The sequence below is a fragment of the Melitaea cinxia genome, chromosome 20 (genome assembly GCF_905220565.1).
Source record: "Melitaea cinxia chromosome 20, ilMelCinx1.1, whole genome shotgun sequence".
In the NCBI taxonomy this organism is placed as follows: Eukaryota; Metazoa; Arthropoda; class Insecta; order Lepidoptera; family Nymphalidae; genus Melitaea; species Melitaea cinxia.
This window is the reverse complement of record NC_059413.1, coordinates 11,599,127-11,671,215: the sequence shown is the minus strand read 5'-3', so window position 1 is coordinate 11,671,215 and position 72,089 is coordinate 11,599,127. Positions and strand designations below refer to the sequence as shown.

The 72,089-nt window shown below is 34.0% G+C and overlaps 1 protein-coding gene and 1 non-coding gene across 2 annotated transcripts; both read right to left on the bottom strand.

Moving 5' to 3' along the window:
• Positions 1 to 18,460: 18,460 nt before the first annotated feature.
• LOC123663488 (somatomedin-B and thrombospondin type-1 domain-containing protein) lies at positions 18,461 to 60,498 on the bottom strand. Its single transcript, XM_045598163.1, has 5 exons — positions 60,270 to 60,498; positions 25,174 to 25,368; positions 20,940 to 21,063; positions 19,896 to 19,972; positions 18,461 to 18,927 (listed from the first exon to the last, which is right to left on the bottom strand). Exons 1-5 carry the CDS (start codon positions 60,496 to 60,498, stop codon positions 18,725 to 18,727), a joined length of 828 nt encoding a protein of 275 aa, XP_045454119.1. The 3' UTR covers positions 18,461 to 18,724.
• A 651-nt stretch (positions 60,499 to 61,149) lies between these two features.
• On the bottom strand, positions 61,150 to 61,221 carry Trnat-cgu. The gene has a single exon. It is a non-coding gene; the product is annotated as a tRNA-Thr (tRNA).
• Between the last annotated feature and the right edge of the window lie 10,868 nt (positions 61,222 to 72,089).

The following is a 72,089-nucleotide window of genomic DNA, read 5'->3' as shown; positions in this document are numbered from 1 at the left end:
ACAACTAAGAGCCAAACGTCGCATCAGAAATGCTGCACCCTGCAGAAGGGCTGGCGTCATCGAAGAATACGTACGGGCCAAGGAAAAATATAAACAAGCGGCAGACAAAGCAGCCACTCAGAGCTGGAAAGAGTTCTGCACGGCACAGGACCGCGAAAGCGTGTGGGACGGTATCTACAGAGTCATCAGGAAGACCTCTCGTAGACACGAGGACGCATTGCTAAGGAACGAATCAGGCGAAACACTGTCACCAGAACAGTCGGCAAAACTCCTAGCAAAAACGTTCTACCCTGATGACTCTGTAGAGACCGAAACCGCCCATCACAAACAGATCCGAGAGGCCGTAGAAGGCAGAACTCCCGCGGAGTTAGAAGATCTGTCCGATGACGACCCGCCGTTTACGGCCGCGGAGCTGGAACAGGTTCTTTTGAGCCAAAATCCCAAAAAAGCTCCAGGCCCAGACGGGTTAACGTCGGATATATGCGCGGCGGCAATAAACTGCAACAGGGAGTTATTCCTAGCGTTGGCGAACAAATGCCTATCGCTGTCCCACTTCCCCAAGCTGTGGAAAGTCGCCCACGTACGCATCCTCCGCAAACCAGCCAAAGAGGACTACACCCACCCGAAGTCCTATAGACCTATAGGACTCCTGTCAATCCTAGGAAAGACAGTTGAGAAAATGCTTATAGGTAGACTTCAGTGGAGACTCTTCCCCACGCTGCACCGAAGCCAGTACGGATTCATGCCACAGAGGGGAACGGAAGACGCCCTCTACGATCTCGTCGAGCATATCAGGCAGGAAATTAAGTCCAAGAAGATAGTACTTCTGGTATCGCTTGACATAGAGGGCGCTTTCGACAATGCATGGTGGCCGGCTCTCAAAAAACAGCTAGTGGACAAGCATTGCCCGAGAAACCTATACGCTATGGTCGCCTCATACCTCCAGGACCGAAAGGTCATCGTAAATTACGCCAGAGCGACCAGTGAAAAGGAGACCACGAAGGGTTGTGTCCAAGGATCCATTGGCGGGCCGACCTTCTGGAACCTCATACTGGATTCGCTTCTGAGAGAGATCAGCGCGATGGGGGTATACTGCCAGGCCTTTGCGGACGACGTTGTCCTCGTTTTCTCCAGCCAAAAAACCAGCAACCTACAGACCTCAGCCGAAACCACCTTAGCGGCCGTACAAGAGTGGGGTATACGTAACAAGCTGAGCTTCGCCGCGCACAAAACCAACGCGATGGTGCTCACTAAAAAACTCAAATACGACACCCCCATAATCCATATGTCCGGCACTCGACTGAGGCTTGTAGATGAAATAAAACTGCTGGGGCTCATTTTGGACTCGAAGCTCACTTTCAACGCGCACGTATCCGCCGTGTGTAAAAAAGCGGCGGACATCTATAAACAGCTCGCGCGCGCGGCGAGAGTGAGTTGGGGTCTGAATGGGGAGATCGTACGGATCATATATGTGGCGGTGATAGAGCCCATCGTTCTGTACGCAGCGAGCGTATGGTCCCCTGCAGCAGAGAAACTGTCGATAAGAAAGCAGCTAGACTCACTGCAGAGAGGTTTTGCACAAAAAATGTGCAGGGCGTACAGAACGGTGTCTCTGACATCGGCACTAGTCCTCACTGGCTTGCTCCCGTTAGACCTTCGCGTCCGAGAGGCGGCCATACTATTCAAAACCAAAAAAGGTCACAGCACGGATCTTCTTCCACCGGGAAGAGAGCTAGAGCGCAGGGTGGGACCAATGCAAAATCCCCACCCTTCCCTACTCATGACAACAGAGTACGAGCGCTTAGAGAATCTGAACCCCGAAGTCCTTGAAGAACACAACATCGTCGGGCCTTTCATCTTTACCGACGGAAGCAAAATAGAGGGTAAAGTAGGAGCCGCCCTCACATGCTGGGACCAAGGCAGGGAAGTAAGATACTCTACTTTCCGGTTAGAGCCGCACAACACTGTCTTTCAATCGGAGATGTACGCACTCTTCAGAGCCGTGGACATGGCAAAAACCTCAAAGTCATGCTCCATTAACATCTTGAGCGACTCGAGGTCATCTTTAGATCTGCTGAGGAGCCCCTCAGTGACTCACCCTCTGGCCCTGGAAATGAAGAGTCGAATCAGACAGCTCCGGGAGGAGAATAAGACAGTGCGGTTCTTTTGGTTGAGGGCCCATGTTGGAACACCGGGCAATGAGAGAGCGGACGGGTTGGCCAAAAAGGCGGCCTTAACAAAAAAGACGGCACCTGACTACGACAGAGTACCCATCTCGTATGTCAGAAGGCAGATCAGGGAAGAGACTGTCAGGATGTGGCAGGAAAGATATAATTCTTCGGAGACGGGCTCGGTCACGAAAATATTCCTACCGGATGTAAAGACCGCTTGCAGGCTGGTAAGGAAATCGGCACCAACAGCTGTCGACACAAAAATTCTGACCGGCCACGGAGGATTTGCGGCGTATCTCCACAGATTCCACCTCACTGATAGTCCTTCATGTATCTGCGATCCGAATTGTGAGGAGACAGTTCTGCATGTTATACTGGACTGCCCGAGATTCAGTAAGGATAGGCTAGATCTAGAACTCAAACTCCAGATCAAACTTGAGCAGACATCGCTCCATACCATCCTGGAGAGTGAAAAAAACAGAACTGCCTTCCTCACATTCGCGAGAAAGGCCGTCAATATAGCCGTAAAAAGGAACAGCACGACCGCTCCACCACCTGCTGTAATACCCACGCAGAGCGCTAACACCGTCTTCCACGCAACACACACCCAAACACACAACGCACAACTACAAACACAACAAAACTGTGTCCAACAAGCCACTCAGAGAAACAGCTCAACGGCTCCGCGGATTTCTCCTGGCCGCACCCTTCTGGGTCAAATAACAAAGGTCATGGCCTCCTCGCTGCAGAAACTGTTCAGGAATAGAGCCGACCAGAACGCACCTCCGCAACCGACCCACAGCGGGATGACACAATCCTCGCTTAGCGAAGGGAACGGAAGCGAAGTAGTGGGAATTAAAACCAGATGCGTGGCTCTGTTCATGGACAGCGAAGTAGAGAGGATGGGAATAAGTTTCTGTCGTTCCGAAGGACGCGATCGGCTGGCGATTTCGCCGGGGCTCGCTTTACTGTTAAAGGGTAGCACGCAAAAGACAAGTATAAAGCGCACTAAAATCACAGCGCTATCGCAAGAACAGAAGGGCGACTCGACCTACCGTCTGGTGCGTTTGAATAACAAATCCATCGTGCTGTTCGAGTGGGGAGAGACGTCCCCCTTTACGCAGTCTAGTGTGTGGCTACGCCGGTTGAGCGAGACCCCCGGTGGAATCCCCAAAAGAATTAGCGTGGATTCGATGAGGGTCGGATATGATAGAGGTGACGTATCTGATAGGTACGGTTGCCTAATGGCCTCCAAGTACAGTGAGGTCATAGTCTACGAAGACAGGGGGGAGGATCTCGGATATCTAAGACCGAAATCCATAACACCAACACCTCCTGCATCTCCGGCCGACGACGAGTCCACGCTCTGCGGCTCGGAGCGCCTACAACAACGGATCGAGACCCAGAAGGCAGAGCGAATTAAGGCAAAGGCCACACCTGAACCTAAGCCGAGCTCGATGCCATTGGCGACCTTTATCCACGCAACCATCTCCCCAAAACCAGGCAAGCTCCCGCATCACCTCTCTCCCAAAAAGGCTGGACAGGGTGAGCGGCAATCGGCGGCGCTGAGCAGGTTCACCAGAGACAATAGTCCGAGGCACCCGGAGGCGTCACCGGCCGCTCGTACTAAGGCCGACATGGGACATGTAACACCGCCGAGACTTCGACCTGCCTCCACACCGCTACAACATGCGGAGAACGCCCTAATCGAGTTCCTGGCGATAATAAAGGCAAACCGCGAGGTAAGCCTGGCCACCTGCAAAAAGATCATGCAGGCCTACCAGTACGATCACCAAAGATTACTGGAGGTGGAACTCGAGGAAGCCGAAGCGGCCATATACAACAGTGAAACCCGACAAATACTCAAGGGCAAGATGTCGGGTAGGTATATGGCAGCATATAACAGCACAGCAGGCTTCGTGAGCGCAGTCGAGTCGGAGGGGAATGACGAGGAGCCACAAACCTTCGAAACACCTGAAGGGGACCCAGTGGTGGTAGTGGCCAGATGCACGAAAGTAATGCTGGGGGACCGGATGCTACGGATGGCGAAAACCATCTCGGGCGACCGGGACGGCTTACCGACCGTGCCCTGGGAACTACCATCACTGGAGTGGATAAACGGGGTACCGGGATGCGGCAAGACAACTCGCATAGTCGGGGACTTCGATGAGGACACGGAGGTCGTGATTACGACCACAGTCGAGGCGGCCAAAGACTTAAAAGAAAAACTGGCGCACCGCTACGGCAACAAAGCCAAGCAAAAGGTGCGCACTATGGCCTCCGTTCTAGTTAATGGGTTCAACGAGGGTTCAAAAATCAACCGCCTAACGGTGGACGAGGCCCTCATGAATCACTTCGGAGCCATAGTAATGGCCGCCCGACTATCGGGAGCTCAGAAGGTAGTCCTTATCGGAGACATAAACCAGCTGCCGTACATCGACAGGGACAACCTGTTCGAAATGCGGTACTGCAGACCAACCCGGATAACAACCATCTCGTGCGAGTTGTCATGCACGCATCGAAATCCCAAAGATGTAGCCCTTGCCATCAGCGAAGTTTATAAAGACGTATACAGCTCAAGCCCAAAGATCCGATCTTTGCGAGTGGAGAGCCTCACGGGCGCGCGTATTCCTGCAAGAAGAGACCGAACCTTATACCTGGTCTTTACGCAAGAGGAGAAGAGGTTGCTGACTGACCGGGGATACGGATCCGGGGAGGGATCGCGCGTCTTAACCATCCACGAGGCGCAGGGCCAGACCTACGAGGACGTCATTGTCCTCCAGACGAAGGCGAGGAGGCTCAGGATCCACGACAGCGTTTCGCACGCTGTAGTCGCGGTGACTAGACACACCAACACCTGTGTCTATTACACCGACGACCGTGACGACGCAATTGGTCGCTTTGTGGCGAGGGCAGCGGAGACCGCGGATAAGAAAATACTCGAGCACAGTCTCAAGATGGCGATTCATCACAGAGATGCCGCCGTCACTGAGAGTGTGCTCGACATGTTGAAAACTATTGACGTGTGAAGACACTTGTTGAATAAATAAATAGTGTGTATATAAACATAAGTACTAAGTGCTAAATTAAATACGATTAATTATATAAATATAAATAATAATTACTAAATTAAATAGGATTAATTACATATAACATAACGTGTACAAATTATTTATACTTAACATGTGTAACAAATTAATTAAGATTAATTATATAATATTAATTTAAAAAAAAATACATATATGGTGATAAATATATAAGAATATATATAAAAAAGAAACAAAAAACGAAAAAAAAAAAAAAAAACTTACTAACAGTAACCTAGGCTAAGTGTATATTGTAAGTAGGCCAGTAGGCCATAAGTGTATATATAAGGTAACTAGGAAATAAGTGTAAATATATGATAACTAGCATATAAGTGTAAATATAAACTTAGATAATAAAAATAACAGTATAAATACAAAAATTTCAAGAAATGTACACAGCTTCTACCCCTGGACAATTGTAAGATAAAAGTGACGAAAAGGAAAAAGTAATAATAAATAGTAGTAATTATATATATAAGTAAATTAAGATAGCATAACTTTAAATTTTGGTCGGTGGACTCACGTAGGATTAGTGATACTAAGCTTAGTTTAATTAGTCTCTAAGTTGCATATGTAGGTGCCAAGGTATCGAGAGTAACAAACAAATAATTGGAATAACAAGAGCACGGGCATTATAAGCCCGTGGATATATATCGTTATAAAAAAAAAAAAAAAAAAAAAAATAACACAGTCGATAGTAGTGACCTAAGTCTTAATTTAAAAAAAACGTACATGTCATTGCTATAAAGTTATTGCCGCGCTTTTCGTAGATCCTTTTTAATATTAAATGGTGTACGTATTGAATAGCTTGATGTTATTGTTAAAATATTAATCCCAACAAAAACATTTTCAGGAAAAATGTTGCGAAGACGAAATCATATGGCTCGCACTGACAAAAAGTTATCAGATCTCATGTAGAGCCAAGCTTATAACTCTACACGCCCTAACTCTACAAGCCCTAACTTCACAAACTCTACACCTTAGTCAAAATATGTGACTTGGCCGTTTCGCTACCGTCACGTGGGCGTAAGGTGAAAACTTTATTCACTGTTTATTACTTTTCTGCTATACAATAGTTCTATTAAAGAAAAAATAAAAAGAAAAAGAATAATTGATACATATAATACAAATAAAAATAAAAAGAGAATATATATATAAATGATACAAGAAAGTCGTCATCTACAACATCGGCAGCCGGTAGTAACGAAACGGCCAAGCCACATATTTTGACTAAGGTGTAGAGCTACCATAAATATCATCCAATCTTCACCATATTCCGTATACACGCTATTTTTGATTTTATGTTGAACTGATAGGCAAACGGTGACCGGACCAAAACTTAAATACCAAAATTACAAAATGTAAATTTTCGACATAAACTAATAACAGTTTTTTTATTTTTTATGTATTTTATTATTATTATTAATAACAAGGAGTCCCTATATCAATTTTCAGACCTCTAGCATCAAAATTTGCGGAAGTTTCATACAAACTTCCATCCCCTAGTTTAAGGGGTTGGGGGGTAAAAGTTCCAAGTTTTAGAATTTTTTTGTTGTTTGCGTACTAATACTAGCTTACATACCAAATTTCAGCTTTCTGGGACTTCAGGAAGTACTCTAAGAATTTTGATGATCATCAGTGAGTGACGAAATCGGGGTTTTTTAGATATCAATAAAATCTAAAGTATAAGAGCCATGCAATTAAAACTTTATATGTTTAATAAGTCCGCTATTGACATCAGATCCCCAGAATTTTGTTTATCTGTTATAATCCAAACCCAAGTTATGAGGGTTCAAAAAAACGACGAAGCGCTTCGAGAAAAGATAGGTAGTGCTTTTCGTTTTTTTTTTTTTTTTTTTTTTTCGCTCGTCTTGGCGGGGGCACTACCGTGCCCCCAGATGTAGTTGTTCACTTAGAATCTTGAGCGCTATAATTGTGTTGGCTCGCAAACAAAAAAAAAACTGACTTCAATTACATCGACAAATAATACAACGTTGGTAGATGATAAAATAGTCCAGTAAATAAACGTTATAAAAGATTACTCAAAAAGTAGTCATCAAATTTTGTTAAAATTTTAACCACAAGACCAATATGAGATAATAGATAAAATCATCAAAATCGGTACACACAGTGAAAAGTTATGCGGTAAAATACAACATGGGTCGACGAAAAAATAAATAGTCAAGTGAATACGCATTATTCGATACAACTCGAAAAGTACTTATCAGATCTCAATTAAATTTAAACGAAACCACATGATACGCACCTTCTATCGATTTAAAAAAAATCATTGAAATCAATCCATAGGTACATAATAATAAAAAGTACAATCGAATTAAGAACCTCCTCCTTTTTTGAAAGTCGTTTAAATTTCTAAACCTCTGAATAATTACTAAAAAAGATTTTCGTAACGGATTTAGACCCTTTTCTTTTATGACAGATTTATTCCTCAAGGGACAACTTCTATTTTTTTAAATATAAGGTTCATTTTAAAAATAAATAGAAAAACGTCCCGGTTTCACCCACGTTTTAGTTATTGCTCAGCTTAAATAGTCTTAGATTGACATTTTATGTAAGCTGTGTGGCTACGGCAGTAAAGAGCCACCCCTTCTCTTTCCGCGAGTGTTGTAAGAGGCGACTAAGGGATAACATAGTTCCACTACCACCTTAGAAATTAAAAAGCCGATCGATGGCGGGATAACCATCCAACTGCTGGCTTTTAAATATACAGGCCGAAGACGGGCAGCAGGCAGGCAGCAACGTTTTCGGTGCGACAAAGCCAGCCTGCGGTCGTGTGTGGACTGCGATAGGCTGAAGTGTGACATTTTGTAGCCTATATACTACATATTTTATACCGCATCAATCGCTTTATAATAGACAAAAAAAAAATCGAATCTAAGCTGGTAGGTTCTGGGTCTAACTAAAAAAGAAATAAATCGGCCCTTGTTTATACTGCTTTTAATATCTTTATATATGTATTTTAGTTACCTTTATCGTATTTATGCCTTAAATCTTAAAGTATTTTACGATGATCGCCAAAACTGAATAAGAGATAAGCTAAAAAACGCAGATGGACAAACAAGAATCCGTAATCGAATTTTTGTATGCTCAAAGATTAATTATATTCCTGAAATTTATTGGTCCATAATTTATGAGAAATCTGAAAAACTGTCTTGTAACAGTCGAAATTAGATAAAATATTGGGCATTTTAATACCATCGAAGCAGTAAAGCTTATTTGTCTGACAGAGTGGTGCATACCACCCAAAAGTATTTTTTTGCATATGTAATCTCGATCGCAATTAAAAAAATTAAAGAGTTAAAGTTCGACCATATCCGGATGAAGCTGAACGAGGAAAAAATGTACAAATAGCAGATTCTGCGGTATCTATAAAGTTTAAAGCTCTATTTTTTTACGTAATTGTTCTGAGCTCGTAACGCTAAAAGCTCAATTGAAACTTTTATTAGCTGCATAACTTTTTGATGCAATTTGGCACATATCAGAAATATTCCAAAAAAAATGGTTACAAGTTTTGAATATGATTAGAATTAGATTTCTATTGGTAGCCTATAGGCCTCTAGGCCTCTTTTTCCATGTAGGAGAAAGCTCGGAGCTTAATCTGCTCCACTACGGGTTGTTGGATATACTCACTACTATGAGTAATGTCCCTATAAGATCTCTATAGTAAGTCTCGATCTCGTTGAGGAGACCCAGAAGGACAGATAAATGGACCAAAAAGATATATTTGTACAGATACAAATATTCATCTTGAGCGGGATCGAACCTGAAATCGCCACTGTGTGTCTACATGGTACACGCACCACTACAGCAGAGCGATGTAGAATTATATGTCTTATATTTTAATAAGATAAATAAAATTTATCGTTGTTGATCAACTTTTTACTTGTGATAAAGTAATATTTTTTTTATTTAAACTCATGTTACCTAAAAGTACAATAATACACTCCAAAAGCTCGCGAGGATTTGTTTGGAGTGTTAAAATCAAAATCAAAATCAAAATCAAAAACAGCTTTATTCAAATAGGCTCCAAGAGCACTTTCGAATCGTCATTTTACAAATTAAAACTTTAAAAATCAATTATTATATTTGTAGAAGTAAAGCTACAATCGATTCGGAATGTAGATTCTGCACAGAAGAATCGGCAAAAAACTCCGCAGTTATTTAAGTTTGAATACAGTTCATTTAGGCAATTAACAATGAGGTGGGTAGTTCTACATGATAAATTATATAGTATATAGTATATATAGCCTATGTGTATATGCTTTTTCTATAAATATGTAACCGAGACTATATACAGATATAATTGCAAAAAAAAATTGAAACCAAATAGGTAAATTCTGAGAATCTTTATATGATCCCAAACATGTTTTAGATTCATTTTAATTTATATTTTTAGTGATACGTTGGCAAACGTTTCGTACGTTACCGCAGTTGTCTCAGAAACTGGCTGATGCTCTAGCTGTCGCGACTTCGATTCTTACAATTAACAAATATTTGTGCGAATGTTTATTCGAATGTTTGTCGTGGTCTGGGCATTCGCAATTGTGTTGTGTGTATTTCCAAACACCCGACATAGGCTTCATATCCTTCTGGATGCTATCAAGCGCGAAGCTTTTATATATTTTAATGTAATCTTTTGTTTATATAACTAGATCGGCAAACAAGCGTACGGCTCACCTGATGGCAAGCGATTACCGTAGCTTATAGACGCCTGCAACACCAGTAGCATCGCAAGCTCATTGCCGACCCCATCCCCAGTTCCCACTTGGAGCTCTGGTCACCTTACTCACCAACAGGAACACAACACTGCTTGAAAACAGTATTATTTAGCTGTGATCTACTATAAGGTCGAGGTGCTACCCCAGTCGGGCTGCTCCATATTTTAAGCAGGAAATTTCCTGCTGTGCCCTACCTCAGTTATATAATCACAACCTTTTGTTTATTTTTTAATCACAGTGTTATTATTTTAAGGTTTTATAATATAAAAATTAATGAGGTAACCACATACTTTTCATTTATTTTAATATATTGCCGAGGAACAAAGTAACAATTGCTAAGTAAAATTAAAAATAAATCAAGACGTAAAAGATTTAAAAATTCCACTTTACGATGTTTACTCGAGCTCTCGTTCCTAGGAATTGTTTGAGAACGACTCAGAGACGGAAACACGGACTTGTATAGTTAAGGTTTCTACGCGTTACCTGTAAAGATTTTAATTGTGTTTGTTCACAAACAAAATAAAACTGATGTCGAAATACATCGACAAGTAGTACTACGAGATCTACATCGACGTAGTCGAAGACTATTAACTTAATAGTAGTATTAAGTTAATAGTATTAAGTACGCATAATCGATATAAATAAAAATTAATGTTGCCAAGCGCATAACTCGAGAATGGCTCGACCAAATCGGCTAATTTGTTTTTTGTATGATCCTACGAAAATGCCCACGGAAGGTTTTAATACAAAAAAAATTAAAAAAAATTAAAAAATTTATTTTTACTATTAACTTTTGACAGAAATAAGTCTGGCCGGGCAGCTAGTTAGGAATAAATGAAAAACCAATAAATAATACTCGAAAAAAAATCATTAAAATTGGTATATGTAGTAAAAAAATTTGAGGTATACACGGCAAGAGAAGGTTCTCGATTCGACCTTAAAAAAATACTATCAAAATGGAAACCACCTTCTTTTTAAGTCGGTTAAAACTCCGATATTCCATAAAAAAAACGAGTGTTCTTTACATCACACGACTGAAGTAAAACTTTTGCACAATAGGACTGTGTCTTAGATATATGAAACTTAACTGGCAATGAGAGTAAGAGAGAAAAAAAATGTTTGTTATCACCTCTTTCTCTTAATCCGTTCGCCTCGTCGTATCACACTTTTCGTAACGCTCTCGTCACGCATTCACCAGCATACTCCCCAAGTCAAGCGTGCGTAAAGAAGTTTTACTTCAATAATGATAAATAAATAAACGCCTCACATTCACCGGACCTCCTCCTCAGGTACCTCAGCAGAAATTTTTCCTGTTTCTTTTCAATGTTTCTGGGGGTCCAAAATCACAGAATACACAAGTAAAAACGCTCAGACCATGGTAATTATCTTTCAGTCAGCTCAGCCTATTGCGGTCCACTGCTGGACAACAGCCAGTGAATGTCCTATGTCCGCCGCACCGACGCGTTGTCAAGTGTTCATAATACAAGTTCATAGTAAAGAGTACTCCGCGAGATCTGCACGTATTATTTCCACTCAATATCACAATAAATTGTTTGCCAATGCTCCGAATTGCTGTCAAAATACAATTTCATCGAATTTGCATCGATATTGGATCACAGACTCAACGATTACCTATAAGAATAGAACTTGATGCGTGTTATCAAAACGTCGTTATTTTTTTGTTAAATTACACTAACGAGAAGAGAGCGTTATAGAAAATTATTTTAACGTTATCTTTCAATTTAAATAAGAACGTATCTTAAGTGGGAATAAAATGAATACCTGTTTTAGCGTTTCGAACTTGATATGAAAGTGATAAGTCCTTCGACAATCTGTTGAATGCGAGATGTAATAATAATAGTATTAGTAGTAGAGTTAAGTTTTTTATATAAAACTAGCGACCCGCCCCGGCTTCGCACGGCTGCAATACTGATACTAAATATACTACACAATGTCTTTATTTATAGTGTGAAGCTAGCTTATAGCATGGTTATTAACATAATAATAACAACATTCAAATATGCGTCGTTAGATTACACGTTGTTACAGAATGCGTTGAAGAAATAAAGGTTCACTGTTCGTTCCCGATAGGTGATAGCGTGATAATATGTAGCCTATATGTTGACTCGACTTCTTAATAATATTTGTGCCAAATTTGAAGTAAATCCATGCAGTACTTTTTGAGTTTATCCCGGACATACATACAGACAAATAAACAAACAGACAAAAATTCTAAAAACTATATTTTTGGCTTCGGTGTCGATTGTAGATTACACCCCAAATATTTTTTTAAAATATTCAATGTACAGTTTTGACTTTCCTACCATTTTATTATATGTATAGATTATATCTTCTCTATATTAATACGTGAATCAAAAACTTTGTACCCCTTTTTATGAAAATTGCGCAGACGGAGAAGTATGAAATTTCGTACACTTGGAATTTACATAGAGAAGGAGTGCAGATATTTAATATTTTTTTTTAAATAGTGCATAAATATACATTGCATCAATAAAAAAACATCATACACACTACCATGTATTTGAAACAAACACACGTATATACTTTTTTATTATGATAGAAGTATACCCTTTGACAACAGAACCTTAATAATTTTCAAACTTATTGTTATGTTCGAATTTCGACCACTGGGTGATCACTAGTTTTTTTAATTATTCATATGCTACTAAACTTAGACAGCTGAGTCCGTGTTCCGACGAACGCATGGCTTAAGCACGAAATTGAAACATTTAGAGCGATTCTTTACCAGCTCCAAACCGACACTGGTTCATGCCACAAGACGTACAGTATATTGTATGCTTACAAATCCCCTTATGCTGTAATTGTATTCTCAAATCACATCTGAATATTGAATTTGAATATTGATTATCTGACCTATGTTCTTATTTCATGATGCATATTGTGGTGTGTGTGGGAGATGTAATATAAATAATTGTGTTTGTAGGCAAACGAAGAAAAACCGACTTCAATGATATCGACAACTAATACAACGTAGGTTGACGAAAAAATAGTCAAGTAAATACGCATTATCAAAGATTACTCCAAAAGTTGTAATCAGATCTCGATGAAATTTAAATGTGACAACATGATAAACATCGGATATCGATTAAATTAAAAATCATTAAAATCCGTACACCCAGTAAATAGTTATGCAGATTTTCGAGAGTTTCCCTCGATTTCTCTGTGATCCTATCATCTGATCTTGGTCCTTATCATGGTACCAAAATGGGGATATCTCCTTTCCAACAAAAAAAGAATTATCAAAATCGGTTCATAAACGACGGAGTTATCCCCGAACATACACAAAAAAATATACGGTCGAATTGAGTAACCTCCTCCTTTTTTTGAAGTCGGTTAAAAAATCCGTATCCCGTATGGACTAGTGATTTTTCTAAAATATTTTAGACGCAACGAGGTAGCAGTCGACTCTCATTAATCCTTCCCTCTCTCGGTGCTCGTCAATCATTTAAAATAAGTTACTGGATGGTGGGATGGGGATCAATATATTCCCAGGAAACATTTTTCATTTTTGGTTACATGGAATATCATTTTTCTACTAACTGGCTAGTTTCAATAGTTCAACAAGAACTTAATATGATAGTATATTGATCGGGATTATATCCGCCAACTTGTATTGGAGCAGCGTGGTGGATTAAGCTCTGATCCTTCTCCTACGTGGAGAAATAGGCCTATGCCCAGATAATTGAACAGAGATTAAGTTGTCTAATGAAATATATTGTATACATGAAACAAAAACTTTGCACCCCTTTTAACGAAAATTGCGCAGACGGAGGGTATGGAATTTCGCACACTTATAGTTTATATAGAGGAGTGCAAAATGCTAATATTTTTTTTTATTATGCATAAAATTGCACACACTACCATGAATAAAATACACACACTCATATATATATATATGTGTGTGTGTGTGTGTATACTCTTTTGTTTATTATTAAAAAAGTATAATAGTCTTTGATAACAAAACCTTAATAATGCTCAAACTTATAACTTAAATTAATTATAGTCGAATTTCGACCACTGGGTGACCACTAGTACTCATTGATTGCAATGTAATGTACTCATTTTAAGAGTAGACAATACAAAAAGGGAACAATAAGAACAGAGAGACAGAACAATAAGAACAATAATAAAATAATCGTTTCAATGCATTTATTATAATTTATTTACAACATTCGTCAAGGATATGTCTCCACAATTATTCGTAGTCTTGTTATTTATAATTAAAATGTTATCACTATAAACCTAATAAATATTTGAGCTAAATAGAAACAAGTGTCGTTACTTAAACTACAAACATACATTAATTTTAATATATTCATATTTATATATTTAACTAAGTCTAATAGGGATTCATCGTGTTCTGGTAAAATTTATCTCGTAGATATCTTACTGATAGGCTTGATCAGAAAGAAAACTCGCCCTTACAGCCTAATTCTACCCGATAAACTACAAAATTTGGATTTACAAGCTGCGAATTGAAATATCTAACTTATATCGCTTAAATGATGTTATTTTTATTTCAAACGTACCTATTCTTTAAATTGTTACCGTTTTCTGAGCGTGACAATGTCTATGAAAAAATTAAAGAACTGCGTGTCAGCTATAACACGTCACTAGAGTCTATCCACTCCTTAAAAACGGTTACCTTGATATTACTATCTCTTTCTCGCAAGAGACGTTGCACGATCAAATATCACTCTCAGCGTCATTGCTCAGCCTGTCTACAACACCAGAAGCATCTCAAGCGCGTTGCCGACCCTACTCCCAATCCCCCCCATGAGAGCCTTATATCGTTTTCTAAGGAGTAAAACACAGTACAAATAAAAATATGAAATGAAGACAAAACACAATATTTTCTTCAATTTAATAAAAACCGTGGTCCCGACATGTACGATATTAAGAACAACAGATGAAATATAATTACACAATTATTTAATGACTATTAGACTCGCTAAACATATATATATGAATAACATAAAATAAGCTTAAAATATATATTATATTTGTATTTTTATGATATTTCATGTTTTTTGTTTTTCGTAATATTTACAATTTTCAGATATAAGTATTTTTAATTGATGAAAACACGCAGCTTCTTAAATTAAGATTTTAAAAAATTAAACAATTATTTTTTAATATTTCAACTGACTACGTTATTGATAATTTAATTAATGCGTTCTCTAGTTTGTTTATTTGTAATGCTCGACTTACATCTTTATCTTAAAATTCGGAATTCTTTAAGACTATTTTGTGAATAGAAATTTTAGTTTTTTAGTTTTTTTTTTTTCTAGTTACAAGTGTACTGTATTTATGGTCTTAACGTATGCACATGTATATACACGAATACTATTTATTACCATCCTTTTACATTTACCTTCTAATCTAATTACCAGTTTTATGAACCTTCGACTTTTGTAAGTTGGCAAGTAGTATGTTTTTTTTTTAAGAAACTAATTACAAAAATTAGTTCAATTAATATTTTTTTAATCTATTGATCAATTCATTGGTACAAGTAGATTTACCAAAGCTGGCATGCACCACACACTCATATAGAGTGCTAGTTTTGCATACGGCAGATATTACTAGCGCGATAGAGTATTATCGATTTTATGTTATTTTGAAGTAATTTATAATCGTTGACACTTTATTTAAACGTATTCTTCTTTGAATATTACCTAATCAATTTTTTCTAGAGTATTCTAAATCTCACGTGACATCTATTAAATCTTCTTTACTATTTTGGCAATATTAAAACCCAAATTGTACGATCAATTGATTAATGAATTGTCGAATGTAAAATAATTTTTACTTATAAATTGTATTATAAAATTAGATTCCGTGCGTAGCGATTTAACATCTCATTAATATTGAATAACGATGATCAAAACGAGTTCATTTTTTTTTTTGTTTGAGTGAATATTTCATAATATTGTGAACATTTGCATTTTTTTAATTACTAATATTGCAGCTTAAAAAATGGTTTATAATTTGTTCCCTTTCATCATTTTTTCTTAAAGCAAATACTCAAAAAGATTGCGAATTAATTTTTTTGTTGTAATTGTTTTAATAATATTGCTTTTCCTAATTAGTAATATTTTAACATTTAATGTTTTCAAAAATCTGTCTCTTTTATTTATTCCCTGTGAAACCAAATGAACTAAAGTACTCCTAAAAGATTTGGAGCCTTGATTATTTAATTTTTATATTTTGTTTATATTTGTCTTACCTCGAGAATGCAGTTCAATAGCAAGCTATCAGATTACAGTAACAAGCTTTGTGGTTAATTGCATTAAGTCTGTTTGGTGGACTAATTAATTAATTAAATATTAATTGACGTAAATTTGAACATCACAAACGCCTCGTGCGTTATCATCGGATGGCTAACTGTAATGATAATTGTGGAAAATTCATAGACGTAAGTAACAAGCTTTTCTTGCGAGCTTCTTAATCTAATATTTTTGAAGTAAAACTACTTTACGCATGCTGCGTGATGAGAGCGTTACGAAAAGTGTGATCGGGCGAGGTAAACAAAAGTTTTTGATATGATATTAAAAAATTGTTTAGAATTTCCTAATGTGTGGGTAACACAAAAATAAATCGTACGAATTAAAAATAGCACGGTGTCGTCTCCTGTCAAAGAATTCATTGTAATGTGAAACTTTGAATAGTTACGAGTGCTGTAAAGGACTCACTATAGATTGCTTAGACCGAATATAAAATCATCATATCAAAAATTTCGATCTAACGTGTACATCGTTCCATAGCTTAATTGGCTAAAGCACCGACACGGTAAGTCGGAGATCCAGGTTCGATCCCCGCTGAGACGGTCGATTTTTGATATGATATTATTATTTTTTTATAGTAGTAAAGATAGAAAGAGAGAGAATTACGTTTCGTATATTACTGTAAAGGCAAGAGAGACACGTGCAAGCAAATGGAGCTAAAAGTTTTTCTTCAATCGTGTGGTCTAAATTACACTCGGTTTTTTTTTCTCCTGAATATATCGATTTTTTTTAATTTTCTTTTATATAAATCCATGCTGATAATAACGATCATAACAAGAAAAGAATTATCCGCGTATATGCGCGTGTATACGTTTCGCCGATCCATTATTATGTATTATAATTAAGTAGATTGTTTGATATAACGCTTTCTATATTAAGTAATATCGAATGAATGCTTTCAATACGTTAAGCGAACCCTTTTTAGAATCCCTTTGATTAATATCTACGTATTTTATCTCTGCTCAGAATACTTTTAGTTAATTGGTTGGCTCAGCTCCGATAAAATGAGTCGGTCGTACCTGTGTTTTTAATTAAGTCAGAAACAGCTATTTTTAGTGTTCTGTTTTTTAGTATTAATTTATTATTTTTTCAGTTATCAGTCGATTTTGAAAATATAGTCATAGAGTAACTTTGTGGCATATTGAGTTATAAACGATTTTTTTTAGAAGGGTAAAAAGCTCGTCCAACATTTAATGATAATTAAATTAGGAAAATTCCAACGGGAATTAGAAGGTAGTTACGTTACCAAATACGTTTTGTATTATATACCAATCGCTGTCAGAAATTGTACTATTTCGTACTCAGTTAAATTGTGGAGTAAATACACCTTTAAATTTTATGCCGAAAGCCCTAGATTGACGATAGTCAAAGACTGACAATGTTTGAAGAGCAAAAAAATGGTAGAAATGGTTAACCAATGGTGGAGCGAGCTTTGTACGAATTTGTTTGTATGATCGATCACTGACTTTGAGAGTATTTTTTTTATTACAAAAAGACTGTAGGCTATAAAATATCAAACTGCGCTCTTTGAAATGGAACAATAAAAAATACGAGTGTGGTCTAGTTTCAAGTATATTTATATCGTGAACTTATTTGTTTTTTTTTTTTTTTATATCACTAGGTTGCCAAACAAGTGTACGGCTCACCTGGTGGCAAGAGATTACCGAAGCTTATAGACGCCTGCAACACATCAAGCAAGCATCGCAAGCGCGTTTCCGACCTAATCCCCAATCCCATGTAAGATATCAATTAAGTTAGCATAATTTTGGTCATTGGACTCACGTCTGCATTAGGGATACGATAGGGAATATATAGGGAAATGATCACTAACAAAAATAAAAATCGGAATGACAAAAGCATGGGCATTATAAGCCTGTGGACATAACTTTATAAAATAAAAAAAACCAATCTCCTCTCCCCCCAGAAGTTCTGGTCACCTTACTCACCAACAGGAACACAATACTACTTGAAAACAGTATTATTTTGCTGTGGTCTTCTGTAAGGTCGAGGTACTACTCCAGTCGGGCTGCTCTATATTTTGAGCAGGAAATTCCTGCTGTGTGTGTTGGTACGTAAAAATGAAATACCTAAATAAGTGTCTCAATTCGGAATATTACTTTCGATACAATCATAAACAATTATTATATATTATTTTTTATATTTATTTTACAACTCTTAGTTGTGCGATTATTTATGTATATTGAAAGTTATGGCACATTACATTCAAGCTACTATTACATCTCTTCTGAAAACAATTTGTGCGTTTTATAAAACGAATTCTTATTTAAAAAAAAAAAAAAAAAACTTAAAATTAAATTAACTAAACTAGACAGAATAGTTTCATTTTAATGGGATATTACAATATAATTTTTTTACGTATAATCACTATTAGTTACAATTATTTACACGAAAATAAAATCAGGATTAGCGCAGCAGTCGCCCTTCCTGTCTGGGCTCTCCTTCGTGCGGATCCATTTGCCGTGACAATGTGGGGCTAATAATGCGTAGAATCTTGTATTATGACCCGCCACGCCGTGTCCGCCGCACCGCCAGTTCAAATCGCGTCGCAACGCCGCTGTCTCGCACATCACACAGACTGTACCACCTGATAAAATCAATTATATTATTAATAACAGGCATATCATTATTATAGTTACTACTAGCTATGCCCGCGACTTTGTTCGCGGGAAATTTGACAAAAAAGCTATTGTTCAGATCGCAGAGTTGTATAATAAATAAATTTCTAAAATAAAAGTAGCCTTAGTTACTCCTTATTACATCAAAATCGGGCCAGCCGTTTCAGAGAATAGGTATCCTGACAGTCGGACAAAAATTATAAAAAATGTTACTTTGGTTTATGTACCGTGTATACATACATATAAATTTAGTAATAAGCGGTTATTTTAATATTACAAACAGACACTCCAATTTTATTTATTTGTATAAATTAATGACTAGTCTAAAAGTATCTCAAAGTACTATGTGGGATTTCAAAACTTTTAAATGATTACTTAACAAAGTATGTCGGTGTTTACATCTAGTAGTGTGTATTTGATCAGTAAGTACTTAGTTACAATTGACACGGAATCTAGATTCTGTTGAGAAAGTCTACCACCAATTCATAAAGTATTGCAGATCCAGCTGAAAATAATCAGTAAGAACGATAATCTTTTAAAGATATCTAATCCAAACCAGGTCGATCTAAAACCAATCACACGTTCTGATAGAAAGTCAATGCCGCTAAGGCCACACAAATCTTACCTGTGTATCATTAAATAGTATAAAACAAAGTCGTTTCCCGCTGTCTGTATGCTCAGATCTTTAAAACAACCCAACGGATTTTGATACGGTTTTCTTTAATAAATAGAATGCTTTCAGACGGAGGTTTATACGTATAATAGATGCATAATATAGTAGAGGAACACTGATTGTTTTAGCAACCGTGCGAAGCTGAGGCGGGTCGCTAGTAATATATAAAATGACAAGCCTTACTAAACACATCATTCTTTTAGTTACAATCATTGTCATACTAGAAGTTAGTTATAAGAAAATTATAAAAGATAATTAAAGTACCTTCACGTAGTGGTTTGTAGTCAGAATCAGTGTGACAAGCCTTGGACACTTTTATCACTTCGAATTTCACGCAGTATCTGCAACAATTGTGTGATAAGTATTATTTTGAATTGTTATTTAATTTATACTATTGCAACATTTTTTAAATAAATAAAGTAGACAGTAAGTAGGTAAGATGTGATTAGAGTGAAGATGAATTTCGAATAAGTAAGAAAGGGGGTCCTATTGTTTTCTAATGTTTAGGCGAATTTAATTCATAATGAAATAACTTTGTCGGATTTTATCACGGGAATCATGGTAACGAAAGAACCAAGGTTGCTGTAAAGTATCCGAAACGTCGGGCATTTAAAAAACTTAATAAACCGCGGTAAAATCCGAAGAAGATGTTTCATTATAAAATGGGATGATTATAAAAGGGGATGGATCCTTTGCTAAAAATTATTGTTTCGAATATAATCATCTCTATATGTAACAATCTAGAAAATAAATACATAAAGTGGCGATTGACACGTGATTATTATTTGATAAGACTACAGCTGACAACTTGTTTTTAATTAGAATACTACAGTATCCACATACAACAGTCTACACACACACACACACACATATCTACAGTATCCCGATTTTGTAACATAAAAAATAAATAAAAGAAAAATACAAATTAAAAACTTCATAGCGTGCAATGGCATTATTATCGGTATTATTAGATATCTACTGATAGCTGAAACAACCTCTGTTATAAAGGTAGCATTGGTAATATAACTGCCATATGGCTTCTTGATGACAGCAACTGATTTGCTTTTTACAAAAAAAAAAAGAAGAACAATGAAAAAAAATGTACTCTTTACTAAAAACCTTAGTATAATCCACATTTAAAGAAAGACCTTCCGCTTCAAATAGTTAGAACTTTCTAAACCTTTTTCTTCTTAAAAGAAAAATAAAGTACTTACAATATGGCGGATTACGTAACTCATCCCATTCATACTCTTCCGTTCACAGTGCAGTTCTCGAGTTAATTTAAGTGCTATAAATAAAAAAACTTACTCTCTATGCGCATTAGACTCTGGATCATCAGGGTTGCGTAGACGCAGGTTCTTTCTTATGTCGATAGTTTCATTGGAGTGACGGCTGACTGACAGACTTCCGGGAAGAATCATGGCTGATTCCTCTATAAGAAAAATCAATAAATAATAACGATAATTTTATTCATTTTTAATTAAATTAAATCTGTATTTTTTTCATATTTATTTATTTACGCCATTTTGAATATTTAATTATTTGTAACAGGCGGCCATATTGCAGATGCAGCTATTTATTCCAGGCAAACATTGAGCAGAGAACGAGTACTGATAGTGTGGGAAGGGACGTAATATCTATGTAGGTACCTACATACCTATCTAGTTAACATAATAGATATTAAAATTCACGTGTAAGTAATTATTCTCTTCTTCTTCTTTAGGTTATTGGCTTTTAATAGTGCCAAATGACCACAGATGACTTCATCAATGTCATGTAGGAAATTATTTCTTCCATTAACCTTCTCACATTTATTGCCTATCTGTAACTTATATAAGGAATTGTTACCAGTACCATATATCTATAATATAAAAATGAGTCGCTGAATGTGTTGCTAAGCGCAAAACTCGAGAACGGTTGGACCGATTTCGCTAATTCTTTTTTTAAAATATTCCTTGAAGTACGAGGATGGTTCTTACGGAGAGAAAAATTCTAAAAAAAAAATTTAAATTTCCTGAAAAAGTCTAAAAACACCACTTTTCTATACTCCCATACAAAAGATTTGTGATAATACTTAAAAGTCAATTTGAACTTTAATACCATACGATAAAGTTTGTGTTAGGCGATACGCCGGGTCAGCTAGTATTTTAAAAAAAAAGCTAAATTTAACATGGTTAGATAAACATTATTATTACTAGGTGAAAATTTTGAGATTAATTGACAGATTGATTTTTAATTTTATATTTTAGTTGTACATATTTTATCCTAATCATAAAAGATAAACAACGCTCAGTTTGCATTTATATATACATATATTAGCTGACACCGAAAACATTTTTTTGTCATATATGTTACTAACCCCCCTTAATCCCCCCCCCTTATAACTTTATAGATGTTGGCCGATTCTCAGACCTATCCGACTGCATGTCGTAAAATTCCATAAAAATCGGTCCAGTCCTTTCGGGGGAGTATTTTAACTAACATCGTGACACGAGAATTTTAAATTATATAAGAAATATATAAATATATTTGTTTTTTCGTAATGACAGATACAACATTTTAAGAATCGCTCTAGTAATATTGGATATTTCAAAAGTTAAGTATTGGCTAATCCATACTCTGATGAGGCTCGGCATATATTGTGATTGGTGGGGATTGCAATTGGAAGCAGATGATTCCTACAGCCAGTTTCTTTCTTTAGTACATTTAATTTATTATACACTAATGTCTTAAATTACAGAGCATCATAGTCAGAATCAACTCACAAAGCTCTAAAAATATCGATTAAAAAAGTTGTTTTGAATATTTGAAAGACCGTCATTTGAGTACAGCTCTACCGATATGACTGACATTGTTTTGTTGTAGTTGATGGAAGTAAGCCAGTACGAAAATCCACTGGAAAAGTCAGAAATGGAAATCGTATTTTCGTATCCAAACGTTAATAAAATGTTACGTTCATTTTCCTGGTCTGACAAGTTAACAAGTTATGAATTGTTTGAAATACTACGCAAAACTAAAAACAATTTTTGTAAATGGTTTTTATTTTTATTTTATTGTCGTTGATATTTATTTTGATCTGTACTACCGGCCACGGCCTCTCACAGACACCAATATCTCACAAAAAAAAAATATATATATATATATATAATGTGAATTTGTAAATTCTAAGTCAAATTGTTATGATGATTTATGAGGAAGTAATAAACTGTTTTTAAATTAATTTTTAATTAATAGAATTCGTAAAAAATTTAACTTTTATTATTTTACTAAATAAAATGATTTTAGCTTTACTTTAGATAACGTGTATGAATAGTGTTCTAAAACATGAAACCTCATTTCAACGCATAAGATCGTAGCAGTTAAGCGTCAATCTCTCGAAACATAACAGGTACTTTAAATACTTTTTTATAGAACAAATATGTAGCAGTTAATGGTTCTAATAAATAATAATATATATCTATAACATACACACATGATCGTCTGTTCCTAAAGTTTTTTATATAGCAATGGGCGCAAACAAACGAACTAAGCCATCTGATGCTTAATGGCTACCGTCGTCCATGGACATCTGCAACATAAGAGGATTTGCGAGTCCGTTGTCGGCCTTTAGAGAAAAAATGTCTGTACACTCGAAGCTTGAAAACTCCTAAATTACAGCGCTCAGGGAAACTACATGTTTTTGAAGTAAAACTTCTGTACGCACGTTTGATTTGGAGAGTAATCTGGTGAATACGCGACGACAGCGTTAGGAAAAGTGTGATCGGGCGATGCGAACGGAAGTTGAGAGAGAAATATAAGTTCGTGAAGATAGAAAGAGAAAGTTACGTTTCGTAGCTTTTACTTCAGTCGTGTGGTCTAAAGCACACGCGTTTTTTTTTGAGTTAAATATATGTCTATAATGCGTATCTATATTTATATATTACATCCAGATTCAGGGCGGGGATTGAACCCAATACCCCCGGGGTAGAAAGCTGGATCACTACAAACTGCGCCAACGGCTAGTCGAATAATACTGTATATGTCTCAAGTACTTCATTTACGTTTACCATTGGTAACAAACAAGAAACCCGTTACAGACTCTAATTGCATTGTATTCGAGAGGACCCCTGTCAGGAACAGACGAGTAATCACTCTTAAAGAAACAATTATTGCTATTTATCAGTGTAAGCACGCATTTGTCTAATCTTCCCTAATATAATAAATGCCAGTGGCGTAGTGTGGGATGAGGGGGGCATCATACTCCGGCCGCTTCTCACAAAGGGGCGCCAAATGGTTCGCAAAACAAAAAATTGGTACACACACATATTATATGGTTTTCGAATGGGGCGCTAAAAAGTATTGTGCCCCGGGCGCGAGTTAAACTCGCTACGACACTGATAAATGCAAATCTATGTAATTTATAGTTGTAATAAATTGATTGCCAACATTTTAGTGTTGACTGCTCAAAATCTGGAGCAGGACGACTAGGAAAGTAGTTGTGATGCTTGTAGTGTTGCAGGCGTCTAAAAACTACGGTAATCGCTTACTATCAAGTGAGCCATACGCTTGTTTGCCAAACTAGTCGTATATAAAGAAAAACAATTCGGTTCAACGTTATATACCTATTTCAACGCAAGTTTAATAGTGGTAAATTTTAGAGTCATCTATTAATGTGTTATTAAGAAACATTAAAGTAGTTCTATTAATAGTATAGTAATAATAGTAAAATTACGTCAAATTTCAAGTCACATACTAGTATATCAAAGCAGTGTTCAATTTAGGACTCTAAACTATTTCTTAAATTCTATTTCAGTTAAAATTGAAGAGAAACTAGTTTAATTAAGGGAATATACGGGGAAGGTATTCCTGATACTGAATATTCTTGTCTATGTTAGTACGAGTTAGCGAGCAAGTTTGGAAATCCTTTGCGTATTCATCCTTTGTAAAAGTATACAGGCATAATAAAAGTGTTTGTTTTTATCTTGTTATTGTTTACTCCTTGTAAGTAACAGCGAAACACAACTAAGTTGTATTTTGAATATAAAAAAGGAGTCCTAATAAATAATTTTCGAGATAATGTATTTGATATATATAAAAATACAAATAAGGAAAAAAGAATTATATATTTTACTAGCTGACCCCGCAAACGTTGTCTTACCATATTATTAGCCCCCCTTGATCCCCTCATCCTTATAGCTTAGGAGTATGAAAAATAGATGTTGGCCGATTCTCAGATCTACCCAATATGTACACAAAATTTCATAAAAATCGGTCCAGCCGTTTCGGAGGAGTACTGTAACTAACATTGTGACACGAGAATTTTATATGTAAGATTTTTATTTGACCTAACAGACAAAAAGTTAATATAATCGCTCGTTTTCTGAAATGGTTCATTATTTTGCACAATTTTTTAATTTGTCATTACGTAAGAACATTCAGTAAAATATTAATAAACTTTTACAAACAAAAAAAGTTAGCGGAGCAATTTTCGACTTCTGGGCTTAGCGTATACCTATAGCGATTTTTTTTAACAAGCAGTCATAGTTATCAGTACATATCCTACCTCGTAATGGCACATCACTGTCCGGTTGACACCCATGATGCGCTTGGCACGCACGACGTTGCACAAGTGAGGGGCAGTGACGACCACCATGTGCTGGGGCCTGCATGACACGCCTGCTCCTCACCATGCTGCCAGACCCGCAGGACGTGTCACAGTCTGACCACTCGCCCCAACCTGACACCACGCAATCTAAAACTGTAACAAGGAAAATAAAGGAACATTAAAATACGTTCAGATATAATTTTTAAAAATATGCTGTGAGTCTGCCCAATATGCCTCGGAGAGCACGTTAAGATATTGGTCCCGGTTGTTATCACAGACACCTGATAATGATCATTACTCATAGTAGGTATATATCCGCCAACCCGCATTGAAGCAGCGTGGTGGATTAAGCTCTTCTACATGGGGAAAGAGGCCTATGCCCATTAGTGGGATATTACAGGCTGAAGCAGGACACACATATAGTTTATATAGAGAAGGAGTGCAGAATAATAATCTAATATATAAAGGTCTGCTAAGCCTTAGTGAAGAAGCGTATTGGATTAAGCTCCCACCTTTCTACTAAAAGTAGAAAGAGGCTTATGATCGACATTGGGATACCTAATTAGAGATTTTTGACTATCCTTTATGTAAGGTCGGCTCAATTTACTAGTAATTTAAAACACAAAGGCTAGTCATAAATATGCGTATTTCATTCATATATTTTATTCTTCTGAAACAATACGTCGATTTTGTTTAAATTTTGATGATGAAAATTGAAATTCCAAATTTTATTTAAAATTTAACTCACGCTCGACGCTAAAGAATGATATATAGAATATCCCTCGTCATTTTATAAAAATAATATCTGCATGAAACAAAAATGAATCAAAGAGTTCAGGGTGTCAATGTGTCATGTCAATAAGAGTTATGAAATAACAAAATTCTCAGACCATTTATTCTTTTCTAGTTAATTGGGATGTAGAAAAGTGTTGAACAAGACGATGGTTAAATTTATACCTGATTCGAAACTGCGATCTTTGACTAAGAAACGTGCTTTATCCACTATCATCTTATCTATTATAACTTGTATAGCACTCTTAATTTCGTTTTTTTTTTTTTTTTTTTTTAATTTGAGCAAGACAACACACAACATATGAGTTTACGTTATTTTTGGCGTAAACTTGCGGAGGCCTATGTCCAGCAGTGGACTGTATAGGCTGTAATGATGAGCAAGACAAAATTCTTTGAGAATCTTTTAGCTCTTCTATAATAAAACAAATTTAAAAAACCCTTCTGGAATTTTCTGTCGGGTAGTGAAACGCAACACAAGCATCCAGACCACAACAACCTATATAGCCTATGCAAACATTTGTTATGAGCAAGGTTCTAAACCTCTCATTCGACCGCGACCCTCTGAGAGAAAGCCAATATTATTTCAATCATTTTGTTGAATCATCTTTCGCGGTTTCATCCGTGACACAATTTTTATTCTCATCAAATTGGTAGTTATGGTTAGTGCGTTTGTTCTGTGTTTCGTACTATGATGTCTAAAGGCCTACGTCAAGTAAGTTTACGTCAGCAAAAAGGCTACCTAATTCTAAGTGTTTTTTTTTAATCTGTGTTATTCCGGAGTTCTAATAATCCTTTCCTCATGAGTGTACCCACAGCAAGACAGAATAGGGCATTTGCACTTTTACTCGAAACTAATAACAGAATATTTAGATATATAATTTGAATTTTAGATTAGTCAAAACGTCCACAAGATATTATTGTAATAATTTTAATAGTAAAGGTAAATAAAAAGGCATTTTCAACTCTCCACTACGTAGTTATTAAATTTTTACATTAATTTGCTTCTTCGCTTTATAAATTCCTTTACAAAATTCTGTATACATAACATGCCTTTGCTTGAATTACAATTCTGAGAATTCAGTTACTGTAGTTAATAAGTATAATACATATAAAAACAAATCCATAACCTTTAATATTAAAATTGTTAACCTATATAATTAAATAAGTGGAGACCAATTTGATTTAATATATTTTACTTTTGACTTTAATTTATCTGCTTATTGAGTAAAAATCGTGACAGAGTTTTGTACGATGAAACGGATTAACCGGATAATTTATCAAAAACAAAATTAGATTTTATTTTTATCCCACACTAGCTGTGCCCTGCGGTTTCACACGCATTAATTTGAAAAAAAAAATGCCTTCCTCGATAAATGGGCAATTTAGCACTGAAAGATTTTTTTAAATCGGACCAGTGGTTCTTGAGGTTAGTAGAGTAGAGTTCAAACAAACAATCACTTCAGCCTATCGCACTCCACTACTGGACATAGATCTCCATAAGTTCGTGTCAAAAATGGCGTGAACTCATGTGTTTTGCCCATAGTCACCACGCTGGGCAGGCGTGTTTGTCGCACGGGCTGGCTTTGTCGCATCAAAGACGCTGCTGCCCGTCTTCGATCTGTGTATTTCAAAGTTGGATGGTTATCCCGCCATCGGTCGGCTTTTTATCTGATCAGAGGTTTCTCATACATCTACACAAACTAACTGGTTCCAGCTGATCAATGAAACTAAGCTATTTTCAAGTACACTGTCGTAAGACTAGACCGAATTAAATAAAGCTTTAATAATTTTTAATTTAGATTTGGTAAAATGTTAGGATGGAATTATTAAATTTTTGATCCATTTTTAAACTTTATACGGTTACACATTTTTTACTTTCTGACCATACTAGGTACCACGGTATAACTTCGCTCATTCCTAATATTGCTTAAAAATATTCTGAATACGAACGAAAAAATTATACAGTATTTCATTACAAAGTCAGGTGAATATATTTTTCCCCCAAAAAACTTTATGAATAAATACGACGCTGCGAAAATACTTGAAAAGTTTACCTCGAAACGCATTTAATATTTCATTTGAGTTATTTGTATATTAATATAAATTCAATTGTTTATTACATACCTACACAAATTTTATGGCAAAACTTATACACGATTAAAAAAATATTGAATCGAGTGCGGACTGCGTGTCATTATGTGAGTAATGGCAAACTGGCAAAACAAAACTACAAGAACTTCAAAGAAAACAAAATAAAATAATTAAAATACTTTTTCGATATCCGCCTTGGACACCAACAACTACACTTTATAAAAAAAAAAAAACAAATATTAGAAACTTACAACAACTTTATGTGTATAATTCTTGTATTTTTGGAAGAAAAATTATTATAAATCCATGCATTCTAATTTGATATTTATAAAACAAAACATTAAACGTAGCACTCGTAGACCAAGCTTACTAGTTCTCCCAAAAATAAGAACCAAATTTGCAAAAAAAAATATTACTTTCGATGGAGTACAAATTACCAGCCTATATAAAAAATGTAAGCTCAGTTAATTGATTTAAATCTCAACTATCAAAATATATTTTACAGAATACCCACTTTTATAGTTATATATATTATACACTTTCGTTAAATAAGTACCTACTTATAAAGCGAATATTTGTATCATTACATTTATTATGTTGTTCTCATAGAAGTAAATTTTCTTTTTCAGAATAAATTTTTTAAACCTATATATTATTATATATATAACTAGCTGTGCCCGCGACTTCTTCCGCTTGAAATTTAACAAAAAAGTTATTGTTCAGTTCGCAGAGTTATAAAATAAATAAATCTACTAATAAATATACTCCCTAACTACATCAGCTATCAGCCGGTGAAATTCCCGTCAAAATCGGTTCAGCCGTTTTAGAGATTAGCCGGAACAAACAGACAGACACACAGAAAAAAAAATAAAAAAGCTATTTTAGTATATGTACCGTGTATACATCCATGTGCATTTAGTAAAAAGCGGTTATTTTTATATAACAAACAGACAATCCAATTTTATTTATTTGTATAGATATAAAAGAAAAAGTTAACTTCAAAAGGTAGGGCACAGCAAGAAATTTCCTACACAAAATCTAGAGCAGAGTACCTTACAGAAGCTTACAGCTAAATAATACTGCTTTTAACCAGCGTTGTGTTCTTGTGGTGAGTTAGATGATCAGAGCTCCTGGGGAGGCTTGGAGTAAAGTCGGCAACGCACTTACGATGCTTCCGATGCTGCAGGCATCATAAGTTACGGTAAGCGCTTTCCATCAGGTGGGCCGTAAGCTTGATAGCTGACCTAATAGTATAAAAAAATAGATAGATATGTAAGGTTACAGACATTGTTCTGTTTCACGAACTGTCAAACGCGTGAAATTCAAATAATCGTTCGTTTTTTGAAACCTTCCCAATTCTCAAATGTAACAGAAAAATTAAAAATTAAAAAGAATTAGCCGATTAGTCCAACCATTCTCCGGTATATGCCAGCAACACACTTGACGATTTATTTTTATTAATATTCTGAGATAGATTACTATTTCTTCGAAGAAAATAAGTAAAAATGAACAGAACAAAAGACATTCTTATATTATAGGGTCTACAACGTGTGGCAGACTTTAAGAGGCTATTAGTCAAAGGGGACCCATTACAGCGGGGTTTATGACGTTCTTACGTTGTGTTGGGTTATTTAAGGTGTTTTATGGCGAGTAAACCTGTTGAAAGACGTCCTCTTTCTTAGACTTGTTTATAATTTTATGCGGTGATAAATATTTTTAGAGACTTTTTTGTATAGGAATTGATATTTTAAGGATGTATTTTACTGCGGCAGTTTTATATACTGTTCTCTATGTACTTGGACTTATTTGATATAAAAGGAAAGTAGGAGATACGCGCTGTTTGATATGTCTTTATGTTGACTTCTCTACTATATGTGTGTATGTTACGCACAGCACACTAAAACAGAACTTCTCTACTATATGTGTGTGTGTTACGCACAGTACATTACATCAGAACCTTTGTAACTTTCAAAATATATTCAAGAAAATATTACAGTAAGTAAAATATATCATTGAAGTAAAACTTCTTTACGCCCGCTTGAGTGGCGAGTAAGCTGATGTATGCGTGACGAGAACGTTACGAAAAGTGTGATCGGGCGAGGCGAAAGGAAGTTGAGAGGGAGATATAAGTTAATGAAGATAGCAAGAGAGAGTTACGGTTCGTAAGTTTTACTTCAGTCGTGTGGTCTAAAATAATAATAATAATAATACTTTATTTCAGACTGAATTTTAAGTCCATATTAGGTTAGTACAACAAAACAACATTTGGAATAAAAAACAAAACAAAATTAAATTAAAAAATCAATTAGTAAAAAAATAAATAAAATAAAAGTAAAATCAAAAATCAAAAATCATAAAATTCAAAAATTCTAAAATTCTAAAAATTCAAAAATGGTGTGAAATAAAAATAAATAACATGAAACTTATGAACTAGGTAACTATAGCAATTTAAGCAGACTCGTTTTTTTTTTTTTTTTTAATTTGTTTAGCCTTTTTAAAGATTTAAAAATTCATAATATTACATTAGCTTGATTAATTAAGACCTTCAGTAAAATAATATGGGTTTACTGCTGACCCCGCAAACGTTGTTTTGCCATATAACATATATTATTAATCCCCTTAATCCCCACCCCCCCCCCCCCCCCCCCCTCTTTAAGACTTAAGGGTATGAAAAATAGATGTTGACCGATTCTCAGACCTACCCGATATGCACACAAAATTTCATGAAAATTGTTCTAGCCGTTTCGGAAGAGTATGGTAAATAACATTGTGACACGAGAATTTTATAAATGGGTTTCGAATATAGAAATACATATATAGAAATTGAAGTATACATTTATAAAATGAACAGAGTTGTTGTTCATTACGTTCTTCTTATTAATAGAGGAAAAAGAAGATATAAACAACCGCTAAATTACGAGATAAAATTTCTTCACACGTTTGTGTTATTTGATATTTTATTTAATATAAAATATTTTGATAAAAAGCAAAAACAATGAAAAGAAAAAACGTAGTACGAAATTCAGGTAAAGACGGCGCCAAGCTGACGCTCAGAGGTGTTATATATATTTATTATCTTTATTTCAAATATATTTGTATCATAAAACGTTTAAAATCTTTATTAAAAAGTAAAAAATTTAGAATACAAAAATCTTGTATAAATTTAAATTAAAAATAGGTTTCATTACTTACAATCAATAATATCACTACTAGTGATCGCCCAGTAGTCGAGATTCGACCATAATTAATTTAAATTATAAGTTTGAACATTATTAAGATTCTGTTGTCAAAGGCTATACTTCTATAATAAACAAATCAGTATATAAGCGTGTTTGTGTCAAATACATGGTAGTGTGTGTAATGTTTTTTTTTTTTTTTTTTCATTGATTTAATGTATTTTTTATGCATAATTTTAGAAAAATATTAGCATTCTGCACTCCTTCTCTATATAAACTATGTGTGTGTGAAATTTCATTTTCCTCCGTTCGTCCAATTTTCGTAAAAAGGGGTACAAAGTTTTTGCTTCACGTATTAATATATAGTTAACTTGAATAGTTTTTGAATTTTCTTTTGTGTATATGATTTTAAGCAAGTATCTTAAAATCAAGTAGCAGTTTCTGATTCCAGTAGTATAATTTAAAAAATCATAAGTATTTTAGCATGTATGTATGTTTACTACTTTGAACTTGATTTTCGTATGCATATTTACCTATTTACTGATATGTTTCTAGTTCGACTTCTAAAATTTGCATTTTAAACGAAGATTTTCAGCCCAAAGTTACATTCAAAATAGCAACACGACAGCTACAAAACGAAAAGGAAAAAATCTCCATTTTCTAACGTGCCATACGACAGCGGTTCAGACGCGCTTTTATTATGATGAAGCAAAATGGCGCCCACGGCCGCCGCAGAGAAAAACGAGTGCGTGCAGTGAGGGTTGTATTTATCGTTGAGCTTTGTGTACATATTTAACATACATACATATATATGTTAACTAGCTGACTCGGCAAACGTTGTCTTGCCGCTAAACGCTATTTAAAATAATTATAGGTGTTAGTGATAGAAGGTGAAAATTTAGGGTTGTATCTATTTTTCAACGCCAAATCATAATAAAATAAAAAATGAATAATTTATTTAAAAATTAAGAAAATTAGGGGTGGACTACCCTTAACATTTAGGGGGATAAAAAATAGATGTTCGATTCTCAGACCTACCCAATATGCACACAAAATTTCATGAGAATCGGTCAAGTCGTTTCGGAGGAGTTTAACTACAAAAACCGCGACACGAGAATTTTATATATTAGATTACATAAAATTCACCTAAAAAAACGTGTTACTTCCATTTAGGAAAAATACTAGCTGTTACATAGTATTTGAGACATTATAAACATATTAAATATTTTAAGTGTTATTGGTCGCCTCACAACTGCAAATTAAAATGTCAAGCAATGAAAGAAAAATGAGATATTTTTATTGTATATTTGCATTCAGCCTGTATAATCCCCACATTTCGATACACACGGAAACCTTTTTATTAAATTTTTAATTGGTTGTTTTAAGTATTTACATGGAACAGTTGATATGAAACTAATGATTATTATTGTAGCAAATAAAGTGACGAGGGGAATAAGAAATTTGTGTCAATTCGTATTTTAATTAAATAAAATATATTTTTTTCCATAACAATCCGAGCGCTTGAATTTTGATCACGCTGATCTCAAAAAATACATATTCATTTTGAAATAAAGGTTTGATTGACTGTTTATTTAGATAAAAGCTATGAAACATCACGTTCAAAGTAATGGACGTAGGTATTGTTTGGTCAAAACTATCGTTAGAATTTAGTAAACAATTTTCACACTCAACGGACCTTAGTTTTCACCACACAAACTTTTTGAAATATAACTCCTTTACATATGCTTAACTTGGGATGTAAGCTGGTGAATGCGTGACGAGAGAGTTACGAAAAGTGTGACCGGGTGAGGCGAACGGACGTTGAGAGGGAGATATAAGTTAGTGAAGATTGAAAAAGAGAGAGTTACGTTTCGTATGTTACTGTAGAGGTAATTAAAGAAGCTTTACTTCAGTCCTGTGGTCTAGAGCACACTTGCTTTTTTTTCATTCTTTAGTTTATATCATTTTATAAGGAGTAAACTCCGTAAGAAATTCATTTACCGGATCATTATTGACATTACTGGACTATTGACTGTCTCAACATAATTTTAACATAAAAATACCATAAATATTAACCAACTTTGGAATTATCTTAATTTATTGTGTAATAATCTAGGAGTTAAGTTTAGTTCACAATAAAACTAAAGAAAATAGGGAGTTATGTTTGAGTGTTCCTTGATTTTGATGGATTGCTCAACTTTAATTAAATGCTCGTCCGACGTTAGACATCCCGCTTCGAAGCGCGTCTGTACACAAGATGGTAGACCAATAATAATTAAACTTAACAAGTGCTCTAGCGTGGATTTGTTTGATGATTTTTTTATACTCCTATGGTGGCAAACAAACGTACGGACTCTCAGATGGAAAGCGGTTACCTTAGCCCAGCGTTTCCTATTCACCGGGTCGCGACCCGGTACCGGGCCCTTAAAAAAAATACCGGGTCGCAACATTCCCAACAAACAACAACAATGATTTTTACTAATAATAAATGTGTATTATGTTAATGGAACCAGCTTGGACTTAAAAGTATTAAGTGGATCACGAAGAGGCAGTGTGAAAATTACCGTGCCATGGCAAAACAATGATTAGAAAACACTATGGCCTATTGGGGCTTATGGTACCAGAAGTTCATCAAGCATATAAAAAGCATATCCCCAGGACTGTGATTACCGTATCATCTACAAGAACAGAGACTTCTTAAGAGCAGTGTTATTGTTCTGTGACTCGTTTTTTACAGTGGGGCTGCTCCACATTTTGTGCATGATATTGTTAAACACCGCAATTATACTTTGTTACTTTATAATAACAATCATTACTTAAGCTTCAATAAAGGTTTGTATTTCATGTATGGTAATGTACTAATTGACGTTCATTAAGATGTCGACAGCGCTGTTTACCAAAGCTTAGACTAGCTTAAAGGTATGACGACAGACAAGGGTCAATTAATTATATCAATTACTTGACGACACAACAATGTTTGTCTTCCCTTCTAATGTTTTGAAGGATGGTATGAGGGTGTCTTTTATATTCCTCATTTGAGTAACAAAATATATCAATAATAATTACACTTTTAATGTCTCTTTTCTAATTAACTTGTTTTTTTTTTTAATGTCGCCACTATTAAAGCGATTGTCGAAAGTCATGGAATGCTTTACTCAGTATGAAACTATTGATTCAGTTAACATTTTAAGTGACGTAATTTAATTATATGTTGAGATAAGCAGGTATCTGAAGTTATTTGTATTTTTGAAGTTTTTACGTATTTATATGTATGTAATATTGTGAAATATTGCGTATTCTTTCATTTTTCTCTATGTTAATATATCAGAGTGATCACTTATTAAATGACGTGTTTATAATTTATAATATCTATTTTTTTCCTTGTCTCAAAGTCTTCAGTTGTCGTATCTTTTCAGCAGAATTGACGTCCAAATTTATTTTTTTTGTATATCAAAAATATATAATTAAATACAATTTTAAGATATGAACAGATTACGGTAATTATTAACGGGCGTACTTACAATTAATTACCCATTTCTTACATATTACTTAAAATATCTATAAATTTTACATGACATTTAAAAAGCGCTTTATGATTGAATAAATTTAGATTATGATTTATTAATAATCATTAACTTTCTCAGTAAAGATAATTAAAAACAGAGAGAGATGTGTATAAGATTATAATCGCTTCAATATCGTAGTGCACGTAAATTAGTTTACTCAACCGAGTGTAGCTCGTCTGTAAATTGTTCCGCCATTGTTCAATGTGTAACAGACGAATATCAGCTCACATTCCTATTGCCGCTCGAATTGAGGCTTAGTATTTGATTCAATTCAGCTTATTAGATACAGAAAATGATTCGAACTAGACACGACTTGTCATTGCTAGCCCCGGATGCACATTAACTTCACTGGGATAAAATAATACTATTAAATCTATACATATAAATAAAACTCGAGTGTCTGTTTATAATATTAAAATAACCGTTTTTTACTAAATTCATATGGTATTCAATATTCATATATTCACGGTACATATACCAAAAGATTTTTTTTTACAATTTTTGTCTGTCTTACTCTCTGTCTGTTTGTTCCGACTAATCTCTGAGACGGCTAGACCGATTTTGACAGGACTTTCACTGGCAGATAGCTGGTGTACTAAGAAGTAACTTAGGCAACTTTTATTTTAGAAAAAAAAATATTTTCTTACTTTGCGAAATGAAGTATAACTTTTTTGTTGATTTCCGCGCGGACAAAGTCCACACACACACACACACACCCACACACACACAGCACAGCTAGTAATACTATAAAATAATACCAACGTGTAAAGTTTATGTCTAGCAGAAGGATGTTAAGTACAGGCTGAATCAATTAAAATCAAGTAGGATTATAAATATTTTAATCGTTCGTAAGCAGTTATGTCATATAGGTTCTTAATGCAGATTCTGTTCAGAAAAACCGGCGAAATTAATACAAAAGCCACTTTTTCGTGTAAAGTTCTAATGACATTTATATAATGAATGAAAAAAAAATACAGTCGAATTGAGAACCTCCTCTTTTTTTGGAAGTCGGTTAAAAATGAGGTAGCATTTGTGTGATGTTCTTTCTTGAGTTGTCTTGTTTTTTAAAATTCTCGGGTCACAACGTTAGTTACCATACAGAAACTGCTAGATCGATTTTTATGCAATTTTTTGTGCATATCGGGTAGGTCTGAGAACCAATTAACATCTATTTTATATACCCCTAAGTCACAAGGGGGAATTAAGAGGGGTCAATAACATATAGGGCAACACAACGTTTGCGAGGTCAACTAGTATATGTACATATTTTTCTTGATTAGCTTTAATTCTTAACTGCTCAGTATGTTAATACATGCATTTGGTGGAAACTAATCATTTACGAAATGTTATTGTTGCTTATGTTTACCTGTATTAAATACTTTTTGTTTCCCAAATAAATATATAAATAAATAAAATATATTATTGAATAAAGGTAAGCCATAATTTTGAGTTGCAGTTGTAGTGGGTATATGAAAGTAATTTCGTGGCGTTCCAATTACACTAGTGACGGACCGATGGAATTTGAGAGCAGTGTGACTTGTTTTACGAATCTGCCACTCGCAGTGTCGTCGTTTGAACCGTGTCGAGGGTTTTTTACATCTCAATAGGATGCTTGTCATTTTATGTATGATTCTTAAAAATGCTGTTAATTTTGTCGAAAGTTTGTTACCTATACAACATTAATTGTTATTAGTGAAAAAATTAAAAAAAAAATTAATAATATATATTATAAGGCATAACTTCTCTTTTTTCCAATTTTTCTTAATAGAATTAAGATTAAAAAACTGACGGTGATATTAATTGATAATGATTTGATACATTATCATCATCATCATCAGCTCACGGACGCCCACTGCTAGGCATAAGCCTCCCCTAAAGCTTTCCACGACGATCGGTTCTGCGCAGCACGCTTTATTTATTAATATGTTCATAATATCATATTTGATACATAAATAAAACAAATTCTCGAAAAATCGATGAACACCGGCTGCGTGTACGAAAAAGGAAATCTCGTTGTCACGTTACGCTCATTGTACGCTTGCGCCGCATCTATCTCTCTTCCACTCGATTGGCCTATGCGTCCGAGGAGATGTCTTGTTACGACGTTGTCATCCGTAAACCAACTTTACAGACAGACAATTTTTTTTAATATTTATTAGGAAACACGCTATAATTACATGGGTAGAACCGTGTGGATATATCTAGTGCTACTTAAAGTATACGTAGTAAATAACGATAATACAAGTTAAATAATACATTACCTTTAAAATTTTCTTAGAAATTTAAAAATATGGAGTTACGTTACATTTTATTTTAAATTAAATTTGAAAGATATATTTTACACAAAGCCATTGTACTTTATTTTAATTAAATTTGTGTCTGCAAAACCCAATTAATTGATTAATTAATAAACTCGCTGTAGGGTCTCGTGGAACTGATTAAGTTAACAAATTATTATATCTGTAAAGAACACATTAAAAACTTTTTAGTTAAAACAATGTGAAACTTTTGTAACAAACGCTTTTGTGACGTAAGTATGAGTAATGAGTTAACATTATTAAAAGCATTCAAAATGTTATACACAATTAATTTTATTATATCTAGTACTAACTCAAAATGAAACATTTTTATAGTATTATAATGAGAAAGGATATAATTTTGATATCAGCGAACTTAGTACCGTATTTCTTTTTTATTTCGTGTAAATATCGACTTTTTATACAAACTTTGCTCTGCTAAAGAATTATCAATATTTGTACATGGCAGAGGTTAATTTTTATTTATATAGATATATGTATATATTTACGACCTCTATCGGTCCATAATTTTGTACACGATAATAATAATAATAATAATATTCTTTATTGCACACCATACATATAAAAGATACAAACAAAAGTAGTACGATTAGAGGAAGGGGTACAAAGGCGGTCTTATCGCTAAAAGAACTATTTCTTCCAGACAACCTTTGGGCATAGGACGGCGCAGAGAGAAGCGGTTAGGAAGTGTATAAATAATTGTTATAGAAATTAGAATACATCACAATAGATTATAAAATTATACATACATATATACATACATACATTACACGATTAGTAATATATACATATAAGTACTAAAATATTCTTCGAAACATGCTGCATCTTATTATATAAGTATTATTCCGATCGGTTCAGTAGTTTTCGCAGTATAACCGAACAAAAAAATCGACTCTCCATTTATTAGTATAGATATAGATAGATATAAAGATTTTATAATTTTTTTTTAAATTTTCGATACTGTTTAACCTATAAAGATTTCTCTCGTGTCCCTAGTTATCGCGTTTAAAATTCTCTAAAATATTAAAGAATTTTCTTAAGTCTTCCTTGTCATACATACACAGAACAATATTATTATGTTATGATTTAAAAATATAATTCTTACTACTGAAAAAAATACTGAAAATGAAAATGTTATAACTTTAACCTTATTTTCTTAATTTTTTAACAACTAAATTTACATTATACTGAATATATTTTCTGGAAATTTATCAGAGGATTCGTAAAATAATCTACACAAATTACGCACCGCCAAACGATAATTTCATGAAAAATCAATCTCTTTCAATTTTCTTACAGTTACGGTTATTAAGTTAAACGAGTTCCAATTTCGATACTCTAACCGAAATTGGAATACTTCGCTGGAAATTGTGTATAAATAAAATTTCGATTAAAATGCGCATCTAAAACACTTCTATTTTATAAAAAAAGAGATCCAGCAGAAGTGAGTTTCTTACATATATTATATACATGTATGTGTATTAAGTGTGCGATGTGTGTACTTTTACATATACACTCTAGGTGCATAATAAATATATCACGTACAACGTTGTTAGAGGGATTGAAGCTTCACTCAAGTGACCGCAAGTAAATGTAAAAACAATTCCAACTGAGGTAGGGCATGGCAAGAAATATTCTATATATATATATATATATATATATATATATATATATATATATATATATGAACGTTTCAGCCTGTAATATCTCACTACTGGGCATAGGCCTCTTTTCCCATATAGGAGAAGGATCAGAGCTTAATCCACCACGCTGCTCCAATGCGGGTTGGCGGATATATTCCCTACTATGAGTAACGATCGGTATCAGGTGTATATGATAACAACCGGGACCGACGGCTTAACGTGCTCTCCGAGTCATGGTTGGGAGACCCACAAGGACTGTACAAACACCCAGACCACGGCAAACACCTGTATGGCCAATACAAATGTTGGTCATGTGCGGGGATCGAACCCGCAACCGCCAGCGCAACAGATACAATACTCGGCAAAAAGGTAAATTTTTAAAACATAAAGATTTATGAACACAGCAGAGGCAACACAGCTCCGACATTAAAGAAATGAGTTTATATTACTGATCTTATTTTTCACACTCTACGTGACGGTCTTACATTGAAATAAATATCAGCTACCGAGAGATCCCCCTCTAAGACGAAAGCTTAGTTTAAGATATGACGTAGAATATATTGTGTGGAAGCATCAAGCTTATACTAAGTTAAGTTAAAGACTTAATATTCATAACTCTAGCACTTGTCGCAATACAAGTATAAATTTCACTTGTTTAAAGATTCGCTAAAATATTTTGCTAAGAAATAAAAAATAGTTAAAAATTAGTTACGACGAATATAAATTTGACAATGGATATATATATACTCGCACTGCGTACGGTATCAACGCATTGAATATTTTAATGTATTTTAGAATTCCAGAATACTAGGTATGCTTGTGGACTATATAAACTAATTTTGTACTAAAACACAGTTCATGTATTACTTTCAAAAGAGTAACTGCGGAGTTCTCGTCGATTCTTCTTTGCAGAATCAACATTCTGAATCGGTGATACGAGTAGCTTCATTTATAAAATAATAATCAATTTTAAAATTTTAATTTGTAAAATGACGATTCGAAAGTCCTTTTGAGGCCTATATATACTAACTTAATATATCATCAACAATTTAACATATTCGTTATAATCACACAGTTTTTGTAGCAACCTTTTTCGAATTACGAAATTCGTTTTTCATATTGTTTAACAAGTATCTCTTAATGTGAAATGATGTACGCCAAATGCCAATTTTGTTACGATTCACGGTAACATTTCAGATTTTTCGCAAATATTATTTTTGGGCAAATAAAAATCCCTTAGCCAATGTCGTATATAGTAAGAAGTTATTGTAAACGGTAAAGTTACCTTTGATCAAAGTAGGCTTATTTCAACAAAGGGGAATATTGTTAGCTCTGTCGCATTCATTATTTCCTTGATCTTTTGCGAGATCAAAGATCAACGATAAAAGAAAATATAAATGTTATAATATTTCAGGGAACAAGTTAAATAAACAATTGCTTGATTTATACATTGATTGATGCAGAAAACAATTGAGTGAATTCGAATATATTTTGATTTATTGTCGATCAAATATTTCGTAGGTGTGTTATTTTCTCCCCACACGCAGTAAAGAATTCGTCTTTATTATTGTTCATTATTTACCTATGCTGTTTTGTTTTGTAACTTCAATAGTATCGAAATACTAATTTAGAAAGATATCAACAATTATGGTAAATATCGCATTTTAAGTCTTAATAACAGCGCTGTCCATAAAAGTTCGGAAAATTACAATTGCAGTACGATTAAAAATATAAATAAAAAACAAATGTGAAACACGTATAATCACAGAATACATATTAAGTACATAGTAGATCAACTTTTAAAGACGAACGTAGAAAACAGATGAAGTAAGGCCAGCGAATGCAATACAAGGGAATGAGATTCAAAACGTTATCATCAATGATAATGAAAGCTGATGAAATGGGAAGGATAAAAATCTACGTAAAATATAAAATCCTATCACGTCGACGCCTGTCATTAAGGTTGATCGTCAAAATAAATGTTTGTTACATTCTAGGGACCCTCGTAAGATTTGAAGTATAAAATAGGGTCGACGTACGGTATGGACGAGAAAGGTACGAGGCACTTAAGAGTGTATGCTACCTCAAATTGCTTATTTTCCATTCGGAAGGATGTCCATATCTGCCTAACTACTGAATATTTAAGTTTGAAATTTATGTACGGTAAAGTTCAGGATACAAACTATCTTTCATATGTTTCGAAAACATGATTCCGTAAAATTTTCTCGATACAAAAAAATCGCAAAGTTACCTCTATTTTGGTATTAAAACCTTATTATCTCAGTAAATATAGAAGTTATGGACTTGAGATTAAGCATGCTAATTGAAATAAGTATGAAGAACATTTTATATGTTGCGTTTTTAAAAAAATAACTATTGATAATGTTTGTGGGGAGAAAATACATAAAATTCGCGCGATGAACAATTCTCATGTGTATTTAGTACGGGTGAAATCTGAATTCGAGCTGAGGTAGGGTAGGCCCTTAACATTTTAGAGGTCATTATATTGTCATATGCTCAAGATGGTAATAAAAAACACTTACACTAACACTTTTACTCATAACTATTATTTATCAACTATTAAAAAGGTCTAAATAATTTTAAAACACGTAAAACGCAATTAAATTTAATCTAAATAAGTTCAAATGTATTGTTGGTATTAATACAAAACTTTCAAAATATATTGTTTAAATAGTATACGTTTAAAAATGTAAGTACCGCAAACTGCAAAGAACACAAATATTTTTAAAATGGAAGATTACGTGTAAAATTTATGCATACCGATTCAGTCTTTTATGTCTTCCACCTTTATCCGGGATAAAGTTGTGCGGGGTGAAATGCGCATGAAATAGTGTGTTTATGATCTTACAAGTGGTAATACGGGCAAGAAATTGAGCATAAAACTCGAAGTTAAATGGGTACATTGTAATAATGTTGCCGTAAAAAACTAAGTGTTCTTGTGTGCATTGTTACAAAAAAAAAGTATAAATATTATATGAAAGTACTAAGTTTTCGAAATTATTTCCAAAATATATGCATTATCAGCGAATTCGCAGTGTGATTCTTTATTCTCCTACTTAATGTTCTATTTAAAACCCATTCTGTAATATGAACGTTATCAGTATTCCATCGGATGATGCAGCAGGCCATGTTGAGCAGGTGCTGTGAAAAGGCGAGGTAAAGGGTTTTTTTTTCGTTTGTACAAAGTTGTTTATTGTTGATTTTAAGTTGTTTAGCCATTGTTGATTGATTTAATTTTTTTTTTAATATTAATTTGTTCTTATTATATTAACTGTTATTTTATACCAAATACCCAGCATTCATTTTACAGCAGCTATTTCGAAAAACCTGTGTGTTACTATATAAAGCAAAAAAGCAATAAAACAAAGCAAAAAAAAAGAGTGACAAATCACCATCAGTCGACTAGTTCAAACCATGTGGAAATATTTGAGTAGTTTTTTTTTCGCTGGGGTACGCTTTTATTCAACCAACCGACGAGGCCGGCGGAAGTTTGGGGCTCCCAATCCAGAGAAAACGACCCAGAATACCCACTAAAAACCAGCGATTCCCTCATCGTTTTAGCGGAGTGCCTGTGGATCGCTTTCGCATGCTACTGTGACGCGACGGTTGGACCGCCGGTGCGGGCCGCCTTCGTCTATATACTGGCACTGTGAGCGCTCTATTACCCCGGTGGCGGGTGGGAAGAATAGTGCCCTTCTCCCACTCTATCGCGAAGGGTGAAGAACCGCATATCGGCATCTCCTTCCCCCTGGTCGTCTCCTGCGGAGCGGGCTAGTACAATATTTGAGTACTTGCTAACTTGCTCCAACATCCTACTTTAAAAGACAGAAAATTGGCATAATGGTATGATATTACGATTAATACGAAAATTTCACCTCGTTGACTAATTGATTCAAACCATTTTGCCATAAATCCAGAACTATATCTGAGAACGCTTGAAGATCTGAGCCGAGGAACATCCTTTAGTATACCCGACGTACAAGACTTTTGGGAAATTTATGGAAGTTATTTAGAAATAAAACATTTTAGTTATTTTTTTTTGTTGAAAGTATTTTTCGATTAAGTTAAGGGTAAAAATAAAATATCTAAGTCTGATATAGCATGTCTAAAGTATCATATAAATAAGTTTTTGAAAAATATAAAACTTGTTTTTAATGCCTACTGTTACAATTTACCCCAGGCTTGTTTTTTTTTTTCATATAGAAGTAATACACATCCACGGCCTTTTGAACCTGTCCTTTTTTATTTCTTAAACATGCATTTTTTTTTTAAATCAAGGTACTTAGGCGTTACTCAGCAACGTCATTTTTTAAGTAAGACTAACTCAATATCTCCAATAGAGACGTGAGTCCACGGACCGGTTCTTATTCTAACGTATGATACAATTTTTTTTTTTTTGTAACTATTCTAATATTTATTTTAGATGTATAAATTTATCTATGATTTTTTTTAATCATTATTATATATTTTTTCTTTTTTCTCTTTTTATTATTTTTTTTTCTTTTTTGTTAAAAGTATTTTATATAATCATATCTTCCATTATCTAACAAACAACACATTTTCTTAGTAACAATATACTTATATCTAACTTAATCTTAAATTATTTACATGCGTAAACGTTTTCTTAAAAATATATATTTTAATATTAAGTATAATATTAAGTACCCCAAGCTTGTTACAACTAGCCGCAATCACGAGATAAGTTGTAAGATGCATCACTTTTTTTTTAAGTCATTTCTACAAGAATTGGTCATAGGCTTAGCCAAAATTTTATTTGAAATAGTCGAATAAACGCTTTTTAGATTAGTAATATTACATTTTCTAAATACCTAACGCCCAACTGATGCTGGTTAATTCTAAATATTTTTTCCCGGAGTTTGTATAAGAAATTCAGATGACCTGAGATAAGATGATTCATACATTTCTAAGTGTTGCGTGTGTTTCCTGAATCCTGACACAGCATTCTCATGCTAGAGGCATCCATTGCGAATGGGACTTTATTTTTGTTTATTAATATATTTATTTACAAAATTAAAATACATTTTATTAATTTAATTGATTGATTCAGCTTGTAATACCTCACTGCAAGGCTTAACCCTCTTTTCCATGTAGGAGAAGAGTTAATCTTTTTTTTATGGTTCACTAACATCTTTAAAGTTATTCACTTCGCAATATAAAGACACAAGTATACTATCGTTCCAAAATATAAAGCCTCTTAAGGTCTAACTGATAATAACAACATACTAACACTACCTATTCAAATTAGTGACAATTTATTATTGTTCAATTAATTCTGTGGATTTTCTCCGTAATGTGAATTTTATTTAATTGTAGGTAAACGAACTAAAAACCGTTTTTTGCAATTCATCGAAACTGTCGACTTAACTGTGACTTCCTGTTTGCTATGACTTTTTATGAATGCTTGTTAAAATTTGTATAATTAAATTATTTTAGTTTGCATATTATTTCCGCTAACATTTTTTTCCCGCGGTTTCTTAATCTATTCGATATTGTGGAGAATTTCCTTCAACATAGTAAAAAACTGCTTCACTCTAAAGGCTATAACACATAAAGTCTATGTATCGCTGTACGCCATAACACTCAACGCAATTCAAATTAAAAATAAAAGGTTGTAAAATTGAACAGTAAAAACAAAACAAACAGTTAAAAAAACAAATCAGTACAGGTTATCGCGACACGTATAATTTTCCACTTACACGTGAAAATTTCACGTAAATAGCCAAGAATCCGTCACAAGTATATGTAAATCACGTAGTCCGGATATAACTTGAAATTCATACTCAACAACGTTTCCGAACCCGTTCGACTTCGGTAAATCAATTCGAACATCTACGGAATTCCGTACCAAGTTCTATTTGAACAACTATCAGAAAGTTTTGAGTATCGATGCGATGCTTTTTCACATTTCGAACTCAACACTCAAAGTTCTGCTATTGTATTGTTTGAGTTTAAATTGAAACAAAGAGTACCTAAGCATATATATAAAGAATAAAATGAAAGTGTAGTATCGTAGTAGAGTGTATATCTTGACTAACCCATTGATGCAAAAGCCAGTGAATCAGATTTCTATTTCGGGGAAAGCTTAGAATGGCTTCAATTCTCTTTTTAAGTATGAGTGTTATATTTATGTATGAATTATGAACAATTATGTACCTATGTACATTCAGTATCCTTGATAAATTTAACATCTCTAATATTGTTTGAAATTCGTCATCATCTATAATTAAAATATAACAATACAATACAAATATACTCTATTGTATACCCTAAAACAGATAATTTACATTTCCAAAAAAGTAGAAAATACCTAAAGAAAATTAAATTATGTACAAAAGACCTTTAACAAAGGATATAAAAAATAGAGTACTACAATTCTAAGTTGAATGTGTTTTCTATGATTTTATTTTATTAATTAATTTAGAAAAAAAGTAAATAAATAATAAGGAACGAAATTCATCATTGGTTGCTATCAGTTATGAACTACTTACAAAATACCTTTGATCACGCGAGCTTGTTTAACGAGAAAAAAAAACATATTTAAAAGAGATCGTCAAAGCATTACCAATCCGTTTCGCGTATGAAAAGAAATGTCGTAAAAGTGAGTGGCTTGTATCTAGGGCCGTAATGAGACCGGCCTATTAGGTAACGGGGTCGCTCCCGGTCTCGGGCGAGCTCGCGATTTCCTTCGAACAAAGCGTTCTCCTTTAATTAGAACTTGAAGAACGTGCAAGATGGAGAAATTTCAACTTTACCTTCAAAGGTAATGACTTGGCTGAAGTTTGTTTTATTTGTACAAATATTGTTTACTATCTGTGTTTGTGAGAAGATATTAATTAAATTTTTTTATATTAATACGTGAAGCAAAAACTTTGTACCCCTTTTACGAAAATTTCGCGGAAAGAGGTGTTTGATATTTCGTACACTTACAGTTTATATAGAGAAATAGTGCGCAATGGTAATATATTTTTTAATTTTGCGTAAAAATATATTCAATCGATAAAAAAAACCTTAACCCACATTATCATGTGTTTGATGTGACAAACACATGGTAGTGTGTAATGTTTTACACGCATGTTAGGTATACTCTTTTGTGGATTGTCAGTCAGTTGTCAAATTGATTTTTTTTTTCATGATTTTTTAGTTTCATTTAATTTAAATTTTTAATTATGGTCGATATTCGACCTCCGACCACTAGTGTAATATAATTAAATGAATAAATAAGTCTGTAAACGTCCCGCTACAGGGAAAAAGCGTCTTCTTTACGCAGGTGTAGGGTTGGAGTCTAAATCTCCATGCAGTTCCACAAATTTCTGTGCAAACAGAGAAGATGGTGCAAATAAAAATATATCTCGAGCAAATTTGAAAGACGCCGCGTTGGCGCAACGGTTACAGCCATGGATTGTGCCCGCTGCGCTGGCGGTTGCGGGTTCGATCCCCGCACATGACAGGCATTTGTGTTGGCCATACAGGTGTTTGCCATGGTCTGGGTGTTTGTGCAGTCATTGTGGGTCTCCCCGCCGTGCCTCGGAGAGCGCGTTAAGCCGTCGGTCCCGGTTGTTATCAAGTGCACCTGATAGCGGTCGTTACTCATAGTAGGGAATATATCCGCCAACCCGCACTGGAGCAGCGTGGTGGATTAAGCTCTGATCCTTCTCGTACATGGGGAAAGAGGCCTATGCCCAGTAGTGGGATATTACAGGCTGAAGCGAAATTTGAAAGTCACGACGTTTAGGCGCCGCCGACATGACACACGCATCATTACACCAGAGCGGTCGTCTTTTTTTTTATAAATATAGTTCATCATCATCATCATTCCAGCCTATCACATTCCACTGCTGGACATAGGTCTCTACAAGTTCAACACGCCAAAAATGGCGTGAACTCATGTTTATTTAATATAGGTACTATAGGTACTTGGAAATAATACAGGCGGGAATTTAACCTAAAACCTGCGGAGCAGAAAGCACGCCACTACAAACTACGGGCTAGTCAAACAATAAATCTATGTAATTTTAATTTTAATCTATTTAATCATTTTATAACAAAATACATATATTTCTGTTTATATTATAAAATTACAGATTTTATTTGAATGCTCTAAAAACAAATATTATGACATTTAATTTTTATTTTTCTATAATGTCTGTTTGTAGAATAGTTAGTAATTATCCTGACACGGTAAAAACTAATATCGATTATTATAATAACCTATAACGATATCTAGGTAGTGTAATTACATTCAAAACGATCTTATTCTATAGAACGGAGTAGGAGCTAAGTTAGACTCAGCTTTTTAACTAAAACGGGTATTACGAGCGATAAAAGCGATTATATCTGACGAATGGTCGAACATTTATTATACGATCAGACATTCTCTAACTCCATTTATTCGTTCGGTTTTATATAAATCTCGAGATTTTTTTCCGTTATCTATATAAATGTCGCCGCGTAGACGCAACGGTTACAGCCATGGATTGTACCCGTTGCGCTGCCGGTTGCGGGTTCGATCCCCGCACATAACAAACATTTCTATTGGCCATACAGGTGTTTGCCATGGTCTGGGTGTTTGTGCAGTCCTTGTGGGTCTGTTATCATGTACGCCTGATAGCGATCGTTACTCATAGTTGGGAATATATCCGCCAACCCGTATTGGAGCAGCGTGATGGATTAAGCTCTGATCCTTCTCCTACAGGGGGAAAGAGGCCTATGCCCAGTAGTGGGATATTACAGGCAGAAGCGATATAAATAAAAATGAATGTTGCTAAGCCCATAACTCGAGAATGGCTCGACCAATTTGGATATAATTTTTTTTTTGTATGGTTCTTAAGATCCACGGAGGGTTTTAATACTTAAAAAAAAATTACTATTAACTTCTGACAGAACGAAGTCTGTCCGGGCAGCTAGTTTTAACGATAAAAATATTATCAACTGTTTCATACAGAGTTGTATCCAAGCGAGAGATATTAAGTCGAGCCACTTATATGACGTATCATTTCGAAGTTTAATACATAACATCAGTCAATTAGAAGGTTTTCGAGTTCAGTTGTAATCTTATCACTTCAACCTATCGCAGTGATTGGACAACTGGAGCCTTTTACACGAAGTTTTATTAAACTAAAAAACTAAAATATAAAATATAAAACACAAGATAAACATTTTACCACATCATTGGCCACACTAGTTTGTTGTGAATTTGGAGTTTGTGCTTGTGCTGTGTATGTCGTGACCTGCGACACAGGATGTACGCCATACTAGGAGCCATTAGTGTAGGACGGTTATTTATTAAAAAAACATTAGGTGAATCGGAAAGAAACATGCACATTTTTTATAATTAACAATCTATAAATATCCCCTTCTGGATGTCCTGGCTGGTATGCAAAGTTTTATCACTGAGTCCGCCTTTTTTCGAAATGTGTACACCTTATTAGTGTTATAAGTACTTGAAAAAGCACAGTTAGTCACGTAAAATATTATTGTTCCAAATAGAGCATAATATTTTAAGTCCGAATCCGCTCAGCTACTGAAATAATAGTTATAACCTTTGCTTTAATTTTATCATTTATAATACATTCAAGTGAAATTTTCATTTATTCCGTAGCAATTTCGTAAACGTTAATATCAGAAAGCTATGTCGTTGTTAAATTTAATTATCATATTTATCTCCTTACTTGAATCAACCCGTAGCTCTTTTAAAGATTACTGCCATATGTAATTTATTTTATTTATCACAAAAGGACTTGTGTGCTTTCGACTTCGTTGCTCGCTTTTATGGGATTAATCTTTCTCAATGAAAAATATTCTAGCACATTTTTTAATCCGTCTAGTAGTTTCCTAGTCATCTTATATTGTTTCTCGTTCTACCAAAAAAAAAATACTTGCGCTTAATTAAACGAAGTCAGATAAAACATTTTTGATACAACTCTAATTTTTAAGAACAACACAACCAAATGTCAAGTGTTAAAACTCAAATTTGATGTGTATATTCAAATGACAAGTTTGAATACGTCATATAACTAGCTGTCCGCTCCCTGCTTCACCCGCGTGGGTTAGAAGATTTTGTTCATATAATAGTATAAAATATACCCTATGTTACTCAATGATAACGTACCATTCTCCTGGTGAAAGAATTTGTAAAATCAGTCAAGTTATCCATTAAAGTTTTCAAAACTACATAAATACAAATCATTCCTCATTATAACTTAAGTTTGGATATGTGAAGTAAGCGCAAGAATAACCAAAGTAAGTTATTTGAATGAACAAACGAAGGCCGCTTAAACGTAGCCTTACGTGTTGAGTTTGGAATAATAAATCATGCACAGAGATTCCGTATTATATACCGTGGATGAAAACTGAAAATTTTACAAAGTTTTATGAAGTTATGTGATGATATTGCTAACGGGATGTAATACAAGATTTTCAGTAGAAGTCTCAGAAATTTGTCTAAAATCCATTAAGTTTTAATTTTTTCGGATAATTGGTAACATCTAAAAATTAATATATATGACTGATTTTTATCATAAGTTCAGATGAATGCGGGCTACGTCTGCCATATCGAAGCACAGGCACCAAGCATACAAAAGTGGCTGAGGGTAATCAACAAAGATTTCACACAAGCTTAATATCCAAATTCGAGTACGGATGACTGAATGATGTTATCTTAAACGAATAGTGTGAAATACTTAGGAACATTCACCAACATATACCTATGAATAGTTTAAATATGATTTCTGAAAAAAATTATTAAGTTTTTTAACTGTTTGTTAAATTTTCTAGAGATTCTTCTCAGCGAGCAAATCGATGGCGGGATAACCATCCAACTGCTTGCTTTGAAATACACAGGCCGAAGACGGGCAGTAGCGTCTTCGGTGCGACGAAGCCAGCCCAGCGGTCACCAACCCGCCTGCCCAGCGTGGTGACTATGGGCAACACACATGAGTTCACGCTATTTTTGGCGCGAACCTGTGGAGGACTTTTTCCAGTAGTAGACTGTGATAGGCTGAAGTGATAATATATATATGATCGATAGAATAGATAAAAGAATAAATATACCCTCATACCTTCATGTAAAAGACAAACCTATCCTATTTCAATGAAAAATGTGCTAATAAAATACTCGTAGTTTTTCCGACGAAAACGACCGAAAATACCACAGAAAGAATTTGTGTACAAAATATTTATTACCCAAATAAATAACTCTCAAAAACCCTTATATATCAGAATCCTTTGTAGGCACGATCCTGTTAATTCCGTTTTGGGTGCACTTTATATTATGGGATATTATATTGTAATTCTTATAATAGTGTATAAAAATTATATGCTGCATTTTATACCGTTTACCTGACTTAATAAGATCCTCGGATTTCAATATTTATTAAACGTAATCTGTAGATAATATTTTTACGTAAAATAATTAAAAACGTAACATTATTTCATACTAGCGACCCGTCCGGCTTCGCACGGATCAATGGTAATACTAAATAATAATAGGTATTATATATAATATATACATAAAAAAAGTGTTAATTTAGGACATCACATAAAACCTCTAAAACTATTAATGTTCCTCTACTATATTATACATGTATTGTACATATAAACCTTCCTCTGGAATCACTCTATTTATTAAGAAAACCGCATCAAAATCCGTTGCGTAGTTTTAAAGACTTAAGCATACAGACAGCAGGAACTGACTTTGTTTTATAATATGTAGTGATTAGTCACATAATAAATTTAATACCAATATCGAAAGGCTATTCGTGCTACTATTTTTTTTTTACTTTGTATATAAAATTAAAAAAAAAATCCCATAACCATTCCACTGAAGAGAATTTCCGACACGAAACTTATCCGCAGCAAATTGTCACGTAATATATATCATAATCATCTTTCCCAAGGGTCTGCTTCCAATAGTTACTGATAAAGTATCGCGCACATAATTTATCAGCAGAATTAAAAATAGACTCCTATCCAGTTCCACCTCAACTAATAAAATGCAACTTGGAGTTTATCAATGAATAAGATTTTTTTTATAAGTTTTATCCGTTGTATTCTATTATACGGATATATTATCAGCAACGAATGGATTAAGGCTATGAGAAAGGCTATCTTTTCTAATATTTAGCCAATCAATCAATATACAAGCCAATCAATTAAAAATATCTTTATTAGAATAGGCTTAAAAACATGGTTCGAATCGTCATTTTGAAATTAAAATTTTAATTGGTTACTTTTTAAAAAAATAAAATAAATAAAAATCTTATAACATACACACAAGGTCGTCATAATGCTTGTGTTACGGGTAACAGCCGACTGTTATAACTATATCATTTTTTGATAAATATACAGAGAAATAAAACATATATAAATATTTCAACACTAGCGCTGTCATACGCAATTAGAAAGGAATTTATAAACAACAGATGCAACAATCGCGCCACCTAGCACATCGTTCGATGGTCATCTACCCTCATTTATTATATTACTCGAGTTATTCTGACGTCTACGAAACGAACGGTGCAACCGCCGCTAAGGCAGTCTTGGCTCTGGCTTGGCACGATACACTTGTTATATCCTGCTAGTAGCCATTCAATAATTAATTTGTGCAAACGAATTAATTGTTACATATTGGGGCGGACAACTCGAGCAGTGAAGGTGAGCGTTGATGCGCATCACAAAGGGGGCCTCCTTAAACCTACACCTGGGTCGCAAGTCCTAGGCACTGCTTTGAGTTACTCCCTCCACCACACGATAGACTCGATCGGAACGCTGAAGAGCGCGCACGCATCCACGTGTTCGGTGAACGTTACAATTTTGTTATAATCTTTTTAAGTACTACCTACATAATATTGTAAAGAGTGCGAGTATAACCTACGCCCGCGCCCTGCAAATATAGAAAAGAAGCTTCCAACAGTCGAAAGACTACAAATATATAAATACAAATATTACACCCAGACTCGACAGGCAGGAATCGAACCCGCAACCTGGAACAGAAAGCAGCGCCACTACAAACTGCGCCAACGGGCTAGTCAAACGCATAAACATTGTTTACAAATTTGGTAATATCTTGCATGAAGTACAACGCTACTAGTATACTAAGCAACTACATTGTTCAGTAGGTACCTTGTATTCTAATAAATTTTTCCTAATGTACAAATTTATTGTTATTCTAGTAGTACGTATATACGATAACATTGAATATATATACAATGTTTTAACCATCAAATTATCTTAGCTCTCGGTCTTGCAATTATAAATACTTCATATCTATTGACCTTCAATAGTCACTATGTCCTGTATCGGAGGTCCGAAAATACACACAACACACAAGCACAAACACCCAAACCGTCACAAATATTTATACGGACAAGAGAAATATTGTTCATGTAAAATGTATAGAACAAGCGAACGAAGCCACTTTAGTCAGTAGGTGTGACGACTACACCAAGGCCTCATTGTAAAATATGGTCGTGTCAAGTAAATAAATACACCCTAACATTCCCCTGGTTCGCATTCATTCATAAATGTAGAGTAAATTGGGTGAGACAGGAAAAATAGCTCAGTAAATTGTTCCCCGTAATATTCATAGCGTTATGAGTGCTTTTATAAAAGGGACCGTGTTAATGAGGCCTAAGAGTTGGATTGTTTCGCTCAATCACACTTATTCTCCGTGTTTGAAACATTGAAAGATATTTTATTTTCTGTTTGTACTTGTGTAATGGTATAGTAATATAGATAATTACGAATTACGATACAGCCTGTAACATCCCACAGTTGGACAAACACCTCTTCCTCTTTATGGGAGAAGGAATGGATATATTCCCTACTATGAGTAGCGATCGCTATCAGGTGTACATGATAACAACGGGACCGACAGCTTAACAGCGTTGAGAAATAGATAGTGCGCCTACTTTAGCAACTTTTTAGTCAGCACATGCGTGCAAAGGCGTTTCTATTATCTTTAAATTCGATCTATACGACTTCTTATAAATGATAAATTTTGAAATGCATCTGTCACGTTTGCTAGTTAAACGCTTCGCACTCAACGGCCACCAGTAGGATTCTCTCCTGTGTCGGGGTCCGGAAACACACACAATACACAAACAACAAACGCGTAGACCACGACAGACATCTATATTGCCAATACAAATGTCTGTCGTAAGCGTGGATCGAACCCGCAACCGCCAGCGCAACAGCCAGCGCAACAGCCAGTGCTGTGACCGCTGCGCTAACGCGTCGTCAACACATAAATGTAACTTTCATTTTGAGTAAACACAGAAATGTAACTTTGAAAATGATAGCTTACTCTTAGCCTTAGAATAACGTATTTCCTCTTTGTAATTAAAAAAATGTAAAGTCAAAGTAAATGCTAGGTGTTTATGGCGCTCATTAAGCTGTAATCTAAGTTTCTAGGGAAATAACTCGGTGAAAATGAAAAAATATTTTTCTTTGCAGCGCTTATAATCTGTTATTAAAACTTTGCTTAGGTACTTATTATATTAGGCCTAATGACCTGAGAAAAACATAATTATGCGTGGGATTCAAAATTTGTGTATTTTTAGGCAAAACCCGCAAATTTACTACAGTTTCATTAATTTCAATATTTCTAATTAATTTTAATGTACTAATTATTTTATTTAGTACACAAAGTATATACTTTGTGTATATATATATATATATATATATATATATACTTGATGAAAGTGTTAAAAAATTGTGAAATCTTTATTGTTTGCAATGATTTTTTGCATCTGCGATACAAGCTGCAGATGCCGTTAGAAATAAGTACATTGTACAGTTTTCATGGCAATAAAGATGATTATTATTATTATTATTATGAAAACAAAATTACACTTTGGGTTGCAGTATAAACTAACAACAGATTTTTCTTTAGTGTCTACTCAAAGGTCAAAATTAATTTCAAAGGTCATAAAGGATCAAAGGTTAGAATGCAAGTGAAACAGCGAACGGCTTCGAACTTACAAGTATACTTGTATTAGATGACGTAAAAACCTTTTACATCTGATCATTCATCCGAGCTTATTAAGTTTCTTTTGGAGTATAATTTGAAAAGTTTATATATAGAAGTATGATTTGTATTAAATAAGTTTTATTATACGCTTCAGTCTGTAATATCCCACTACTGGTCATAGGCCTCTTTTCCCCATGTAGGAGAAGGATCAGAGATTAATCCACCATGCTGCTCCAATGCGGGTTGGCGGATATATTCCCTAGTATGAGTAACGATCGCTATCAGGTGTATATGATAACAACCGGGACCGACGGCTTAACGTGCTCTCCGAGGCACGGTGGGGAGACCCACAAGGACTGCACAAACACCCAGACCACGGCTAACACCTGTATGGCCAATATGTTTGTCATGTGCGGGGATCGAACCCGCAACCGCCAGCGCAACAGGTACAATCCATGGCTGTGACCGTTGCGCCAACGCGGCGTCAAAAGTTTTATTATACTTTTATTTATTGTTATCTTTTGTGCTTAAGTTATCTTTTGTGCAAAAAGAATTATTCGTTTGTTATCTATAAACAGTTTACTGTGACGTTTCGATTTTTTAATATGTATATAAGCTTGATATATTTCAGGCGCAGAATTTAGTATTAATAGTTATGAATAGTAATTTATTATACGAGCTGTACCCGTGACTTCATTTACAATTACACATTTTGAGTTCTCTTCCCTTGCACTACCTCTAAGGGTTACTTAAACTTAGGAATAATAAGTATCCAGTTTTCTAAAAAAATGTTTGTGAGGACTTAAATTGTGCCAATTTTCATATTAATCCATTATTAGCTTTGGCGTGATACGTGGCTAGCGATAAGACAAAGATAGACAGACAAAAATGAGACGAGTTAGTTATAGCTTCAGTATTACTTACAGAATACCTGTTCAAAAATATACCACCTTGTTTTGAGTTTTCTAGTAGAAATGACTAACTGATATATAATATCTCTCCCTCTATAATAATACGATTTCTCCGTCATAAACTTTATTTTTTATTTATAAATAACTATATCAAGAATTTCTATAATAATGTTGCAAACATCCGATAAAGTCGGAGCAAATCAAATTCGTTATTTGCAAGCCTTGCCTAGCGTTCAGCGTTCCTGTACACGACGATATACCTACTACGAAATTCCAAATTATTCCACGGTCAGGAAGTAAATGAAAATGGAATGATAAGAATTCGTTACACTCGTACATTCATTCCAGTTCATTTTTTTTGTAACTTAAATACCTTTAGTAATAAGCATACTTTTTATTTATTTATTTAATATTTATTGCACTATACTGTATATATGTTTACCTATACATTGAGCGAAAGAACTTTATTGACTTTCTTAATCAATATAATTTCAATGAAATGTTAATTTTCTCAACTTAATAACAAAAAAAAAACTTAAAAAAACTTTATAAAATATATAACTGTAAACATTTAGTATGAAAATATATTGTAATATATCCAAGTATAATAGCACATAGCAATAATCTTGATCCACTTTTATAGCCTACCATTATAAGGTATCAGCATGTAACTAAAACCACAAAGGATATTAGGTATTATATTAGGTACTATGAAAGTAAAGAGTTTTTAGTTTGTCTTTTATTTTTATTCATCATCAATTCGCAATCAATTCACAATCAACATTGATCGTCTTAAAAATTTAATATACATGAAATTAATATTTTCCATTTTGAAATTTTTATTTATTTGGTAAACTAATGATTGTTACATTGTTACTTACATCTACTGTATAAAACTTAAGTTATTTGCGCTTATTGCACAATCAATTACAGTCATACACACTGTGCTTTTAATTATTGTGTATAATATATAGAAGAAAATTTCTTACAAATTAAATTATGTTCTAAATATCTAGACTAACACGATATATAAAAACTACTCATTCAACTTATTTTTTTATTTAATTTTTCTATTATTTTACCTACTATTTTATTACTTTTTCCTATATTATTTCAACTTAACGCGAACCCGCACTCGATAGTCTAAGAAGCTTTTAAAGATAACATTGAATAATTAACTTACCTAAAAGTATAACTTTACGAATTGTTAATAGCGAGGATCAATATTCGGATTGATTCAGAAACAATGACCTCACAAACACAATCTACTATTACTGGTAAAGAAACAAAATTAGATCCTGTTTCACCAGATACTGATTTTTATCTTGTACATAAGTTACTAGTACATCAGCAAGAAGTATGATAACCTTTATCAGCAGGACATATGATAGAACATTATACTCTATTACACCTCAAGTAATAAAGTGATGCTTATGTATTCACAGATTGGTATATAGGTGTGAAAAAAGAAAATTATATCAAAACCTTTTATCTATTGGATACCGCTGCAGAGCAAATAGCGTTATAAGTCACTAAAGGAAACCCCTACCATGACAACCAGAAATGAAAAACGAAACGAAGCAGTTGCGAAAAGAAGTATTAAAAAAAGCGTTGAATGAATGATGAAAATTATGATCTCAGAATTTCATTATAAGCAAAGACGCTTAAGAAATATCGTTTTAATATGACAAGTGAAAGACAGCGTAAACGCTTTATTAAAATCTGGACTGTAGAAAGCCGTATATTTTTATATAAAAAAAAAAAATGATTGAAAAACTCAACCATTAGCTGAATATTAAAAAAGTTATCATAAAAGTCGACAGATACAAATTGTTTTTTTTTTTTCAGATTATTTATTTATATACAGACATTAAAAATTATAAAAAAAAAGCGCGTGTTTCAGCTCCGACGCACGAATGGAGTTTAATCCTTCAGATTGACTGTCTAAATAGGCACAAAAAAGGCTTACAAGTCTAGGAAAAAGATTAATAGATATCAAATGGTATATAAACGAATAAAAGAACGCCATCTATCGATAGATGGCCTTAACAAAAACATAACGAGGTCATTCGTTCAGTAGATTTTACTGGTCACATTTTTTCACACCAGGGGCCTTATATGAAAATCGATAACATCGCCAATCAAAACCACTATCAGTGCAGGTCGAGTGAACTAAATCATTGTGGGATTCATCACTGTTTTACATAGAGTACTCAGAATTTGTAACTAATACAATAAATATTAATTATTAACTCATTATTGTAATTTGTTTGTATTATTTTTTGTGTAATGACACATGAGGAAATTAAATAATAATATTTGCTCGCGAACGAAAAAAAACAGACTTCAATTACATCGACAAGTAATACAACGTAGATCGACGAAAAAATAGTCAAGTAACTAGGCGTTATCAAAGATTACTCAAAAAGTAGTTATCAGATCTCAATTAAATTTAAATGTGACTACATGATAAACATCGGCTTTTGATTAAATTAAAATTATGAAAATCGGTACACCCAGTAAAAAGTTATGCGGATTTTAGAGAGTTACCCTCGATTTCTCTGAGATCCCATCACCAAATCCTGGTTTTCTTATCATAGTACCAAACCAGGAATATCTTCATTCCAACAAAAAAAGAATTATCAAAATCGGTACATCCAGTAAAAAGTTATGTGGTATAATACAACGTAAGTCGACGAAAAAAGCGTCAAGTAAAAACGCATTATTAGATATAACTCGAAAAGTAGTTGTTAGATCTCAAATAAATTTAAATGGGACCAAATTACACACACCACCTTTCGATTATTATTTTTTTTGTCGAAATCGGTCTACCCAGTCAAAAGTTCTGAAGTCACATACATAAAAAAAAAGTCGAATTGAGAACCTCCTCCTTTTTTGGAAGTCTGTTAAAAAATAACAATAAACGCTTCACACTCAACGGCCCCCAGTAGGATTATGTCCTGTGTCGGGGGTCCGGAAACACACAATATACAAGCATAAACGCCCAGACCACGGCAAACATCTGTATGGCCAATACAAATGATTGCCATGGTCATGGAGGGATCGAACCCGCAACCACCAGCGCAACAGTGCACAAACCAGTGCTGTGACCGTTCCGCCAACGTGTCGTCAAATTATAAACAATTAACATTTTTAATATCATATCAAAAATAACGACCGTTCCAGTTAATATTTGTAACCATATTATCATGTCCATTGCTGTGTGTTTACGGTAGCAAAGAATATAGCCACCCAATCTCTTCCCGTGGGTGTCGTTAGATACGACTAAGGGATAAAACAATTCCACTACCACCTTGGAACTTAAAAAGCCGACCGATGGCGGGATAACGATCCCACTGCTGACTTTGAAATACACAGGGCGAAGACGGGCAGGAGCGCTTTCGGTGCGACAAAGCTAGCCCTGCGGTCACTAACCCGCATGCTCAGTGTGGTGACTACGGGCAACACACATGAGTTCACGCCATTTTTGGTGCGAACTTGTGGAAGCCTATGTCCAGCAGTGGACTGTCATAGGCAAAAGTGTGTGTCATATCTATAAAAAATCATCTCAATAGCCGTATCGGAAATATCAAACCACGATGCTACTACAATTACTATGTCAAAGAAAAATAAATACTACTAGAACTTTTTTTTTAAATATTTATTAAATAATACAAAGAGCTAGCGTGAAACTCGTGAAAAAAAAAGTTGAGACAAAGGTCTACGTTCATTAAATGAATGTAAAATTACAGGAAAAATTGAAAATAAAGAATACAGCTCTTTGGTCAGTCTCAACACGTGTTCACATGACATGTTCGAAATTTAACTTTTCGTGAGTAAAACGAATTGTTTTTTCTAATGAAGGAACTCTGTTTAATTCAGTATATGTGGAAGCTCAGAAGCGGGAAAGATCCTTCCCACGGCCACATTGGTAAACTCTAATAGAAGTTGAATAAAATTAGCCATGAATTTGTTTTGAAACTGAGATTATCATTGTTGTATCTTTTTGAAATTTCTGTTAAAATAGATTATATATATATATATATATATATATATATATATATATATATTGTTAGAATGAATAAGCAAAGTTAGGTTATTAAGCTTTTAAGCTTTTATCAATCCGGTCCGGATCCGGATTGAAAATGACGCCAAATTACAGCCCATAATTACAATACGCAACTCTGAATACACCTTAAAGATACGGGTGACTTTATATGAGGATTAGCAAGTTTTACAACTTCAAAATTCGATCCACACGTCAGGTATTAACACCGACACGTGACACAAAATTTGATTTAATTTTTATGGCTCGCTCCGGTTTCTGTCGTAAAGAGAGATTTTGTCGAATATAAAAGGATTATATGATTCATGAACTACAAAATTCTTTCTTTATAGGATATTTTGTTTTGTTTACTTTTACTTTTTAACTTGAGATGAAGTAAATAGGCTGTAATTTTATGTTATTATAGTTTTTATGAACTTGGAAAAAATTATTTTTATTTTTACCTACTAATACCAAAATTAATTATAAATTAATCATACTAATTTTTTAATAATGTTTTATTTAAAGACTTTCTCAATACTCTCAATAGACCGACATTATTTCCAATATTAAACCAGCAGATATTTATATTATAAAACACGCTCAAACAAATTAATTCATCTGTCCTTTAATAGTCACCAAGAGAAAGAATGGATATAATTATAGGTATGTTTATAAGAGAAATCCAAAAATATTACAAACCATAATGCAAAAATAACTGGCATATCATACCGATATTATATCAAATATTAGTTACCTACGATATATTAATATTTCATAATATTAATACATTTTTCATACACACGCTACGTCTGGTCGGTATTATTAATTTGATAATGGAACGCGTCCCGCCGGGACACTGACGTCATATAGGTAAAGATTACGTAGGTGGAAATTATTTAATAAAATACGTGTAATTATAAAATGGATGTGTGATTTTTCTTATGGCCCCTTTTTTGCCGCTCGTATGTTTTTTATTATGTAATGAAATGTAATTCGAATTTTTTCCAAGAATTTTTGCTCAGATTCAACTGTAACTGTATTTTTCTTTAATTAACGTACATACAATAAGTACAATTGTTATTTAGAATCCTGCGTATTAATTTTTTAAAAACACAAGTCTACATTTTTGTATAAGTAAATAAATAAGACGCGTCGTAAGCATAAGTCTCTAGTAATACGAATCCTCCTGAGAATTCTATTAGGATGAAATTGATTGAATACCAAATAGTTTCTATTATAATAAATAGCAGTATTTTTTAATTTTATTATTATCTACCAGTAACTTTAATATTAAAAAAGAATAATAGCACCCTTGCACTAATCGGCCCCCAGTAGTAAATTAGTCCTGTATCAAATAGGTCAAAAATCTGTAGGTCAAAAAACACAAAAAAAACATCCTGACAATGAATACCGTATAGCTTGTACAGAAATTTAAAATTAGTTACTTCTAAAGCCAACCAGATTTTTTTATTATTATATTAAATTACTTTAGTACATACCTCCACATGTTTCTCTGAAGTCGGGACAACAATCACCCAGTTTCAAACAAGCATGGTCACAGTAACACGGCTTGTCTGTCAAGTCTTCTATGATCGCGTTCTGATGAGCCTTCTGTACAACGCACGAACTGTCCCGCCCGGGACAGCACAGGTTCGCGTCCCGACAATAGTTCGCATTACAGAGTCCCGTCAAATACACCGCCGTAAAGAAATAAAAGTAGCGCATCATATTTGCTAGTTAGAATTGTTTTTGAAATAATTTTTAAATTTGGAACTAATTCGCTGTCGTTTTGTTGTTTTAATTATGTTGTTGTAGCTTGATGTTGTTGTGCTTGTTTCGTTCGAAGATCCTAAAACGTATCTGAAACAAAGGAAACATTAAATTATTTTATGTCATAACAAATGTCAATACATATAAAGGTTAAGGTTTTTTGTTTGAAGGTTTATTGTAATACAGTATTTATTCTCTATAGGCATACAATATATTTTATATTACCGGCAATTAATATGTATCATTATAGTAGAACAGGACAGGACACTCAACAAAACACTACACTGAATACGTTATCACATACGTTAAAACATATCATGTTTTGTGATTTATCACGACTGTCATGAATTTATTTTATTTTATTTTTTGAAGTTAATTATTTAAATTTAATTAATTTAATATAAATAATTTAATATACTAATTATATTTAATAACTACTTAAAACAATGAGTGTTATAATTTTTTAACTTAGTAATAACCAACGAATTTATTGTATAAGACAAAAGTTAAAATATAAAAATTAATGAAAAAAAATAAAAAAAAAGTGAAAATATGAAAAAAACAAAAACCAAACAACTTAAAAAAGAAAAAAAATGCAAATTTCATTCTTGCCTCCTGTGAGGTTTGAACTCACGACCCCTGGTTTACGAGACCAGTGCTCTACCACTGAGCTAAAGAGGCTTACGTAAGGATGAGTGAAATTGTTATACGGTTACTTAAGTTCTACTTATATATAATGAATATTAAATTTTTTTTTTTGTGAAGTTATTAATTTGTTGACGATTTACTTGTAGCGATAAGAAAAGTTTCAATAACACAGGCGTTTATTTTGTTTATAGAAATACTAGCTTTTACCCGTAGCTTCGCTCGCATTGACTTTTTTTTTAATAAAAAGTATCCTATATTATTTCTGATACGTCCAAGAATATGTGTACAAAGTTTCATGATCATCGATTTTTTAGTGTACGCGTAAAAGCGAAAAAACAAACTTACATTCACATTTATAATACGTATTTAGTAGGGATTTGTTTCTGATATCGTTTATAGTTTTGTCATATATGTACTGCGCCAGGCAAAATTTTGTCCCAAATAATATCATAAACGCCTTATAACTATAGATACTCTTGATAAGGAAAATAATAGTGTTTTTTCTCAACCAAAAAACCGACTTCGGTTCACATCGACAAGTATAGTATACACACGTACACAGTACACATTACTAAAATTTAAATAAAACCACAAGACAAGAAACAGTTTATAACAAAACGAATCATAAAAAGCGGTAAATATACATGTAAAATAATACATACGGATTGAGATCCACCCTCTTTTTTTAAGTCCTGTTAATTATACCGACACGAGTGTATCCTGCCTAATAAGCTTTATTCTTTTGACATTGATCATTACTACTTTTTCGACTTGCCCGATGGCGCAGTCTGAAGTGACCCTGCTTTCTGCTCCGGGGGTTGTGGTGGTACTTTAGGAACAGACGACCGTGTGCGTATGTTATAAAATAATTATTTATTATTTATTTATATAAGTTCAAGTCAATATGTAACAACAATTTTATTTATTAATTATACTAGCTCTTACCCGCGTTTCGCTCGCATTGATTTTTTTTCAATAAAAATATCTTATGTTGATTCTAAATCTCCAAGAATATGTTTACAAATTTCATGATGATCGATTAAGTAATTTTCGCGTGTAAGCGTAAAAAACAAAGTTACATTCACATTTATAATATTATTATATTAGGGACTAGCTGTGCCTGTGACTTCGTCCGCGTGGCGTTTAACAAAAAAGTTATAGTTCAGTTCGCAGAGTTATAAAATAAATAATAATATCTAAAATAAAAGTAGCTTAAGTTACTACATATTGCAACAATGAAAGTCCCATCAAAATCGATCCAGCCGTTTCAGAGATTAGCCGGAACAAACAAACAGACAGACAGACAGACAGACATACAAAAATTTTAAAAAATATTATTTTCCTATATGTACCGTGTATACATCCAAGCATTTAGTAAAAGTGGTTATTTTAATATTACAAACAGACACTCCAATTTTATTTATTTGTATAGATAATGAAATTTATTACTCAGAACATACGAGAAGTTCAACATTTGCTAGTTATTTCAGCTGAATACAAAATTTTCCGGGATTGGGATATAGTCTGTGGCTGTTACGAGTTATATTCGCCACAAAGGTCGAATTTTAAACACTAGCTTGATCTTTTAGTATGAAAGTGAAGTTTTAATCACAACCTCTATATTAAAGGTCATTAACCGTTAGTTTGAATGAAAAGAGGTTTAATTAACTTTAGAAATAAGAGCTTTGATATTATAAAGGTCAGACCTATTTACTTTTTGCAATATATCAGCTAGTCAGTGAGTTCAGCCTATTGCAGTCCACTGCTGGATCCCGGTTTTTCGCAATCCTCATCCAGCCTACACCAGAAATGTTACGTAGATTAATATATCTTTACTAATATTACTAAGCTGAAGAGTTTGATTGTTTGTTTGTTTAAGCGCATTAATTTAGAAATTACTGGCTCGAATTGAAAAATTATTTTCGTTTCAATGAATATCATTTACCGGGAAAGGCATATAGGCTATATAATTTTATTTTTATTTTAGTACTTTCTTTCAAATTAAGTGGGTAAAACCGCAAGAAAACATATTATTTCAATATAGGTCACGGTCAGGTAAACACGGTCGTTGGGTCATAAATATAAGCACTTATTTAAAGTTCCTCTGAGCTTTGTCAAATATCTTCATACTAGCGACCCGCCCCGGCTTCGCACGGCTGCAAAAACTATCAATGTTCCTCTATTATATTACGCATATATTATGCATATAAACCTTCCTCTTCAATCACTCTATCTATTAAAAAAAACCGCATCAAAATCCGTTGCGTAGTTTTAAAGATTTAAGCATACATAGAGACATAGGGATATAAGGACAGAGAAAGCGACTTTGTTTTATACTATGTACATGTAGTGATGATGAAGTTCTGCACTATAGTCGTTTACTCGCCGAAGGCCACCAGCCAGAATGGCTGTGAAGTATGTGCGTAGTAAAATTATTTTGCTACTACCGTCTAGTCTATCGATGTTAGTAATATTAAATTTCTATGAATATTTGTTTTATATAAGTACCTACACTTTATCTGGTCTATTAGTTTATAGTTACGCTGCGGCATAGTTGTAATTTTAAATAATGTTGTAAAATTGTTTATTTCATTATAAGTGAACATCCTTTCTTATGTCTTACTAGCTATGCCCGCGAATTCGTCCGCGTGGAATTAAAAAAATTATTGTTCGGTTCGTAGAGTTACAAAATAAATAAATTTCTAAAATAAAAGTAGTTAAAGTTACGCCTTGTTATATATTCGAAGCAATATAATTTTGTCATTTTTTAAACAATAACTATTGACTTCCGAAATACCTTCCAATATAATTTACGTTTCAAATCCAGTTGTATCTTCATATCATAATACATTATTCTACAAACGAAATATATGTATCATATAGTACATTTATTCTGTATCGTACATTTAAAGCCTATTTAATATATTCGTTTTATTTCATTTCATTCAAAATATTTGCTATATGACTATCACTAAATATATTAAAAATAACCCCTAAAAGTCCATCAGCTAGACGAAGCCCTTTCTTTCTAAAGAGAAGGGATTAAGCTTAATTCATCACGCTCCATTGCAAGCTCTGCAACTGGTTGACTATTTCAAATAATTGAGCTATTCTAATACACCTTTGTTATTTTTTCCGCACCAAAGTCCCGGGGATTGTTCATAATATTCGAAGATTCCTATCTATAGTCAATTTGTTGGTGTTATGTAAACTATATAAGCCTTGTTTGAATTGTATCTCACTCTATTGTGCCATATTAATGAATATGTTAAATTATGAACTTGAATGGTTCAAATGCAGTTAGAAATTCAAATTATAGTCAACCGCAAGACTTAAAACCATTAATATATTATATAAAGTTTAACAAGAGAGAACAGCTGGGAAGTTGCTACCCACGGAGGCTTTGTTTAACCGACGTACGGTTTAAAAGCAAGTTAACAACTTTATATACTAGAAGTCCCTCGCGGCTTTGCCTGCTTTACTGTTCTTGCCGTTAATAATAATTTTATATAAACGGGTCTCAAAGATTTTCACTAGGGTAAAACCCTGAGTTGAAAGTTGCCAAACACACAACACAAATACGTGACCTATGCAAACATTTATCAAATGCGAAAACGAATCCACGACTTGCGTAGAATTTCGCTTAGTATATTGTAATGTGAAGCCGATCAACGTCCCTCTTATAGGCTGATTATTATAAACGTCTTATAAATCGATGAACCCGGCTGCACGCACGAAAAAGTGCCAGTGTTTGTGGGTTCAATTCCCGCCTCAAGTTTGGGTGTAACATATTCTTTTATTTATAAAAGATTTATTTTCGTGTATTTATAGAAAAAAAATTAGCTATATCAGTCGGCTGATACCTATAACACAAACATTAAGTTGCTTACCATAGGAAGAGATGATCATGTGTGCATTTTTTAAATATTTATATTTAAAATTTATAATTATATTTATCAGCTGGCAGTAAAACACCACCTCTCTTCCTGTGGGCGTCGTAAGAGACGACTAAGGGATAACACAGTTCTACTACCGCCTTGGAACTTAAAAGGCCTACTGATGGCGGGATAACCAACCACATGTGCACATATCTTTTTCTGACGCCAACGAACACAAAATCAAGTATTCAGTTTGGTAAAGTCACGCTGTGTGGCAGTAAAGAATATAGTCTTCCCGTGGGTGTCGTAACAGGCGACTAATGGATAACACAGTGCCACTACCACCTTGGAACTTAAAAAGCCGACCGATGGCGGGATAACCATCCAACTGCTGGCTTTGAAATACGCAGGCCGAAGAAGGTTAGCAGCGTCTTCGGTGCGACAAAGCTAGCCCTGCGGTCACCAACCCGCCTGCCCATAGTGGTGACTATGAGCAAAACACCTGAGTTAGCGCCATTTTTGGCGCGAACTTGTGGAGGCATATGTCCAGCAGTGGACTGCGATAGGCTAAAGTGATGGTGAAGTAATGAGTAAAACAAACCCTTGATGTTATGGTTAACTTCAACTTATAAACAACAATTTATGTATTTTCTGGTTACGAATAATCATATTTAATACATTAAGTGACGTTAGATCGTAAAGAAATTATAATGAAACAACTTTTTCGGATTTCATCGCGGTTTTTTAAATAACCGTCATTTGGGATACTTTATATTGCTGTAAATATATGCTATGGTCACAGGAGGACGATAAAATCCGAAAAAAATTGTTCAATTAGAATGAGTAAAATTCGCGTAAACACTAGAAAACAATATCGTAAAGAAATGTTTACCATAAGCGTTTATACCGTCAAATAGCTTTTCTAATTTTACCTACACTACATATATATGACGCTTAATTGATTTAATAAATACGGAAGAGACTTCCGTCTGCTGCAGTTTAAACTTTATATCAAATATAACTCAGTACAAAATTCAGTCGAATAATAATCAAGAAGAAAATTTTCTTAATTCAACTAATACGTTGAAGCAGAACTCAAGAAGTTATTTTAGGAGTACTTTTAGAACTACTGTATATTTACTTTTGGATTAAATTTTAAATTAAGGCAAATTGAAAAAGATGCAATACATTTACTATTTAACAAGGATTTCTTTCCAGAAATATATTATAGAGGAGAGGTAATTATATTTCGAAATAAAATCAAACAATATTCCGAAGTTAATATCTTTTTCACGAACCTCTCCCTAGAGGTTAAGCTTTCAACGGATTCCTTAACCGCAACCACTAGATGAAGCACTACGAAATCCTTAGTGGCTATAACTTTTTTCACTGCTATACAGGATTCGGGAAACCGTTGTAGTGTAGTGTTGCGATAAGCTCTATTAACGACGACAGTCGCGAATTCAATATTCTTTATAAAAATAAATACCTATTAACAATATCTTCGTTACTACAGAAAAAAAAATAGTAAACGTCGCGGCTTACAGAAAAACTGATCTTACGACATCAGCGCCAGATGTAGAAAAATGCGAATTAGCCCAGCAATTGGACATTTACACGTTTTTTAGGATTCCGTACCTCAAAAGGGAAAAACGGAACCCTTATAGGATCACTTTGTTATCCGTCTGTCTGTCAAGACCCTTTTGCTCAGGAACGCGTGGAAGGTATCAAGCTGAAATTCATATCGAATACTCAGGTCCAGTTGCAGCTGTGAAAAAATCAAACTACTAAAGCCAACGCAATCAAAAGATACAGCCGTTTATGCTGCAAATTTTCGACACTCGCAAGGGAATCAAAACCTGCAGGTTACTTCCCGTGAACTCAGAATCTTGAAATTTGGTACAAAGCAAGATTTTATAGCACAGATAAAGGAAAATTTTCGAAAAGCATAAATTTTCATTTTATTCATATAATAAAAATATTTTATAATTCAGTTTGTATGGAACCCTCGGGGCGCGAGTCCGACTCGTACTTGGCCGGGTTTTTTTTTAATTTAAATACCTAAAAATTTCATCCATAAAGCTATCGTAATTAATGGCCCAATAGAGGACCAAAATAAATTTTAACCCTATGTACGCCCTCTCCGTAAGTTTAATTACGCCAAATAACTCTCCCCCGTTAACGTAATGTACTTATTAAGGGTACGAAGTCTTCTTTTAACAAATTATTATAGAGATTTAATTCTCTCTGTAATTTTGTCTCCATAGACAACAGCAATGGCAAGTAAATCAATAAACACGTTTCTTGCAGTATGCTTATAGCATATTATTATTCTTTATTCTTAATATTATTATTATTTCTTTATGTCTCTCCACATTATTCTTTAATACAAAATATTTTTTTAGGTGCATCACATCATCAATTGATTTAGAGTGAGTTTCAACATCGGTTCTCATTACACACATTGAGAAGATCTCTTCTAAAGATAAGTCCGGCGACACAATTATATACGAATGACGAGACGCCGCGTTGGCGCAACGGTCACAGCACTGGTATGTGGCTGTTGCGCTGGCGGTTGCGGGTTCGATCCCCGCACATGACAAACATTTGTATTGGTCATACAGATGTTTGCCGTAGTCTGGGTATTTGTGCTGTCCTTGTGGGTCTTCACCGTGCCTCGGAGAGCACGTTAAGCTGTCGGTCCCGGTTGTTATCATGTACACCTGATAGCGATCGTAACTCATAGTAGGGAATATATCCGCCAACCCGCATTGGAGCAGCGTTGTGAATTAAGCTCTGATACTTCTTCTGCACGGGGAAAGAGGCCTATGCCCAACAGTGGGATAATACAGGATGACGCGTAATTGTGTTAGCAATAGTAAAAAAAAACCGACATCAATTACATCGACAAGTCATACAGCGTAAGTAGACAAAAAAAATTAACAAAGGCACTAGTCGTCACTACGATTTTCGAGGGTTCCCCTCGATTTTTCTGAAGTTTCATCATCAGATCCTGGTTTCCTTATCATGGTACCATCATTGGGATATCTTCTTTCCAACAAAACAAAAGAATTATCAAAATGGGTTCTTTAACGACGAAGTTATCCTTGAACATACATAAAACAAAATTATATATATACGGTCGAATTGAGTAACCTTCTCCTTTTTTAAAGTCGGTAAATAAATAATGTAGAATTCTAATGTATTTGACAAATTAACAATGTTGACTAGCCCGTTGGCGCAGTTTGTAGTGACCCTGCTTTCTGATCCGGAGGTTGTGGGTTCGATTCCCACCCCAAGTCTGGATGTAATATATATATTTATTTATATATTTATATATGTATTATTTATAAGTATGTTTATCGAAAAAAAATATGTAGCCAAACCAGTCGGCTGTTACCTATAACACAAGCATTAAGTTACTTACTTTAGGAACAGACGACCGTGTGTGTATTGTGTAAATATTTATATTTATATATTTATTTATATTTATTTATAAATGTAAAAAAAAAGCAATTAGTATCGTGTACTTGTTATTCCACCGATAGTACGTAATAAGTCCGCGTTTGGGTTTTTTATTTAGCTTATTAATCGACTACCAAGAAAATCTCTATTAGACTGTATTTTTTATGTGTATGATACCTCAAAACTTTTTAATCGGTGGACCGATTTCGATGATTCCTTCATTCAGTCATGTGGTCCCATTCAAATTTAATCGAGACTTGAAAAGCATTTTTCGAGCTATATCTAATCACGCGTATTTACTTGACTATTTTTTCGTCGACCTACGTTGTATTATACCTTATCACTTTTTACTAGGTTTACCGATTTTGATGATTCTTATGTTAATTGAAAGTTGAAAGATGTTTGTCTAGTGATTCCAATTATATTCGTCGTGATCTAATGATTAATTTTTGAGTAATCTTTGATAACGCGTATTTACTTAACAATTTTTCTTCTACCTACGTATTACGTGTCAATGTAACCGAAGTACGTTATGTTTTTCGTTGACGAGCAAACACGTTTATCTGTCTAGTATTTTCTATGCGTTTATTAGTGTGCAAAAAAAACTTAATAAATAAATTATAAATTATTTTATAAGAAAAAATTATCGTAAAAAGACTAATTAAATAATTACCTATGTTGGTTCACACGTTAGGAAATTACGCGTGCCTATATTTCGGTAATTCTCTTTTATTCATGTATCCTTTTATTGTATATTTTATTCCTGTCTTTTCCTATATAAATATACATTGTACCATTTTTTATGCATATCTTTTCTTTTACCAATATCTCCCACGCTTCAAATAGGTACAAACTGTATAGTTATCGTTTGATAAATAGTTCTTATAAATATATATCAAAGACAGTCATTAACTAAGAACGAAAAAATTAAGTTTGGCACGGCGTCCTGAAACTGGCAACAACGTGCTAGGCGGTCAAGCGGTAGAGACATCGATGCGTCGCTCGATTGAGAAGAAATTTGTGAAAATCATTAAAATGCAGTCTATAGCATTTACAATATACATTGTTTGCTTGATAATCCCATTGTTCGCCCACATGATACACGACGATAATTAGAATAAAGCCGTCGTCGAAATATATATAATTTTTAAATCGTTTCAACAATCTCCAAGTTTAAAACTAAACAATGTATATTCGTAACCTGCACACGCAGCGAACATAAATTCATGTTCTGATGAAATGTAACCCCTTTTTAGGATTCCATTTTGCTATAAAAAAAACTTCATAGCTTTTTCCACGCAAAAGCCCCGCGTTTGAATAAATTTCAGTACTTCCGCAATGTAAACTAGCGATACCTACCCGTGCGAATAACTCGCACTAAATAAGTTAAAAATTTACCGACCATCAATCAATCTAGTTGACTTTGTTTCAAAATTAAAGCCGTCATATACATACATATATATAATTTTAATAATTATTTAATTTAAAAAAACAAAAGCAATAATATATTTTTTTTTTAGTTATGGATGCCGGTAGAGCAAGCAATTAGGTATGTATATAATGGATATATAATTTATGTGGAGTAATTGTGAGTTTTTTTTTTCTAAAAAGGGAGGCAAACATCTTAACCTTAGCGTATTAATATGATGTACTAGGTAGGTACATGTTTCTTACCTATTTTGTTTGTTTGTGTGTGTGTGTGTGTGTTTGACTGTAACAATTGATGTAAGCATCATCGCATCATCATTGAGTGACTTACACAAGTTGAATGAATGGTTGTTTTTTTTTTGTTTGTTGATTCGATATATAAAAGAAAAATATGTTTTATTGCTTTATTTACTATTATTGTTATCTGTCTTAAATTACAAACAAGCTCCTAGCTAAACTAACCGGATTTCGCTCGTTTTAATATTTTCTTTCTGCGTATTTCAAAACTATTTTTCACCGACTTCAAAAAAAGAGAGGTGCACAATTCTATTTAAAAAAAATTTCAACTTTTTTATCATGATGAATTTATAAATTAAAACTACTTTCAACAAACTTAAATATTTTTTATACTGAACCCTGTCAATAATGGACTCGTTCCAGTTCCAATATACGCTGGCAATCAGGACTTGAAAGTTGCTCAAAAGCTTTCTATTCAAAGCTCTGTGTATATTTTTGTGAGATCATCACCTGAGGCGCATGTCTGTTACAATGGAGTCATATTGGTAGGTAGAATTCTATCTATACAACTAGCTACTACTATACATTCTATACAACTAGCTTGTGCCCGCGACTTCGTCCGCATGGAATATGAACAATTCTGTCACGCAGCGGAAGCTCTCAAAAGGAAAAAAAAAAAACGATTTTGAAACATTTTTCATTGGTGCTCCGCTCCTATTAGTCTTCGCGTGATGATATATAGCCTATAGCCTTCCTCGATAAATAGGCTATCTAACACTGATTTTTTTTTCAAATTGGTCCAGTAGTTTCTAAGATTAGCGTGTTCAAACAAACAAACTCTTGAGCTTTATAATATTAATATAGATGTCTGTATATATTGCTAATATGTAAAAACAATAATTTTGAAAGCGCATAAGTGTCAGCCTGTAGGTCACAACTGTCAACCTTTAAACAAGTAACCGTATTATAAAATAAAATAAAAAACGGACGATGATATTTACAAATTAGTCTGTACTGGTTCACATATTTTCTAATATTTACGCAAATTTTACTTATTATAATGAAACAACTAGTTCGGATTTTATTTCGGGTTATTAATTTTTTAGATGCCCGACATTTCGGATACTTTACAGCAACCATGGTCACGGGAGGACTGAGGTGTCAGACGTTACAAAGTTATTCGAAACTACCATCTAAAAACGAAATAAACCGCGATAAAACCCGAAAAAGTTTTTTTTTTATACATAGATAGGCTGGCGTTTGACCGCTATTTCACCTGACGATAAGTAAAAATGCGGTCTAAGATGGTCGCTTACCTAGAAGCAACCTATTCACTCGCGACTTAAAGATCATTATAATTAGTTGTTTCATTATAATTAGCTATAACAGTTGGCTGTTACCTATAGCACAAGCATTAAGTCGCTTGTTTTAGGGATAGACGACCGCGTATTTATGTAATAGATATTTATTTATTTATTTTATTATATTAGACTTGGTTTCAGGAATTAAATTAGTTCCAATCCTCAGTAGAAGAAACTCAAAATTAGAATTGAAAAACTTTAAATCTACCATATACATAACTACTTTGGAAACTACCTTCTAAATTATATTATAACGCACAAAAATTATATCAGATATTATAAGGAATTTTAAAATCAAGATCAGTTATTACTCGGTATACAAATAAAATACTATTAAAAAAAAACTTGTATAAATGTAAATTAGATTTGAATGACAATACGCACAATGACGAGCCTATTTCACCCTTTCATATTTAACAATGGTTTCGAACTCATGACACGAAGACCGAATATAAAGCACCGCTTAAAAGAACTCTTACAAAAAAGTCGGTTAAGCGTAAAACTGGATGGGGTTGACAGATACGTCGATGTT

Excerpts from the sequence above, each read along its gene's own strand:
- LOC123663488 (XM_045598163.1), bottom strand. The coding sequence starts at position 60,498 with ATGATGCGCTACTTTTATTTCTTTACGGCGGTGTATTTGACGGGACTC. Across the intron at positions 25,369-60,269 it reads CTTCAGAGAAACATGTGGAG|TTTTAGATTGCGTGGTGTCA; the intron begins GTATGTACTAAA and ends TCCTTGTTACAG. Across the intron at positions 18,928-19,895 it reads CTACAAACCACTACGTGAAG|GTGGTACAGTCTGTGTGATG; the intron begins GTACTTTAATTA and ends TGATTTTATCAG.